Raw genomic sequence first — 68,823 nt, 5'->3', positions numbered from 1 at the left:
TAAGACAAAATGCTTTGAATTTTTGTTTGGAAATAAAAGGCTGTTTTTAGGATCACTTAAGCCATGATATATAGCTGAACCATGATTATATATGGTATCTCCTCTCTTTTCTTATAAAGAACTGTTCCTTCTGTGGTTCCTTGTGTTCATCTTACTGGTTCCTTACCCATCGACCAACTCCCACGATAATCATAGCATATTTGAGAGACCTTTCATCTGAAGAACTTTTGTTTTTAAGATCACTTAACCCAAGATCTATAGCTGAAACATGCTTATATATTGCATCTGAATGGTATCTCCTCTCTTTTCTTCTAAAGAGCTGTTTCTTCTGTTGTTCCCTCCACAAATTCCGTTCATCCTTCGCCATCGCCCACCTCCCACAAACATCCTGACATATCTGAGAGCTCCTTCCTGTGCTCTGGCTACCCACAAAACTATTTACGGCTGCATGTGGGATATTTATGAACTGTTAATTTGCTGTGCGAACACATACAGCGGCCACTGTAAATGGCCAGCACAAAACTTAATTAATTGCAGCTAATGCGAGAGAGCACTGAGCGGAGAAGCCGCACAAGTAAGCTCTCAGGGCTCCCACATCCAGCAGCCAGCAGAGATAAGGGCAGAGAGGAGCCGAGAAGAGAGAGAGAGATACAAATTTAATAAATTATTAAAACTGCAACATGAACAACAAGCGCCGAGGGAGCCCAGAGCCAAGAAGAGTGTGGCTTAAAAACGAGAATTTAATAAAAATATGTTTAATGTAATTTTTGAAGCAGAGAGCAGAGGAAGCAGAGGAGCAGAAAGAGCTTTGAAGCCTGTGGGGCTTTGCTGGCTAATTGGGTCAGCTTAGAGGGCGTACAAGTGGTCCGTGTTGGCCAAGTTAGTAGCGGTACAAGTACTCGTACTAGCCCTGGTTGGGTGTATGTGCTTAAAAGTCAGTTTATTAGTTGTGCTTATCAAATTACCAAGAAACCAGATAAAAACACTGCCTAAGGCCATCGTCAGGGACTGTTGAAAGGTGGGCTATGAAATGGGTACTAACTAAACCAATTACGATTGCCAGGATAAACCTAAATCCTTGATCAACAATTAACGCTAGCAGACTCTTCTCTAGCCACAACCCACTCTTGGCACCCCGAATCCCAATCGTAACTCACTCAAAACTCACTTGTTTCGCGGCAAGCCATCAATGAGAGCTTGAGCTGAGGACTTGACTTGAGCTGCCAGCTGCCATAATCATTAGTGGAGAAGAATGCCACAGCCAGAGCTGGCGCTGGAGTCGGGCTTGAAGCCCAATCCCACCCACGCGCACGAAATGCTCCAAGGAGGAGCAGTGCACTCCGCACGCTCTCTCTGTGGGGGCAGGTTAGAGGGAATAAAACATTTCCATGAGCTGACGATTTGACAGGCTTGCCTGGAGCAGGAGGAGGAGGTGGCACCGTGGGTACTGTAAATTATGCGTAGTCGATGCCTGGTTGTGGGTTTTAAATTTCAAATGGTTTTTCGTTGGGGGATTGCCTTTCATTTTTACGTGCCCGAAACCCACTCAGCAAGAAAACCCTCCTTCCAAATATATATATATGTATGTACTACTCTAAAAAGCCACGCAACAACGGATTGCATTCATTATGTTTCACTCACTCAAGGGGCTCTATCGTAGTCGTACAAGTGGAACTTATTTGCATTATTCGTGAGCCAAAAAAGAAATACTTGACTAATGTTTTTTGGCTGTGGCAGTGGCTGTGGCTTTGTTGGTCTTTGGCTTCGACTGCACACGAGATTTAATAGGATTTTAGTGCATTGAAGTGATTCCTTAACACCGCCATTTGATGATGATGTCAGAAAGTAGCTGGTGGGGGGATAATCCTTCTTGATGCGTTAATGAATGTTGAGTGGGGAAGGGCCTTTTGATTTGAATAATTTGAAAGTGGGAACCAGACCGAAAGAGCTAAGGGAAATGGTCAGATAAAGGTCGGGAATGGGTCATAGTATACAAAGAAGGGATCGATTCTTACCTCTAAATATAATAAACATATGCCTAAAAGTTTTGCAAGTTCTGTCTCAAATTCAGCTTTCTCTAGGGAATCCCTCTCGCCAAAAATTTGATTAAAAGTATGCAAAGAAGGGATCGATTCTTACCTCTAAATATAAGAAACATATGCCTAAAACTTGTGCTGGTTCTGTCTCAAATTCAGCTTTCTCTAGGGTTTCTCTCTTGCCAAAAATTTGATTAAAAGATTCAATTAAACGGAGTGGCGTGTGCAGAGAAGTCCTAGTCCTAGAAGGCCTGCTAGTTTTTCAGCTTCATGTTGGCTCGTGTGCTGGGCTCGTAGTTTCATTTCAATCAAAAACATACTCAGGAAATTCGGGCACTTCTTCTTCGAGTTGGAGTCTCTGACAGTTTAAGGAAGTTGGAGTTTAACAGCATTTCCACGTGCCACAAGGCACAGAACGAAGTCCGGGACCAAAACCAAAAGCCAACAAAGAGCCAAGTGGTGAGTGGAAAGTGCGCCAGAGAGGGCTGTGGGCGGTGGGAAGTTCCTCTTTGGTTTTGGTCTCTGGACTGTTTGTAAATTTATGACTTGCCTTTGGCTTCTAATGAGTTTGTCGGCATCACTCACACAGCAGCAGCAGCAGAAGGAGAGGTAGGAATGGATGTGGATGGGATGCTCTATGGCGCCCCAAAAAGCGGCTTAGAGTCGAGGGAAGGCCCCCAACATCGCATAATGGGTTAAAAATGCGTAAACGATTTTTGGGGCGTTGTAAGCTCCTTAGACTTTTGCATGAGATTTCCCATAAATTGAGTGGCCCTCCGCCGTGTGTCCGTACGGGGAGCTCTCTATCGACCTGGCTCGGCGGAAGCATTTTGATTGATTTACACACACATCTGCGTGAGGAATAGTAGTAGAATAGTAGTATAGTAGGAGCTGCTTCTGCTGCCGCCTGAGGGATCTTTGCCTTTTGGGTCATGTGATGAAATTTGCCATGAAGCCACAACACAAAATACGGCCGTATTTCTTCAACTTCCGGCATTAAGTGCACACTGACGGGCAGTCAAGGCAGGCAAATTAATTAAGTGACGTTCTGCCAGGGCCTGGGCCATGGGAATGGACTGGAATGTAGTCCGGACTCTGAATCGGTGGGTGGGGTGAGGTGGGGTGGGGTGTGGGTTTGGGTTTGTCTGCTTGTCAAATTAATTAAACGCACACCAAAGACATCCAGGGCTCCCGTTGTGGAGCTCTGGCACTGCTTATGGGAGAGAGGAAGAGAGCTTTGCTGTGGCTTTTGTTAAGCTTCGGCAATTTACACCTGTCAGTGTTGATCCGGCTTGAAGACCGGACCAGTAAATGTCTCCCGTCCCTGGCCAAGACTCTTCCGCAATGTCGGTGGCATTCAAATTTGTGTATCTGTATGGCAGAATCGTTTTCAATTCTGTTTCGCCATTGAATCGCTTGCATTTCATTGAATCGTAGCCTGTTTTTGGGCGCCCAGGCAATAACCTTTATTCAATTTCCTAATTGGCCTTGATATGACCCCACTTTCGCTAGAGTCAACAATTTTTAAACCGATTTTCACGGCAAAACGAGTATGGAAAGTCAACACAAACAAAATTGGTTGAAAAAACGCAATGTAACGGACAGTTGGAAATATGGAAATACCCCTTAAATGATTTGGGATTGTACGTATGAGGGTTCTATTAACTTAAACCTCTTTTATGAACAAAAAACCCCAGGATATATATTTATTTCAAGGCCATAGGATCCACAGAAATCACAGTACCAACTCCCGCAACATTCTACCATTTCCATGCCATTCTTTGGCCCCAAATCATCATAGCCTTTGGAGTTTACCAGGGGCGTCATCATGCCAAAAACACACAAAAATCCCTTTGCTGACATAGTTTTCCCATTGATCTGATGGCTTAGTCGGGATGGCTGGCAGCGGAAATTAGGCAAACTCTGAATAGAAAAGGATGGCTACAGAGCTCTCTCTCTCTCTCTCTCCCTCTAGCTGTGGCACTACTCTGTGGCATTAAAAAGCAATTTTGCGGCTCAGTTTCATTGAAAGGTTTACCAGTTTGCCTGACATTTTGGGTATGTTTCCGCTATCGTCTCGTTTAGCTTTAGTTTTTAGTTTTTATTTTGTTAGTGTCAGGGATTTGGCAACAGCGACACTCGTAGGTGTTACAGTGCCACTCCCTCCGGTACTCCAGCACTCCAGCACTCCAGGGCTTTAATGGGTTAATGTTTACTTGTGTGATAACATCGATAGATGGTTTTTAATTGGACTTTTGGTTTAAGCTACTCAAAGCCTTAAATGGGGGCAATTTTAGTTGATATTCGAAGGTAGATTTGGTGGGAATCCTAGCTAGAGTCCTGGATAGCAGCAAATTCTATCTCCCTACTGTACCTAAGACAGCTGTGATTCGTCGTTCCATATTTTACTCATATTAGCGCAAGCGAGTGAGCCGGGGGTTGACGCACAAAGGGTGCTTGCTCCCTAATAATAACCTTACCATCTTCTGCGCTTTGTTCTAGTACCAATCTACCTGTTGGATACCCTCTTTATGGCATGACGTTCATCAGGTAGCCAAATGGCATCCATCCCCCGCTCTGGCAAAGTGTTTGAATCGCTTCTGACTAATGCATTGGCACGAGAGCATGAGGATAAAGTGTCCTGTCCTGGCTCTTGCCTCCTGCCGCTACTGCTGCCTGCTCCAGCTGGTTAACATTGTCTGAAAGCATTTCCAAGTGACATGCAACCAAATTGCAACTTAAACGGGCAAAGACAGCCAAAGGAGAAGCCATCCCGGCTGAGGCGTGTCCATGCTCCTCTCCGCCCCCCCCCCCCCCCCCCGTGTCCTTGTTGTCTGTCCTATTTTGTATAATTTAGCGAAAGCGCCAGACAACGCCGGAGGATGTGGATGGGGATGGGAAGGCGAGTGCGAACTTCTTTTTTAATGCAATTAGTGAATGCTGGAAAACATTTAACACACACACACACACACGGGCACACAGAAGCCAGTCTTACACACACACATGGCCTCCCTCTTCCTTGTCGTCGCTTCCCTCTAATTGAAGCTGAAAGGCGCTGCAAATGAAGTCAACGCCAAAATGTTGTACGAAAATTTTGCGACGTCTAAAATGCAATTACGTAATCAGCATTCACAGGCAGAAGGGAGCAGCCCTGCACCCCCAAAAGGAACACCCCAAAGAGACACATGTATTACATAAAGAAAACCAAAAAAAAGTCATAAAAAAAATGAAGTGAAATGCAACATAAACTCGATTTATCTGAAGTCGAAAGCCAAGGATTTTTGATTGGAGGATATTTGCAAGAAAATCCAGAACCCAGTACTCGGGAGCTCAAGGAAAACCCTTTACAACAATTTTGTTTGCTTGCTTGTTTGTCTATTGCCCTTTCCCCCACTCGGTCTAGTGTTTGTACTAATTGAAAATTTGCATAAAATCAATTTTAATTGAAAATCTTGTCTTGGCCAGGGCAAAAAGTTAAGTGAACAACTCACTCGCCCACTCAGACATTCGTTCATACATTCATTCAATCATTTGGCCAACTTGAGGCCAGACAAATATTGGCATTTGCCTTCTCTTCTCTGCTCTTCTGCCCAAGATGTTCGATAACACACACACAGGCAGAGATATGGCCATGTCTTGTTCGGTTTCTGGCTTTATTTATTTATGGCTGGCCAAAAACTTAAGCATTAAAAATTAAATTAAATCCTCAAGTTTTGGCCCAAAGATGCTTTCTGACTTTTGCGTCTGTCTGCCGCTTGTCGTGTTGCCATTTTCAGTTTTGCAATTAGCAAAATTTCATTATTTCATAAAGCAAATTGTTGTACTTCTGGCAAAAGTGTATGTGGCAGAGCTCAGAGCTCAATTAGTTATTTAGTAGCTGGCAATTGGCAAAACTGTTGAAATTATTGTCACTGTCCCTCGAGGCAGGACATCCATTGTCCATTAAGTGTAGAGCTAAGTGAATTTTTAGTATCCTAATGAGTGAAGGCAGAGGATCATCGGGAAAGGTGGATCCAAACTGAAGGTACACCTTTGAAGCCTTCTTTCTATTCATGGCTGGGATATCCTACGACTGTTGGCCCCCCATTTCCATACCAATTATTCACTTGACTTCAAAAGGCCAACTATGCTTCGTTCCGACCCAGCTACAGCCATCCATCCGTTCACACACAAACATCATCTTTCTCGAAATGCTGATGACTTTCATGAAGCTCTCTCTCTGAAAAGTTCCTTCGGCCTGTCACACCATCAAAGTTTGTCCCCAAAGGGGGACCCACAACACCTCCTCCTGGTGCTCTCGGGTGCTCCGTTGGACATGTTGTCCATTGTTCTCTCTCGGCTGTTAGTTTAGTGCTCATGGGGCATGCCAAAAATGTGAATAATAATTTTATTTGCCTTTCAATTTGCATATGCCTCCTCGTACTCTCGACTCGTGTGTCCCCGTCAGGGACAGAGACGGCTTTTTTCACTCTGTGGCTTGGGGCTGCCCCACCCGATCTGTTCTGTTTGCTTACAATGTAAGCTTTTGGGCAGTTTGACTTTTCGTCCATCAAGTTGTTAACATGTGTTGGCCGTACGGGCGGGAGCCGAGGGGGTGCCGCAGGCTAGTGCCCAAGGATGTTTTATAGGATGTGGAGAGACCCCGTCAAGTGTCTTTGGGTTTATTTATTCATGCACTTAGTGAGGCATTCAACGCTTGAGCTTCAGCTTCAGCTTCATTTCAGACGGACCTTCGGATGGATTTCTCTCTGCTAATTGCCGGTCTATCTCCCCAGCGGACGGCGACTGCGACTGCCTCCTGGCTTCCCTCCTTCCACCTGCCAATCAAAGCGCTCAAGTGTTGTCAGCTGTCCTAGCCGAAAGTCTGTCTGTCCTCCTCCTCGTACTCGTCCCGGTCAAATCAGTGCGTGCCATTGTTGTTTATCTTTCAACTGTTGTCAGTCCATGTCCAGATTTCTACCTTCTGGCTCTTAGCTCCTGACATCAGACTCGTCTCGGCTCCTTCCTTCCCCTTCCTTCCCCCCCTTTGGCTAAATGAAGCGTGGTTCTTTGTGTCTGCAGCTGAACCTGAACCTGAAGTCTCCACAACTTATTGAACTGCCAACACAAATGACTGCCATGCAAATGAGCCAAGAGCCAAGGGCCGGAGCCTCGCCTTCGACATCGACTTCGATGAGTGGCTGCCGCCTGCCTGCTGCTGTCGTCATCGAGGGTCCGGCATACCGGACATTTATTGAAAATGTAAGTGCTAATATTTGGACAACAAAAACCGTAACTTAATTGCGAAAACATGTTTAGAGTTCTCTTAGGTTGGGGTTGGTGGCAGCACAGGAGCATTGTCTAATTACAATGGGTGTGGTTTTCTGTTTGTCCGGTGAATCCTAATGTGAACAGAGTCTATATTAACCAGAGACTTCTCTGGAAGGAACCTGCAAGTTGTAACCCTTTTTCGGAGCAGAAAACTCCTCTCTTAACCTTTCTCCAACCGCACCCTTGTAGAGTGTCAATCAGAGGACGGACTCCTCCCCAAAGCCTAACATCTTTCGATTGTTTCACGGCTACAGTCTGCAGTCCAGTCGAAGCCCGTTAGCTTAGCCAAATGTCCTTTCCCACAGCACAAAAACACACAGAAAAAAACAACGAAATCAACCCGAAATCAAAGGCTAGACAACAAAAGGTTTGTCTTCCAGACGGAATACCGTAACGCCCACAAATCACGCCCTCAACAGGGTAACCTCAAGCAAAAAAAAAAAAAAATCGAAAAAAAGTATGCACAAAATGAAACGAAGAGAGCAACAGTAAGGAGAAGGAGTCGAACGGGGTTTACCATTTGGTAACGAAAAAAATGACTGGAATTTTACAGTCAGTCAATTATGGAAGAGCCCGGAACAGGAGCAGCAGAGGACACCCAACAGCCAGAAGTAGAGACACCCATCGAGGAAAACCAAAAGCTGTAATCGGTACCCTTCGGTAGCAGAGGGGGTATTGGGATTTCGTGTAGAATGGAGCCCTACCGGATATGCATATAGTCTCCATCTGAATCTATAGAGGTGCTTACTACTCTCTTATAAACATCTCAGATCGGATCGTATAGCAATGCGAACTTCAATAAAATATTTAATTAATTTCTTAGGAAAATATTATATATTCCTATAAATGGTGGATATCATCCAGAGACCTATAAGGTTTTGTGCTGCTGGACAGATGTTATTTAGCTACGATATTCTTAGTGAATAAATTTCTATTCCAAAGTCTTCTTCTACTCACATCTTCATGACTTGTCCATCTTTAAGAGTACTCGAATTGGAATAGATTTGGAATCAAGGAGTACGCGATAGGCATTCGATGGCTTTTTCTTTAGAACATTCGGAACCCATAGATGAGGCGAGACATTAATGGGTATATACTGCAACACCGCCGTCTGGCGTTGGATGCCATGCCGTTCCCTGCACGAATTCCTTCGGAGAACCATGACGGCAAAATGTTCATTGGTTCAACAACATTCGCATTTCCATGGCTTTTGCTGTAGATTTTCCTTCAATTTTTGATGCGTTTATTTCTTGCACGGGCTGTTGTCAATAATATTCTGATTTTTTCGAGGAAATACTATATACATTTTTCCATCGTTGCTTGCTTAAATTACTTTACAAATATTTCCAATATTTTCTGTTTCGATATTTGATTTCTTCTCTCTGTCGGCTGGTTGGGGTTTCTAAATTTTTATTCGATAAACACTGAAACACTGCACTCCTGTTGATATCGAGGAACTCTAAGTATCTTTAGTTCATACAAATTCATACAAATCATACAAATAATGTAGTCTATGTGTTCAGGGTATAAAAAGCTTCTAGGAAGCTACATACATACATACACATATGTATATAATAATGTGTTCTACAACTCACATTAGTTTTTCATTGATATTAAACAAATTATATTCTCGCTTCTATTATTTTTCTTAAGTATTTTTCGGTATTTCTTTTCAACGTTTAGTATTTTATGTTGGAATTTTTTAAGAGTATTAGTATTTTTTTTTAGTAATTTTCGGTATTTCTTTTCAACGTTTAGTATTTTATTTTGGTATTTTTTTATTTTTTAGTATCTCTTTGAATATTTTTAATATCTATTGGTATTTTGCTTGGCAATAAATACTACCTTTAGTATTTTTTAATTTTCATTTTGTAGTATTTTTATCTATTGTATCTATTGGTATTTTCTGGGGGAATAAATACTGCATATAGTAGTATATTTCTGCTTCGAATGATGTAGAAAATACCTTTTGTAGGGTAGCAAAATCCACGATACCCCGAAGTGGCACTCTTTTCTGTTGTTCGTTTTGTTATAGTTTCTGTTACTTGTTGTAACCAAAACGCGCATTTTCCATGCGATTGGCAGAACGAAAGAGACGCACCAAAAAAAGATGTAAAAAAGAGCAAACCAAGGGGTTGGAAGGGGGTTGGACAACAAGGCGGGGCAAATCGACATATTGACAGACTAAATGGAGTTGTGGGTTTTGAGTAGTAAATCAAGTTAGCCACTCACACCGGACGCACCACCACACACTGGACTGGGCTGGGCTGGACTGTTGGTGGGGGGGTGGAGGTAGGGGAGACACCACACAGTTGCATGCATAAGCGAAAATTGCATGCCGCAGAGAATTTACCAACATAAAGCAACAAAAAGACACAAAGGAAAGACAGAACGAAATCCCTTATATAATGAAGCGTGGATACCCTAAACGGGAAGTGCACTTTTATTCTCTCCAGTGGTACCCTCTGGCTCAGCCACAAACCCTATCAAAAAGTTAAGCTACCTCTAGATCAAACCAAGAAAAAAAGAACCCCACAACAAGTTGGCAAAAGTCAAAGAAGAGTCTTGCCGCGTTAGTGGCTACCAAAATGTTTGGGGCGTTTGCGGGGTGGCCATGGAGACTGGCATCTGGGATTTGGGGAATGGGGTCTAGGGTCTGGGTTTTTTGTTGTCTGTCAAGCGGAGTGGCCAAATATGGTTGTTAGATTGGTTAGAAGACCGAAGGCGGAACACGGCAGAGAAGCAGGCAAAAACATTTGCATATTTGTTGCCACAGCCACACGAGTGAGTGGAGTGTGTGTCTTGTTTTTCTCCTCCGGGACCTGTCTTTTGGTCACTCTGGACTCTTGGTCTGTGTCTGAGTCCGGGTCCGGGTATGGCAAGTGGCGGCGAGCGAAAAGGAGTTGTGTTGCCTTTTTGGCAGCCAAAATCAAAGGCAAAGTTCGTTTATTGCCGGCGAAGTTTGCTCGTCAATGTTGTTTGGGTTTTGCGCCCCGCGAGACAGCTTAGGCACTCGTATTGTTGCAAGTATTGTCTTTTGGCTGGCACTGCGAGTATGTGTAAATGGAGTCAGAAGCCCCCCCACCCCCACCGTCGTACACTCCAGGGAAAGGCGCCTGTTCCTGTAACGATTGCTGTTTGCACGCAAATATGAAAATCACAGCCAGCCATCGACAACAACATCAATTGTTGTGGAAAATGTGTGTTTAGCCTGTGGACAAGGCTGCAAAAATCCCACACTCAACTCATCATCATCATCGTCATCGTCGTGCCCTGTTCTGGTCCCCACTTGAGGGAATATTTATGCAAAATGCTCGTTCGTTGTTCTCCCAAAACCCAGCTACCCAGCTACCCTGCTACCCTGCTACCCTGCTACCCTGCTCTCCTGCTTTGTCCATTCAAATGTGTAGTTAGATCCAGAGACAGAGCCAGTGCCAGTGACAGTGCCATTGCCAGTGCCGGGGACCACCGCATTCATGGTTCACAGTCACATTTGATCCATAAAACATGAGTCGATTTCGATTTGCGATTTAATGCAATCAGGTCCGGTACGGGGTGGGGTTAGGGGGGACAGGATGGTGGAAATTGTGGTTAGGGGAAAAGCGTTTCCCAAAATGTTTGCTGATAGATGGGTTGTCTGTCAAAATCTGTGCGGCGCCAATCGATTTGGCATTGTATCGACATTGGGATTCATTTGGGATTAGAACTGGAATGATGATCGATCACACATTAGAAGCTGCAATGAAAAAATATTTCCCTTTCTTTTAGCAACTCTTTTTTACTGCCTTTTGGCCCTGTCTAGCCGTAGCCCCCACACCGCAGTCTCCATATGTTCTGCACCCGCAACTAAAATCCTTTTTGTGTAGTTTTGACAATAACTTCGTTAGCAAGCAACCGACAGTCACTTGACTTGACTTGGCCTTGGCCCTGGCCCTTGTACTCGCCCCGTACCACCACTCTCCGACAACCATTTAGCAACTTTTAATACGAGAGTGTGTGTTCATTTGGTAGTAAAAATCAACAGCTTCCTGGAGTGGCTGGCAACCAAAAAGTGCAGCGAGCAATTAGGCAGAGGTCCAAAGAGCAGCCCTCCTGCTAAACACTCCCCCCCCCCCACAGGTTTTTTCCCTGGAATATAGTTTCAACCTCAAGACTGGCTAGCACTCAAATATTTCTCGGCATCTATTGACATTTCTGGGGGGCGTGGCTGTCTGGAAATTTACTACAAATTGGCAATCACCGAAAAGGTTGACTCTCGTAGAAGTAGTTTGAGTCCCCTGCCCCATTCATTGGGCATTGAGTGGGTGTCGCTTTTGTTCCAACAATTCTTCTTGCATCTCTCTTTTGTCGAGGGTTCAGGGTTCAAGTGGCAAGTGGGAAGTGGGAAGTGGCTTGTGCCGGCATTGTTACCCCGTACAAGTTTCAAATTTAATTAGACAAATTTTTAATTGATATCATATGGCCAACGCCCCACAATTGTGGACTCTAACGCCCACTCGGGCAGCCAGTAGCCCCCGAAAGTTGCACGTAAAACTTGTTAAGGAAATTGCAATCCACAAAAGACTGGAAGCGGCAGTGGCAGTGGCAGGAACGGGTGGGGGAAATGCAATTATTTGCGTCTGGCTGTATGGAAATTCTGTGCAGCTTTTGCCCCCGAAATGTGAACCGTCGCCTCGGGCGCACACTCAAACAATTCAAGTTTGTTGAGAATCTTTCTCTCTCTTTCCCTGTCTGTCTCTCGTGAAGTGATTCTGTGAGAAGGTGTGAGCATAATGGAATTTGGATACTGCTGCAACTTGTCTGCTTGCCAGCTTGTTAGCAAACTGTGGCATGGCTCTCAAGATACTGAAAGATCTAGAAATAAAAAAAGATTAGCATTCCATATAGCATATTTTGGTGACAAAATGTGATGCTTATTTAATGGTATTTACTGATAAGCTAGAGTAAAAATAATTGATGCTGGAACCCAAGGCGTTTTGCCCTGCAGGTCCCACAACTATTTATCCGCCGCCCACTCGGGTTTCCAGTCTATTTCCCCAGAAACCCTTTAAGCGCATTTTAGTGTTAAGTAAACAAGTGCATAATTAAGGAGATTCTAAGCCAACAAACAGCAGCATCAGCAGCAAAAACAAGGACACGACTGCCAGAGAGCTGGAGAGCCAGAGCTGGCAAGCCGGGGAATCCCTGTTCCCCAGTCGCAGCGTCTCTTCCTCTCCCCCTTCTCTGCCGTTTCTCTGGCAGAGTTTTCTCCCCTTTTCGCTCTGTTGTCAGTGACAGGCGATAGGCAAACAACACACACACACACACAGAAAATGATGGGGGAGCAAAGGATCCAGGACCCAGGAGGCAGGAGCCCAGAACCATGGGAAATCGTGGCGGACGGAGGCGGGACAGAGACCGTTTGGTAGATAATGTGCCTGCAGGTCATAATATTAATTGTTTTTACCGTTTCAGCACTTAAAAGGGGGCAAAGGGTTGTTGTCTGTCCACTTTACACGGGGCAAGGCAGGGAGATAGCGGGAGAGAGAGAGTGGGAAAATTGAGAGGGCCAGGGCATATTGAATGTCTTTGACAGCCGCTGGCACGCCCAAAAGTATGCTTTCCAATTTTGCAATTAAGCCAACGCGTGTGCCAGGACACAACACCAGGACCTGCCAGCCAGGACATTGCTTTGATTCAATTAGCCAGAAGCCAGCGCCCAGGCTCCTCCCTAAGCCACATGATCCCCGGCTCTTGTCCTTATGCCTGCCTCGAATTCCTTCGCCATTTCATTAAGTCAACGGACTTCTATTAATTGAGCATTTGTGCGGCTTCTGTTCCGGGAGGGCTCTGGGTAGGCTTAAGACGGCGCAGATGAGGGACTACCCACAGCGCCACTTGTCGCCACCAATTGCCGCCAGTTGACAGGCCAAAACTTTTGCCGTCCCCCCCCTCCCCCTCCCCTTGGAGCCGTCAAAGCCACATGTCCACCTTTGTGTCAGCTACATTTCCGGCTCTGCTACTGACTTAATTTGATTAAAAGTTTGCGGACAAACAAGGAATTTCCCCCCCACACAATCGGTAGGGAGAATTGATCGAAGTGGCCCCCATCCACTCAAAGAATTAGAGACAAAAGAATGTATTTCCCCATTGAACATTTTAATGATTTAATTGTCCAAACAATTAGGCGACAAATCGCTGATGAACAAAAGTTTGCTGCCAGCTCCACGAGTATCCACCGAATTTAAGGTAAAGACAATGTAAGCCACCAGATGAGCTGGAAAGGCTAATTAGATGCGGAAAATTCACAGGAGATGGAGAGCCAAGTGAAAGTTGAATGGTTCTATCAAAGAATGGTTGGATTTCGCAGGTACTTAAGTATTGGAAAGATCCTATGGCAACCAGAGATGTGACAGCATGAAGTGAGCAGAAGTTGGATAGTTCGGGGACTGCGATAGCTATTGAGAACCAGAGTTAGAGACGGATAGGTTTATAGTTGATTAAACATGGTTTATACCCAGAGAAAAAAGGCACTGATCCCCGAAATAACACTTGGACTTTATGACATTATATTTGCCCCGAAATTGGAAATATTAAAATGGAAATGTTTTCACTTACATTTTGGCTTCAAAATTAAAATATTTGATCTAAACATACTTCAGATATATTTATAATAAACTAGCTCAATTGATTGTTGCGTCGATGGAGAATAATATGTCGAGTTTGGAACTCTAGACATAGGTATTATTAGTAGTATTTCATGGTCCAGTTTCTCCTCATTCATTTTTTTCGAAAGACAGAGACATTTTCCAAAGTTTCTATCTAGTGTTGCAAACCGTAATCAACTCTCCAATTATGGCCATCTTTTGACAGCTTTAGGAAATAGGGAAAACCCCTCGAATCACAAATGTGCCACCTCATACCTCATATTTCAGTCTAAATAAATAAAGTTTTTATAAAATACTTTGAGACTTCTCAAAAACGAAGCCTTGAAAAATTTTCCATCAAGCAGCCGCACTTCAACATTTTAATACTGTTAATGGCTGGGATACACTCGTATTCCCAGAGAACGGCTCAGAACTGGAGATTTTCACCCATCCGCCCAGAAGCCAGGCAATCATTTGCCATTCACATGTCTCCTCGGGGTCCCTGCTCCACTCTGACTTGCATATTCAGTGCCGTTGAAGTGGACTTAACTTATAACTTTTATGCACATGTAACTGACATTTAAGCAAGCGTCAAAACAAAAACTTGAGCCAGAGGCAAACGCAAACGCAAACACAAAGGCGGTTGGAAAATGCCTGGAAAAACAGTCCGGGCCGGGACCCCGAAAGTGTTTGTATACTCAACTCTATGACACTCCTGGGACCCCAAAGACAAGAGATCCCTGAATGGCGGAGGAGGAGTTTTGTTTCGTTTCTTGTTCGTGCAGAAGCACAAGAAGCTCACTCGTATGTCATGCTCGTGCAAGGATGTAACAGACCCCCCAAAAGAGACCCCCCCCCCCCCCCTCGCAATGTCAAGAATTCAAATTATTTGCTACAGAAAAAGAGTGGGGATTTTCCGTTTTTTTTCCTTCCTTTGCCATTACTTAATTGAATTGAGTGCAAATACTTTGCTTTTGTTTTTGTCGGTCCGGGGGGGTTTTTTTCATTCATTCGATGATTACAAAGCGCAGCCAAAGGAATTTCTCATTATTGACCACAAAAGTCGTCGCTGGATCAATGCTAACAATGTCTCTGTTACAAATTGCATTCCAGTTCTCGGGAGAGAAGAGAGAGAGAGAGAGAGTAACGGAGAACCACAGAGAGAAATGAAATTAAAAATCGTTTGATGGCAACACTCGACGGTGACTCCAGATTAATGTAAAATCCAGTACAAGTCAACACAGATATCGATGGGAGATATCGCACAAAAAAAAAATTAATTAAAAGCACCAAAGCGACCAGAGGATTGACATCAAAGTGTTCCTTTGTCCCTGGCTCTGGTTCTGGCTCTGGCTCGGAAAAACTTCAATTAATGCAACCAAATGGAGCTTGAAGTGTCTGTGGCAGTGACAGTAGTCGTCTACGAAATGAAGTTTTGCTGATGGAAAAGCGCCGAGTGGAGATGGTATCGGCATAAGTGGAAAAAGTGTTTGTCTAAAACTTCCTTTAGCCGCCCCATTCCCCTTCTAGATCCATCCCCCAATTTCTGTAAAAAAGGAAAACTCATCACTTGAGCTAATTTAAGCTAAACAAAAGCACAAACATTTTCTCATTACTTGGGCGCACACAGACACAGCTCACATTTCACATTTCCCCCCCCCCCCTGTCCGGTACGGCCCCAGCCATAATTTTCCCCCATAAAACGTCAAATGTGGCACTTAAAGCGCTCCACACCCCGAAAAAACCGAAGACCAGCTCCTGTATACCGTGTCCCGGATCATGAGGCAGGGTCCCACAGGTGTTTCGGCCCTGGACGTTCTTCAAATTAAATGAAATGCGTAAAAATGGCAACAATTTGATTTTGTCAGATTTTCAGAGTGGAGGACCCGCACTCACAGACAAGGATACAGATATGCCGCTGCTAGAGATGCTAGAGAGTGGGGGCGGAATCGTTGCCGAGGCACGTAAACATTTCGGGATGGTCGAGAGCAACCCCCGAAACGCATGTTTTATGCAATGTTGCCTCCATTTCCCGCCATTCCTGGTTCTTGCGTATTGCACGCACAGAGCTCCCAAGTTGCTAATTTAAGTGTAATAATCCTCAAAGCCAAGGAAACGTGAGCCAATTTATATGCAGGCATTACGGGTGAGCATTGGTGGAGGTGGAGTTGGTCCGCAGAGGGTTCGAGTGGTTTTGGTGGGGGGTATTGGGGTGCTACGATGCTGGGTCTGGTCCATTCACCTGATGGCCAGATTTGTGTAAATTACTGGGTGGATGATAGTTCATTAGAGCAGGTAAAATGTTTCATTGGTAAAAGTAAATAAGTTCATATGCGAAATGAGTATTTTTTTCGAAGTATTTCGAGAGAAACAACCACAAATTCTCCTAAAGGAACCGTTTAGAGATGTGCAACACTGCTGGAGCTGACCAACACTGCGCCTATCAGGAGCTCCCAACGCTGGTCCAGACCGAACTAGTTCCTCCACTTGAACCAGAACTACAGCTACCACTTCTATTGTCTCTGTGTCTCCCTTGGGCTTTGGCTAATAATCATTAAGCACACACCGGGAGACACACAGACCAAAGAATTGTTTATTGAGGCCTGGTAGCCACCCGTCCGCCCCCATTTTAGGAAATTATGATACAAACAACCGCAGCAAACAAAACTCCAACCCCCAATCCCCCGCTCCTTGCTAAAATAAATTTAATATTGATTCAGCTTTTGTAATGAGAAACGCGACAGCAGCATCAAAAGTCCACTTAAAAAGCCACGGCCTAGTGGGGAAAAGCCCGCTCATTCGGCTCTATTGGTGGGGGGGGCAAACAGTGGGGGGCAGGGCTGCTAACCCCGCTGCTGTGCTGTCAAATGTTGCTGTTGTTGCACTTTAGCTGTCCCGAAATTAAAAAGCATTTAAATTATGCTGATGACCAGAGAGCGAGAGCGAGGGCCAGAGACAAAGAGTCGTCCCTTTTCCCCATTTCGCTGAGCCCGCCTGAGCCCAGATGAGGTTTTCCTAGAGAGCCAGAGATGGGGAAGTTTCATATTTGTTAGCCCTAACATGGGGGCCATTTCATTATAATGCCTGTGGGTCCATCGAGCAGACACCAAAAGCACTTTACACGTTTCGGCTCGGGCCTTTCATTAAGTTTGGCATATAACATAAATGATAAACAAGGATGCGGCGGCGGACACGAGAGCACCATAGATGTGGCATGGATATGCCAGAGTACTTTGTTAAAGTGTTGAGATATTTTTGGGTAATTTCCCTGCTTTATTACAAAGAGTTAACGAGTTCAATTCGTGATCTTTCGTTATGTGAACATTCTGGCTGTCTTTGGAATGATCTTTCGTATGGATCTTAAACGCACTTGAACATTCCTGACTGGCTGTTCTTCATCCCTTTTCGAACTACAAAGGTAAGAGGTTTTTAATATATTTTCAAAATATTCTTTGACTGTCATAACTTTGTCTTCAGTTCCTAGAGAGGGGAGAAGAGCCTCCTCCCCCATTAAAAGCAAAGTTATTTACCGAGCAGCTCATTAGGCCAGAGCTCAAACCTCCTGCGAATGTCCTTTGAGGACTTGACAAAGGTTTTGCCGGAAAAGGAGCTGTAGAGACAGCGCAGACTGTCGCATTTCATTTCATTTTTCGGTTTTATGTTAAATATTTAGACCGCCTGCTGTATCAGCCCCAAAAATGCTGGTGAAGAGGAGGGAACAACCCTTCCCGCTGCCGAGTGGGAACTATCATCCTTTTGGTCAGAACTCTGCTGAGGACCCCGCATTGAAATGGAAATCTTCCTCAAAAGTTCCAGAATGCAATTAATTTTAACGCCAAAACTCATTAATATCCCAAACGACGACGGAAAGGACACTCGAGCGGGATCCTTGCCGGCTACCCTTTTCGGTGTGTTAGCCCTTTTGCTATTTACCTTGGTTAATAATAAAGCAGCCGAAGGCGCTCTCCGTATTATTTTCGTCGTCTGCAAAGATGAAAACAAACTCAAACTTGTTGCTCGCCTTTGGGTTTTCATATCAACAAAAAAATTTCACCTCTACCTTTTTATTCTCATTTTCTTTACTTTATTTTGTATTTTTGCTTGTTTTCCTCCTTTCTTTGAGGCAGAGCAAATGATTTATGGCCGAAGGCCAGAAAGGTCCCGGCCAGGAAATGAAGTTCAAGGCATCGTAAGTAGTTTCGGAAACGTCGGTGGGAAAGTGTAAAAAAAAAAAAAAACATCCTCCCGGAACTCCTGTGGCACTCGTTCTCTCGTACCTTGCTCAAATTGAAAAGCTCTCACTCGAGGCACACTCGAAAGGATTTGCAGAAGAGTCGTCCTCGCCATCGTCCGCGTCTGCCTCTTAGGCAGTTGGGGAAAAAAAAGTTTCATTGTTGTCCCGGGATTTGGGCAAACAAAATTAAGCAGTCTGCAAGTTTTTAATTAAAAAAGGACGCCAGCGAGTGTGCATTAAGCGGCTAAGACGCGGAATGGGGGCCACCCCCAAAGGCCAGAAGGATGTGGAGGCCTCTTTAAAGATGGAATGCCATAACGTTTTTTAAGGTATTCTTCCGCTGCTGTAGACCCAAGCAATTAGTGCTGGAAAGATGGTCTTTTCTGTGGAAAACTTCATACTTATCCCATAGCAAAGATCTTTAAAAGATGTTGTTAACAATGTTGTCGTGGAAATTGCCAACAGGTTTCCATTTCATATCCACATAGAAGAATTACTTAGACGATCCACGGACTTGATGATGATCCTAAGCATATGTGAACAAATTGCGTGGCCCGTTGGCAGGAAATTTGTTCAATCTGCCAACAAATTGGCAAAGACACGCAATACCGCAGAAACCGAACGAATCGAACGAAGTGAGTGTTAAGCCAAAACTTGATGAGATGCAAATGGATTTGTGAGATAAAGAGCAGGCCCCAAAGACACACAGAGAGGGAGAGAGAAGATCGGGGACCAGTTTCCGAGTGAGGACGGATACAGGACAGACGCAGAGCCAGTCCAGACCCAGACGCAGACCCCGTCCAGAGCCAGGTCCGACGTGGGCCCCAGCCGAATGCTGGCTTATTATTAACTGTATAATTTAATGTGTAGGCAGGAAATTGATTTATTATCAACGCAAGTTAATTTTTTTCTCATTTTATAAATTAAGAAACGCTTGCAACCATTCCTTGCAAAACAACAAAAAGCCAATAAAAATAAAAGAAGCCACGACAGGGAGGTACCCTGGTATGGGCAGGCAAAGACTATAAGAATTATATAGAACTTTAAGAGAGTCCCTGTTCTCTATAAAAATACATATTTACCCTGATATATGCACCCAATATACCCCCTAGAACTCTTTGGCGTACCTTTCGAGGGTATACAAAATAAATCACAAATGAAGTTGTTGGCTCCCACAGTTAACCAGGTGGAGGGGCAGAAGGGGCAACAAAAAAAAAAACAGAAAGCAGAAAAAACGCCCGTCATCGGGAGATAAGGCCAGAGACAACCGTCTGCCGCCGCCTCGTTTGGGTGACAAAATCCACGCCACAGGAGGATGACTCCGAAAGACGAGGGACAGACGAGAGGGAGAGACAGGAGGCAGGAGGCCTTGCCGCCGTCACAGTCACTTAATAATTTATCGCGCCTACTTTTTATGTGTGCGTTTCTGTCGCCCCTTAAGGATACCCTCACAGAAGATACCCTAAGAAGCAGAAATGGGTGAGGTTAAGAACTATTGAAGATACAAATATCAAAGATTCAGCTACTAAAAATACACCATATTTCTGTGAAGGAAGGTTTTTTCAGAGCATCTGCTTTTCGGCTCTTTCTACAACTCTCTTGTTTTTTTTTTTATATTATCTTTGTATCTGAATGTTTTGCTGTTCGTCGAGTTATCTTTGAATGTATCTGCTAGGTAGGCGCTTTGCCAAGTTGTGCAAAAAAATCGAGAGATATTTGTGTGGGATAAGTAAGAGAAAATACATCAAATCAAATAAGAGCCGAAAACATTGGTGAAATATTCGAAAAGAAGGTAGTAAGCGAGAGATAAAGACTATCAAAACATGATACACCAATCCTCCACCAATCCATAATTAATCAGATTGAATGGGATATATGCTATCTCTTCCTTTGACTCTTCCTCTGCCGCCGCTTAAGCAGGAAACTCGTCTGTCAATTGCCCCGAATGAGTCGTCGATTGTGCCACCAGTTGTCGGTACTTTCGATTTCTGATCGAAATAGTTTGTCAGGGCACATGACAAGTGATTGTTACTCACTCGTATGGTCGTTGTCGTTACCATTGTTACGATGTTCGGACAGTCGACTGTTGGATTGATTGAAGCAGGAGTTTGGTTGGTCGTCAAGCCGTGACAATTGCATTTCATCAAAAAGTTTCGTCGAATTTTTTGGGTTCAGCAGTAAATTGCTATTAAATTGCCACACAATTGCAAAATGCCATAAATCGAATGGGATTGAAATGAAACGAATCGTCGAATCGAATCGAGTCGCAGCAGAGTTCCCACTTCCATGTCCGACATGGAGTTCCAATGTTCAAGTCCATGTCCATGTTGTGACCCGAAAGAGACCCACTACCACTCCCACACTCCCGCGGAGCGAGCTGGAATTTAATGGCCTGGTTTTCCGCTTGGTTAACTCAATTTGCGTGGCTTCTTTCAATTAGGTTTCCGCTCGGTTCCCTCTCGACTGTCGACTGTCTGCTGTCTGCTTTTGTGTTGAATGGAAAGCTCATTTCACTTAAATATATAGAAATTGGTTATTTGTTTATTTGTCGCAAATAAAACGACTGCGGGGGGTGGTTCCGTTTAAAGAGTTTTTATAGATTTTTTCTTTGAACTCGTAAAATAGAAATGTTAAATAGCCTGCCCGCAAATGAGTTTGACGACAGTTGCTGGCACAGAGGCCCGGTGGCAGGTGCAGTCTGCAGGCCCAAGCCCAACCCTCAACGGCTGCACCTTGGTGGGGGGTCTCTCCGGCCTGCGACTCAGTAACCCAAAACCCATACCGAAATCGTTGCTAATCAATAATGAAGCGCTGATGAATCAATTAAATGGCATTTCGGCTCCAAAGAGCAGCCATTTATCACGTGGGGCATAAAGAAGCTGCCAGCGAATCCGCCAAAAGTCATTAAAATGCGTCGTCTGGTGTCTGTCTCCTTATCCCCGGCTGCAACATGCATCAAACAACAGCAGAGGATAGTAAGACGACGAAGCGAACAGCAAGTTGGCCCCCAAAACGATAAACGCAGAAATTATTTCAAGCAAATAATGCGAATTTAATGTGACATCCGACAGGCGACAAGAGACAGAGACTCGGCAAGAGGACTGCGACTGCGACTCTGAAGCTCTGAGGCCAACAAGCCAATGAATGCCAGGACGATGGCTAAGAACGGACCTCACAAAAGGAACAACTGTGGGGGTACCTAGTACTTGAAGGCATAGAGAAGAGGGAATACTCTTTCTATCTTTTGTTTTACTTAGGTATGACACCTCTTTGATGTCTCGAAGAATTATTACTGCAGGACTTCTAATATAATTTGGAATATATAATATATATGTAATATATAACAAAAGAGCTATTTATAGTCTTAAGTTATAGAGAGAATATTCCATCACAAACAGATCTTTTATCACTGATCCATTATATATTCTCTAAGCATCTTAAACCTTCCAAAACTTACATTCAAAAACCCAACTAAGCTTCCTAATAATCTCGTCTATTAAGCCATCTTTACCCTATATTAAAACAGGAGGATACCTATTGCCTGCTGGCAGTTCGAAGTCTGCCAATGACCAGTTTTGATGTGACAGCAGTGTACCCTCTTCCTGTCAGAGCGCACTTCGCAGTCCCATCTCCCCCAGCCAAGGGGTACGCACCAAATGACGCATTATTGAACTGTCAATGGAAGTGACAAAGGGTTAACAGTGTCACCATCGAGTAGTTATCCATTTATTTCTCTGAACCCTACCAGAGAGAAAGGGGGGGTGAGTGATGGATAATGTGATCCTGGAATTGAAAGATGTACATAAAATGAACATTTGTTTGAATTTTTCGAAATGAAAGAAACTTGGCTTTTCTTCCTGCACTATCTGAATCTAAAAAGTTTTGGCCATAAAACTTTAGCTAATCTTCAAGGCCCCCAAAGGCATCGCATATTTATGGGATGAGCCAAGAGATGTGGCCAATTGAGTGAGGCGTCTGTCTCACCTTGCCCTGGCCTGGGACCTGAACCAGAACCTGGGCTTGGTCTTGGTCTTGACTGTTGGCTCTGCCATTTCAGTGGGTCAGTGTCATCATTCCGTGCTGGACTTGTGAGCATCAAATGGCCGTTGGCCAATAAAACCCAACACTTTCATATGGGTGTGTGCGGATGTGTCTGTGTGCATCATCTTTTTTGGGGTCGGGTTCGAAGTTCTGAGTGGGGATATGGAGATATGGAGATGGAGAGGCTCACGTCACTTTTCGTGTTTGATAAGGATCCGCAATCGAGAACGAAGAAACGAAGACAAGGCGAAGGCGTACGGTCAAATATATTGGAATTTTATTATGCATGACAGCTCCAAAACGAAAGAAACCAACAACAATGGACACTCCCCCGAACGAACGAACAACAAGGAGCGGTTGGACCTGAGCCCCAGACCCCAGACCCCAGACCCCAGACCCCGGATCCCGGATCCCAGACCCCCGACCCTGGACTCTGATGGCCTGCTGGCCGTCTGGCCGGCTGGCCGTCTGGCCGGCTGGCTGCTTACCTGTTTGACAGCGGGTTGCCTCCGATATACCAAAATGCCTAGCCATGTGAGAAAAGATTGCGTTATTCATATTTTAATTTTACTTGTTCAAAAAGTTCTTTCATTTCTTTTTTGATTATTACTCGTATTTTATGTGTGTTTTTGGAAAACGATTCTTGAATATCGATAAGGTGCCAGGGCGGAACGTTCTCTTTGTTGTTGTGGGCTGATTATGTAAGATTTCCGTCTGTCCAACCGTTCGTTCTCCGAAAGGAAACATCGATTTATATTTTGACAAATGATTTCCCAATGAGTTGACAGTTTTTAATCGTGCCTCTCGAGACTCGCGAGTTAATAAAAGACGAAAACAACGAGAGGAGAGAACATGTATTTAATTAATTAAGCCGCGTCAAGATACAAGATAAGAGAGGGCCAATAATGAAAAACATTCAGGCTTGTTAACGTTAAACGTTGGAGATGCATCCCCATAATGATAACTCAAAATGGAACTCCTCGCAAAAGGTAGATCATAAACTACTCTTAAATTGATAACTAATGGAATAACTTACCTCTTAAATGAATTGTACTTACAAACAAACAATAAATAATCGCATTATATCCATTGAATGGAAATTACAGGACAACAAAGCCAGCAAATGGTAAATAAATCTGTTGCATGGGGAATGGAATCAGCAAAGCGAGAAACGGCAATTCATAACAAATTTCAACAAATTATTCGTAATTTCATAAACGATTTGGGCAAATATTGTATCTGTTAACTGATTTGCAGAACAAATATAGGGCGGTCGACCGTCCAGGGAGACCATCAGTTGACCAGAGACTTTCCCTGCAGCAAGTGGCAACAGCTATAGATAAATAAATTGTACAATGTCTACAACATTTACCATAAATGGACAACCTTATACGGGTAAAGGATAGATCAAGGATATACTGGGTATCGCTCAGAACCAGCCATTGCATCTTTCCTTTCCATCTTCCACAGTAAACCTAGCTGATCTGCCACCCGACATCACCCTGAACACCTTCATACGGGAGCATGCCCAACTGACGGCCACGAAGTTCATGTGCTTGGAGGGGGGCTGTGGAGCCTGTGTGTGCGTTGTGCGCGACGCCAACGGACCCAGAGCCGTCAATTCGGTGGGACCAGAGATCAACGGAATCATTCCAATTCTAACAAATATCTCCCATCGCCTTCACAGTGCCTCAAACTACTGAATACCTGCACCCAGCTGGATATCGTTACATGCGAGGGACTGGGCAGTCAGCGCAGCGGTTACCATCCGATACAGAAGCGTCTGGCCAAGATGAATGGCACCCAGTGCGGGTACTGCTCCCCGGGATTCGTGATGAACATGTACGGGCTGCTGGAGCAGCACGACGGTAAGGTGACCATGGCGGTGGTGGAGAACGCCTTTAGTGGCAACATTTGTCGCTGCACCGGCTACCGTCCCATTCTGGATGCCATGAAGTCCTTTGCGGTGGACAGCGATATCCAGGTTCCCGCCGAATGTGCGGATATCGAGGATCTGAACCTGGAGGCCCGCAACTGTCCCAAGACGGGGCAGCCCTGTAGAGGCAGCTGTCATCGGTCCACTTTGGTCTATGAGAACGGGAGCCAGTGGCACTGGCCCAAGACCTTGAATGAGCTGTTTGAGGCCCTGGACAAGATCGGAGAGGCAGATCAATTCATGCTGGTGGCTGGCAACACGGCGCATGGTGTCTACAGACGATCGACGGACATCAAGCACTTTATCGATGTGAGTGGAGTGGAGGAGCTGCATGGGCACAGCACTGAGGGGCAGCAGCTAAAGCTGGGCGCGAACCTCAGTCTGACGCAGACCATGGACATCCTTATTACGACGGCCAAGCAGCCCGGCTTTGAGTATCTGGAGGTTCTATGGAACCATTTGGATCTCATTGCGAATGTCCCCGTGCGCAATGTGAGTTTGGAGTCAGCTCCCAGGGTCGATCATCTGAGTTGACCTCCTCTTCTTTACAGTCGGGGACTTTGGCTGGAAACATCTCTATTAAGAAACAGCATCCCGAGTTCCCATCGGATGTCTTTCTGTCCTTCGAGGCTTTGGATGCAAAGGTTCTGGCAATGAAAAGTGCCACTGAGGAGCAGGAAATTACCCTTGCCGAATACTTGGGCGCAACCGATAGAAAGCTTGTGGTGAAAGCATTCCTCCTGCCTGCCTATCCCAAGGATAAGTTTATATACGAGTCCTACAAAGTAATGTATTGATTATTTCCACAGTTCCCTTCCTATAGAAAGTCTTTCTTGTGCAATAGATCATGCCACGGGCCCAGAATGCCCATGCCTATGTCAATGCCGCTTTTCTTCTCGAGTTGGAAAACGGTTCAAAGGTGAAGAATGCCAGGATTTGCTTTGGTGGCATCCGACCCGACTTTGTCCACGCCACCGCCATTGAGCAGTTGATGGTGGGACACAGTCCCTACGAGAGTGGAATCATAGAACAGACGTTTGATTCGCTACCAAGTGTTTTCAATCCAGACGAGGTCCTGCCTGATGCCAGTCCTGCCTATCGCACGAAATTGGCTTGCGGATTACTCTACAAGTTTTTTCTGAAGCACGCCCCACCTGCAGAGGTCGCGGAGAATTTCAAGAGTGGCGGCCAACTTCTTCAGCGGCAGCTCTCATCTGGTCTTCAGCTCTTCCAGACGCAGAAGCAGAACTACCCAGTCACCCAGGCAGTGCAGAAGTTAGAGGGCATGATCCAGTGTTCCGGCGAGGCCACGTACATGAACGATGTGCCCACCACCTCCAACACCGTTCACTCCGCTTTCGTGGGCGCCACAAAAGTGGGAGCCACCATCGACGACATTGATGCCAAAGAGGCGCTGCAGCAACCTGGTGTGATTGCCTTCTACTGTGCCAAGGATGTGCCTGGGGCAAACACCTTCTCGGATCCCAGCTTTGGCTACCAGGCGGAGGAAATCTTCTGCTCGGGGCTAGTGCGTCACTCGGAACAACCGGCGGGAGTGATCGTAGCCCTCACTGCCGATCAGGCTCAGCGGGCGGCAAAGCTGGTGAAGATCAGCTACAGTCGGGCGAGCTCCGACTTCAAATTGATGCCCACTTTGAAGGAAGTTTTTTCCTCTGCCACCCCGGATCCATCACGTATAATTGCAGTGGCCAAATCGAAACTAAAGGAAGTAACATTCTCCGACAAGCCTGATATGGAAGTAAGGGGCATCTTCGACATGGGCCTGCAGTATCACTTTACGATGGAGCCACAAACGACTGTAGCCATTCCTTTCGAAGACGGCCTGAAGGTATTCTCGGCTACACAGTGGATGGACCACACGCAGTCTGTCATCGCCCGCATGCTCCAGATGAAGGCCAAAGATGTGCAATTACAGGTGTGTGATTCCTTTCAATTTCCGTGTTCTTTGATACCTAATCCTCATTCTAGGTTCGTCGATTAGGCGGTGGCTATGGCTCAAAGATCTCCCGCGGGAATCAGGTGGCCTGCGCCGCTTGTTTGGCTGCCTTCAAGCTTAATCGTCCTGTTCGCTTTGTCCAGACTCTGGAGTCCATGATGGACTGCAATGGCAAGCGCTGGGCCTGTCGGTCTGAATATGAGTGCCATGTGAAAGCCAGTGGGAAAATGGTCGGCTTGTCGAACGATTTCTACGAGGATGCAGGCTGGAATACCAACGAGAGTCCTGTGGAGGGTCACTCGACCTATACAGCTGGCAATTGCTACGAGTTCACAGACAAAAACTTCAAGCTCAGTGGCCATGAGGTGCTCACAGATGCCCCCAGCTCCACTTGGTGTCGTGCCCCGGGCTCTGTTGAGGGCCTGGCCATGATGGAGAACATTATTGAACATGTTGCCTTTGCGGTTCAGCGAGATCCTGCAGACGTGCGCCTTGCAAACATCAGCAAGAAGACCAAGATGGCCACTCTGCTGCCAGAGTTCCTCAAGTCGAGGGAGTACTATGCCAGGAAAAAGGAGATCGATACCCACAACGCCAACAATCGCTGGATGAAACGAGGTCTCGGCCTTTCCGTAATGAACTTTCCAGTCATCTATATAGGACAGTTTCCGGCCACAGTGGCCATCTACCATGTGGATGGCACTGTTGTAGTCACCCACGGAGGCATCGAAATGGGGCAAGGTGTGTTGTGGAACCCTCTCCTGAAAGTACATTGATTGATTTCTTTCCAGGTATGAACACAAAGATCGCCCAAGTGGCTGCCTATACGTTGGGAATAGATTTGAGCTACATTAAAGTGGAATCCTCTGACACCATCAATGGAGCCAACTCCATGGTGACGGGCTATGCCATTGGCAGTGAGAGTGTCTGCTATGCAGTCCGCAAGATCTGCGAGACCCTCAACGCTCGCCTGAAGCCCGTGAGGAAGAGCAAAGCCAGCTGGGTGGAGACCGTGGAAGCCGCCAATGCCGCCTTGATCAATCTGATCGCCTCCGATCACTACAAAACGGGTGATATGCAGAACTATCAGGTGCTTGGACTGGCCCTGTCCGAAATCGAGATGGATGTGCTCACTGGGAACATTGTGATCCGTCGCGTCGATATCCTCGAAGATGCTGGAGAGAGTCTCAGTCCCTATATCGATGTCGGTCAGGTCGAGGGCGCCTTTGTCATGGGTCTGGGCTACTGGCTCAGCGAACTCCTGATCTACGAGAGCGACAATGGCCGCCTGCTCACCAATCGCACCTGGAACTACCATCCACTGGGGGCCAAGGACATTCCCATCGATTTTCGCATTGAACTGGTGCACAATCCCAAGCCCAATGGGGCTGGCTTTATGCGCTCCAAGGCCACTGGAGAGCCGCCCTGCTGTCTGGCTGTGAGTGTGATATTTGCCCTACAGCAGGCAATGCAATCCGCTCGAGAGGATGCTGGCCTGCCGCGGGAGTGGCTACGATTAGGAGCTCCAACCACACCCGAGACTCTGCTCCTCAATGCGGGCCATGAAGTTACGGATTTTAAGCTCAAATAGGTATCGTATGGATTCATATATTCAGTGTATTAGCTCTTCGTTCACCAATTCCCATTAAAATTATTTTGTGACACCCAAAAGCTTAGCTCTTGAATTCAACGTTTATTTCGTGGTTTATTTAGGGATCGTAGCTCTCAAACAAAAGGCCAGCACTGCCAGATCAGTTCAAAACGAGGGGGAACGTTGTGAGTTGCTGCGGACACCGCAACTCTACAGTTATACCCGATACTTAGTCAGTATGGCTTTCCTCCGGCAGACGCCGCTAATATTAAACGACACGACAAAAAGTGCGTGCGAGAGAGACAGAAAATCAGGCTGTGCGTGACGTCGGGCGCTGCGTAGCCAATGCAAATTGATTTGTTCCTTTTGGCTATAAAAATTATCTGATCTGATCCAGACTCAGCAATCTGATAGATATGGTCATTCTCTATGATTCTGCGTTTTTAGTTTTCTCAAATCTGCAATATTGTGGATGCAACAGATTTTCGTCCTTTGTGGGGGCGGATGGGGGTGGGGCGAAATTCTGAGATATACGTTTTATAGTGACATCTTAAAGGAGTGTGTGTACCAAATTTGGTTACTCTAGCCTTAATAGTCTCTGAGATTTGTGGTTGCCTCAGATTTTCGTCCTTTGCGGGGGCGGAAGGGGGTGTGGCGAAATTTGGACATGAAACGGTCAAGGTCCGATATCACAGGAGTGTGGATACCAAATTTGGTTGCTCTGGCTTTTATAGGTTCTGAGATCCTTGAACTCATATTTTGCAATTGGCAAAACCGACCATGAAACCTGTGTGTTAGAGTGAGACAGAGCGAGAAAGAGTGAAATTGTTTTCGTGATTCTGGCTGTAATAATTATACGATCTGGTTCAGATTTTGCACTCTAGAAGATATAGTCATCTTCTACGATTCTGCGTTTTTAGTTTTCTCGTATCGTCGAAATTGTGGATGCCACAGATTTTCGCCCTTTGTGGGGGCGGAAGTGGGCGGGGCAAAGTTTTGAAATATTTTTGGAGCAGTGACATATCACAGAAGTCTGGATCCAAAACATCGTTACTCTAGCTCTTATAGTCTTTGAGCATTAGGCGCTGAAGGGGACGGACAGACGGACGGACGGACAGACGGACAGACGGACAGACAGACATGGCTCAATCGACTCGGCTATTGATGCTGATCAAGAATATATATACTTTATAGGGTCGGAAACGATTCCTTCTGGACGTTACACACATCCACTTTTACCACAAATCTAATATACCCCAATACTCATTTTGAGTATCGGGTATAAAAAAGCTTCACTATTTGTAGCTATGTATGTATGTTCTCTCTCTTTACCACAAACTTAAAAAGAGCTTCGCGTTGTCCCGTTTGTTGTGTGTTTTTTCCGCTCTCTCACGAATAACATTTATTATTCGGACAAATTTTCGATTTCTGTTTAACTTTTGACTCTGTTCGAACGCTTTGAGTGTTTTAATTAATATCACTTAAAAGCTTGTTTTTCGAGTTTTTCGAATGTTGAAGCTTTTCAAATACGTTTTATTTTTGTTGGGTCTGCTGAAGAGCTACATAAAGTGGGCGAGCATGCAAGAGGAGAGCGCAAATATTATGCCGGCCGGCAATTATGTGCTCTCTCCCTCTCTCTCTCTCTCTCTCGCTATCAAACTCTGTAGAAGCGCTCTTCTAATTTCCCTTATGCCTATTTTTAGTGTACACGTGACTCGGGGTATTGCGTTTAACACAATTCAAAGGCAGTTTATCAAGTCTGTGTGGCTTGAAAAGTCATTAAATAAACACAAAGTAAATATATACAAATGTTTAGAGGCTGTAAAGCGAGATACAACGACTATTATCCCCAGTATGCAATCAAAATACGAATGCTATACATATGTATGTAGCTCTAACAAAAGGCTCTCTCACGTAGTCATTTGTTGACGCGACGGAGCGCCAAAGTCTTTTCAGATAGGGTATGCCAGGGATACATCAAATGATGAGAAATACTAGTTACAGATTTTATATCTCTAAAACCAAGTTCTCTTGAACGAGGACCTAATGGACTGCTCTCCGTAACTGTTTTTGAAATCCATTTTCCTAAGCCAAAAACGTCACTTTTCTCCTCTCCCGAATCATTCCTGTTAAAAACACCCTGCCGAAGGGTATTCCATGCTTCGTTGCGCCAAAGTTTGACCTCTTTTATTTTTTGCTGTTCTCGCAAATATCGTGACTATACACAGCTGCCAAAAGACAACAACAGAAAACAGCTGACGAATGGCTTGGAAGCCGGCAGCAGCTGAAAACGAAACGAAACGTAACGGAGCCGTCGGAGCGATAGACTGCAATTATTTGCGATCGCGAGCGAGGCATGAAAGCTTAACAAAATTATTGTTAATTTATACAGAGTTCCCGGCAAACTGACATTTATCTACGGCTGCCACAAAAATCGCAATCAAATTCTGTGGAGCAGATCGTCAAGGGGCGATCGAATCGATCGTTCAGTTAAGCAACGGCAGTGCTTGTGGCAAGAAGCGAACCTCGCAGTGGAACACCAGAGACGGAAAACATTGGAAAATATCAAAAAAGTGGCCACCAATTGAATTATTTATAGAAAAAACTATCAGCAGCTGACATTTGAGTGAATTTGTTTGTGGTGTGAACTAGAAAAATGACTACAAAATTCACAATTAATGGACAGCCGTACACGGGTGAGTTTTAAAAGTTTTTATGTATACATAGGTGTTTGGATTCTTAGTTCCGCTAGGTAAACGAGAGAACGATGGTGCAAGCTAATTATAATATAGTGTAATAAGTAAAACCATGAATGACACCACAGTAGGGTAATTATTTAGCCAAGGTTTAATTAGTATATTTCTGTGATTAAAAGATTCTTGATAAAGTCTAATTAACAAAATGCTAATTGTCAGTGAAGAAAGTGCTAAGAATCGGTTACTCCCTTTACAGCCCTAGTCCAAAATAGTAAGATCATTTCGTTGGTTCTTGACATAAATCGTTAGATCATTTTGTTTTCTATTATTGAAACAGTCAGAGGAGAATCCTATCCCTTTTGTGATCTCATATTTATATTGGTCTTTGGTGAAGTCTCCAGAAAAGATGATCTGCGGCTCTGATGTAAACAAATTGTAGTGTTTAGTCTACCAAGTTGATCATATATCATTTAATATGATACATGTTTATTCCCTTCAGATAAGGACAGTAATCAAGTAATAGTAGAGTCTAAGTAGTACAATAGCTTTTGAAACTGCACGCAATCGTTGACTGTGTAACACATTCATTTAGCACAAAATTATATACTGTCCTCACCCCCTATTTTCCACAGTGAATCTGACAAATCTGCCCCCAGACATCACTCTCAATACCTTCATTCGGGAGCATGCCCAACTGACGGCCACGAAGTTCATGTGCCAGGAGGGAGGATGTGGGGCCTGTGTTTGCGTAGTCCGCAATGGAACCCGCAGCTGGGCCGTCAATTCGGTTTGAACAGATCCCATCCATTCATTCGCTCAACCTCTAACTAGAAATCGTTTATGTTCTCTCTTTGTAGTGCCTCACGCTTCTGAATACCTGCGCCCAGCTGGAGATCGTCACTGCCGAGGGGTTGGGCAATCAACGCACTGGCTATAACCCCATTCAGAAGCGTCTGGCCAAGATGAATGGCACCCAGTGCGGATACTGCTCCCCGGGATTCGTGATGAATATGTACGGTCTGCTGGAGCAGCATGACGGCAAGGTGAGCATGGCGGAGGTGGAGAACTCCTTCGGTGGCAACATTTGTCGCTGCACCGGCTACCGTCCCATTCTGGATGCCATGAAGTCCTTTGCGGTGGACAGCGATATCCAGGTTCCCGCCGAATGTGCGGATATCGAGGATCTGAGCCTGGAGGCCCTCAACTGTCCCAAGACGGGGCAGCCCTGTAGCGGCAGCTGTCATCGTTCCACTTTGGTCTATGAGGACGGGAGCCAGTGGCACTGGCCCAAGACCTTGAATGAGCTGTTTGAGGCCCTGGACAAGATCGGAGAGGCAGATCAATTCATGCTGGTGGCTGGCAACACGGCGCATGGTGTCTACAGACGATCGACGGATATCAAGCACTTCATCGATGTGAGTGGAGTGGAGGAGCTGCATGGGCACAGCACTGAGGGGCAGCAGCTAAAGCTGGGCGCGAACCTCAGTCTGACGCAGACCATGGACATCCTTATTACGACGGCCAAGCAGCCCGGCTTTGAGTATCTGGAGGTTCTATGGAACCATTTGGATCTCATTGCGAATGTCCCCGTGCGCAATGTGAGTTTGGAGTCAGCTCCCAGGGTCGATCATCTGAGTTGACCTCCTCTTCTTTACAGTCGGGGACTTTGGCTGGAAACATCTCTATTAAGAAACAGCATCCCGAGTTCCCATCGGATGTCTTTCTGTCCTTCGAGGCTTTGGATGCAAAGGTTCTGGCAATGAAAAGTGCCACTGAGGAGCAGGAAATTACCCTTGCCGAATACTTGGGCGCAACCGATAGAAAGCTTGTGGTGAAAGCATTCCTCCTGCCTGCCTATCCCAAGGATAAGTTTATATACGAGTCCTACAAAGTAATGTATTGATTATTTCCACAGTTCCCTTCCTATAGAAAGTCTTTCTTGTGCAATAGATCATGCCACGGGCCCAGAATGCCCATGCCTATGTCAATGCCGCTTTTCTTCTCGAGTTGGAAAACGGTTCAAAGGTGAAGAATGCCAGGATTTGCTTTGGTGGCATCCGACCCGACTTTGTCCACGCCACCGCCATTGAGCAGTTGATGGTGGGACACAGTCCCTACGAGAGTGGACTCATAGAACAGACGTTTGATTCGCTACCAAGTGTTTTCAATCCAGACGAGGTCCTGCCTGATGCCAGTCCTGCCTATCGCTCGAAATTGGCCTGCGGATTACTCTACAAGTTTTTTCTGAAGCACGCCCCACCTGCAGAGGTCGCGGAGAATTTCAAGAGTGGAGGTCAGATTCTTCAGCGCCCATTATCATCGGGTCTGCAGGTGTACCAGACCCAGAAGCAGAACTATCCCGTAACCCAGGCCGTGCAGAAGGTAGAGGGCATGATCCAGTGCTCGGGGGAAGCTACCTACATGAACGATGTGCTGACCCCGTCCAACACCGTATACTGCGCCTTCGTAGGAGCTACTAAGGTGGGAGCCACCATCGATGCAATCGATAGCAAGGAGGCCTGCAAGCAACCTGGAGTGATTGCCTTCTACAGTGCCAAAGATGTGCCTGGGACAAACACCTTCTGTGAGCCGAGCTTTGGCTACCAGGTAGAGGAGATCTTCTGCTCCGGACTGGTGCGTCACTCGGAACAACCGGCGGGAGTGATCGTAGCCCTCACTGCCGATCAAGCTCAGCGGGCGGCAAAGCTGGTGAAGATCACCTACACTCAGGCGACCTCCGACTTCAAATTGATAACCAGCATTGGGGATGTCTTTGCTTCGGAAACACCGGATCCGTCACGCATCATTGCTGTGTCCAAATCGAAGCTGAAGGAAGTGACTTTCTCCGACACTCCCGATTTGGAAGTTAGAGGCATATTGCAGATAGGCCTGCAGTATCACTTCACCATGGAGCCGCAAACGACGGTGGTCATTCCTTTTGAGGATGGCCTGAAGGTCTTCTCGGCCACCCAGTGGATGGACCACACTCAGGCTGTCATTGCAAACATGCTGCAAGTGAAGGCCAAGGATGTTCAGTTACAGGTGATTTGTTCCTTTACATTTTTGAGTTTTTTATTCACTTATCGTCATTCCAGGTTCGGCGATTGGGCGGTGGCTATGGCTCGAAGATCACCCGCGGGAATCAGGTGGCCTGCGCCGCTTCCTTGGCTGCCTATAAGCTGAATCGTCCTGTTCGCTTTGTTCAGACTCTGGAGTCCATGATGGACTGTAATGGCAAGCGCTGGGCCTGTCGCTCTGACTATCAGTGTCACGTGAAGGCCAACGGCAAGATTGTCGGCTTGTCGAATGATTTCTACGAAGATGCTGGTTGGGTAAATAACGAGAGTCCCATCGATATGCACTCAACCTTGACTGCGACCAATTGTTACGACTTTACTGGCGTCAACTTCAAGAACAATGGCAACGCGGTGATCACAGATGCTCCCAGTTCTACTTGGTGTCGGGCGCCGGGATCGGTGGAGGGCATTGCCATGATGGAGAATATTATTGAACATGTTGCTTTTGAGGTCCAGAGCGATCCGGCAGCTGTGCGACTCCTCAACATAGCCTCAACCCACAAGTTGTCTGAATTGTTGCCGCAGTTCCTCGAGTCGCGGGAATATTATGAGAGGAAGAAAGAGATCGAGGCGCACAATTCCGAGAACCGCTGGATGAAGCGCGGCCTGGGCCTAGCCGTGATGGACTATCCCATTTTCTACTTTGGTCAGTACCCCGCTACCGTGGCCATCTATCATGTGGATGGAACAGTTGTGGTTACCCACGGAGGCATCGAAATGGGGCAAGGTAAGTGGGGGCCACTGTTTAGTATCATTATTGCTTTTATTATCTATGGATATCATTCCAGGAATGAACACAAAGGTGGCTCAGGTGGCTGCCTACACCCTGGGCATCGATTTGAGCTTCATCAAGGTAGAATCTTCGGACACCATCAATGGCGCCAACTCAATGGTCACTGGCGGAGCCGTCGGCAGCGAGAGTCTCTGCTTTGCAGTTCGCAAAACCTGCGAGATCCTCAACACCAGACTGCAGCCGGTGAAGAAGAGCGGCGACAGTTGGGTTAAGACCGTGGGCGCTGCCTATGACAAATCCGTCAACCTGATTGCCTCCGATCACTACAAAGCGGGTGACATGGAGAACTACCATGTGTACGGCATGGCACTCACCGAAATCGAGTTGGATGTCCTCACCGGCAACAATCAAATCAAGCGCGTGGATATCCTCGAGGATGCTGGCGAAAGTCTCAGTCCATTTATCGACATTGGCCAGGTCGAGGGCGCCTTTGTCATGTGCCTGGGCTACTGGCTCAGCGAACAGTTGGTCTACGATCGCGAAACGGGCCGCCTGGTCACCAACCGCACGTGGAACTACAAGCCGCCCGGCGCCAAGGATATTCCCATTGATTTTCGCATCGAATTGGCCCAGAAACCCAATCCCAATGGGCCGGGCTTTATGCGTTCCAAGGCCACTGGAGAGCCGCCTTGCTGCCTGGCTGTCAGTGTGGTGTTTGCCCTCCAACAGGCCCTGCAATCGGCCCGACATGATGCAGGGCTGCCGCGCGAGTGGGTGCGTCTGGGAGCACCCACTACGCCCGAGACTTTGGTGCTGAATGCGGGTCATGAGGCGACGAGCTTTAGGCTTAAGTAGATTCTAATTTCGAATGGGTTTTGGTATTTCTTTTAAGATATAAGTTAACAAATATTATCCAAATTGGCCACTTCTGTAAGATCGCTGAGTAGGCAGATTCACTGACCGTGGGAGCGCGGCCGCCGAGACCGCCAGATGCCGGCCTGCATCGGACACCAGACCCGAAGCGCAATGTCAGCGTTTCTGCTTCACTTTCTAAACTTATTTTTACTTATATTCCAAATATACCTACTATGCGTTTATTTGTTTTTGTATCCTATAAAAAATTCTACAAAAGAAAGCAGTTCAAATGCATTTGGGGCTGCGTAATTAGCTTGAAGATTTCGCACAGTGCCCGCTTTGATGGCGCTCTTATCGGCCGCTGGAACCCGTTTAGCCTAATTAACGGGTAATCAGGTTTCAGGCAGCGCTTTGAAATAGAAGCGAATGTCCAAGACCTCGCACCATTTGGCTACCGACTCTGCAACGATGAGCATCAGATTTAGTGTGAATGGCTTCCCCTACGAGGTGCAGGCTGGGGACTACGCCCCGGACCTCACCCTGAACGCATTCCTGCGCCAGCATCTCCACCTGACGGCCACCAAGTACATGTGCCTGGAAGGCGGCTGCGGCTCCTGTGTGTGTGTCATCCGACGACGTCATCCGGCCACAGACGAGGCGCAGTCGAGAGCAGCCAACTCTGTAAGTACTGTAGACAGGGATTGGTTTTCCCTTGGCTACTAATAAAACTTTATTTCAAGTGCCTGACGCTGCTCAACACCTGCGATGATGTGGATATCATAACGGACGAGGGATTGGGCAACCAACTGAGCGGCTACCATCCCATTCAGAAGCGTCTGGCCCAGCTGAACGGCACCCAGTGCGGGTACTGCTCCCCGGGATTCGTGATGAACATGTACGGGCTGCTGGAACAGCATCGGGGGCAGGTGAGCATGGCCCAAGTGGAGGACGCTTTCGGTGGCAACATTTGCCGCTGCACCGGCTATCGCCCCATACTGGATACCATGAAATCCTTTGCGGTGGACAGCGACATTGCAGTGCCTGCGGAGTGTGTGGACATTGAGGACTCCTTCGAGCTGCTGTGCCCCCGAACGGGACAGTCCTGCCGGGACAGCTGCTCCAGACCGGCGCGCAGGCAGGACAATGGTGCCGCCCACTGGTATTGGCCCAAGACGCTGACGGAGCTCTTCTCAGCCCTCAGCCAGGTGGCGAGGGGAGAGCTCTACTTCCTGGTGGGCGGCAACACGGCTCACGGGGTCTACCGGCGGCCCAGGGGCATACGCCACTACATCGACGTTAATGCGGTGCCAGAGCTGAAGCAGCACAGCCTCGAAACGGATCATATTCTGCTCGGCGGCAATGTCACCCTTACCGATGCCATGGAATTGTTTCTCATCGCCGCCAAGCGGCCGGGATTCGAGTATTGCGCACAGTTGTGGCAGCACTTCAACCTGATTGCCAATGTCCCAGTGCGAAACGTGAGTAGATAGCGGGCCATAAATCCACAAAACTCGTTTCGTCGGTGACCAAATAAGTAGATAAATTCAACAAATTAGTGGGTGCAACTTGTGGATACTCTTACTCTTCTTCTAAGAAGAGAGTTCCCATTCCACAACTAACAAATTGCTTCTCTTTTCGCATAGACACTGCTCTGTGTTAGGGAATATCTTTAAACTCATTTAACTTTCACAAGCTTATGTCGCAGAGAGAGTAAATCAAAGCTACACTGAAGAAAAACATCTATTTATACCACATATAACGTGTTCTACAGAATGGAACATTGGCTGGAAATATCACCATCAAGAAGGAGCATCCCGAATTCCCCTCGGATGTGTTCATCACCTTTGAGGCATTGGATGTCAATGTTTTGGTCTATGATAATCCCAGTAGCCAGCGGGTTATGAGCCTCCTGACTTATCTGAGCGATGCCACACCGAAACTGGTCATCGGCGGTTTCATATTGAGGGCCTATCCCAAGGATAGATATATTTTCAACTCCTACAAGGTGAGGTTTGAAATTCCCTGAACGATCTCCTATTAATTCTGTATATTCTAACAGATCCTGCCTAGAGCGCAGAATGTTCATGCCTATGTCAATGCGGGAATCCTTATCGAATGGCAGGACCTACAGCGGCATATTGTGCGGTCGGCTCGCATTTGCTTTGGCAACATTCGACCCGACTACGTGCACGATCAGCCAATGGAGCTGCTCCTGCCAGGCAGAGATCTCTACGATCCGGCCACAGTCACTCAGATGTTTGAGCAGCTGCAAGGCAGCCTCCAGGCCGAGGAGAGGCCGCCAGAGGCATCGCCCGAGTATCGTCAGATGTTGGCCTGTGGGCTCCTCTATAAATTCCTGCTGGGCTCCGCTCCCAGGGATCTGGTAAGGGAAAATTATCGCAGCGGAGGTCTACTGCTGGAGCGTGCTCTGTCCTCGGGCAGTCAAACATTCGAGACGATCAAAAAGAACTATCCAGTCACACAGGCGGTACAGAAGCTGGAAGGTGAGTACCATCTTGAGAGGAGTGCAATCAGATGCTGAGTTTTTTTGATCTTTGCAGGTCTCATTCAGTGCTCGGGCGAGGCCACGTATATGAACGATCTCTTGACCACTTCGAATGCCGTCTATTGTGCCTTTGTCACGGCCAAGCGAGTGGGAGCCACAATCGAGCAGATTGATCCCTCGGCTGCCCTGCAGTGCCAGGGAGTTGTGGCCTTCTATGCGGCCAAGGATATACCGGGAGCGAATAACTTCGTGACGGTCACCCCGCTTACGCCTGAAGTGGATGAGATCTTTGCTGCTGGTCGGGTCAAGCACTACGACCAACCTCTGGGTGTGATTGCAGCCCTCTCGCAGGATACGGCTGTCTATGCAGCCACCCTGGTGCAGGTAACCTACGCCAACGATCAGCGGAAGATCTACACGAGCATCAACCACGTGCTGGCAGCCAAGCTGGAGAATCGCATCGTCTGTCTAAAGAAGGACAGTGAGGAAAAAGAGGTACTGAATCCATCTGCTTTGGCGCCTGGCGATGTATTGGGTCGGGGTATTCTGCAACTGGAATCGCAGTACCACTTCACAATGGAGCCGCAGACAACAATTGTGGTGCCCATTGACAATATTCTGCAGGTGTGGTGCTCCACCCAGTGGATGGATGGCACTCAGGGAAGCATTGCCCATATGCTGAAGGTGAATGTGAACACAGTGCAGCTCCAGGTGCGACGTGTGGGAGGTGCATATGGCGCAAAGGTCACGCGCTGCAATATTGTAGCCTGTGCCGCCGCCTTGGTGGCCTCTAAGCTGAACCGGCCCGCCAGATTTGTCCAGACCATCGAATCCATGATGGAGTGCAATGGCAAGCGATGGGCCTGTCGTTCGGATTACGAGTTCCGTGCACGTGCTAATGGATTGATCACCATGTTGACCAATAAATACTACGAAGATGCGGGCTGCAATCTCAACGAGAATGTGGTCGATTTTCTCACACTGCCGGCCCTCAGGAATGTCTACAACTTGACGAACTCCAACTACAAGACCTCGGGAAGTGCCATCCTAACAGATGCCCCCAGTTCCACATGGTGTCGGGCACCTGGAACAGCAGAGGGTAAGCCCTGCTTGACCTCCTTTCCGTCCTTAAAATAACTTTGGATTCCCTCTTACCTCTTCAGCAATCGCCATGACGGAAACAGCTCTAGAGCACATCGCCTTCACTTGTCAGCTGGATCCAGCCGATGTCCGTCTGGTCAATCTCCGACCTGGTAGCAAGATGGTGCAACTCCTGCCCAGATTCCTGGCCACCACAGAATACCGCAAGCGACGGGGGCAGATCAACCTATTCAACGCGCAGAATCGGTGGCGTAAACGCGGACTGGGACTGACTCTCATGGAGTTTCCGCTGAACACGACCGTTGGCTTCACGTATCCCACGACGGTGGCCATTTACCACGAGGATGGATCGGTGGTCATCACGCACGGTGGCATAGAGATTGGCCAGGGCATCAATACGAAGGCGGCCCAGGTGGCAGCCTTCGTACTAGGCGTGCCCCTGGAGCGCGTGAGCGTAGAGAGCAGCAACACGGTAAGCGGAGCCAATTCCATGATCACGGCCAACTCCATGAGCAGCGAAATGATTGGACTGGCCGTGCGCAAGGCCTGCGACACGCTGAACAAGCGTCTGGAGCCCGTGAAGAAACAGCTGGGAAAAAAAGCAACCTGGTTGCAGATCCTACAGGCTGCCTACTTGCAGTCCGTTATTCTTATAGCCAGCGACTCTTATAAACTGGGAGATATTCCCAGCTACAGCATCTTTGGACTGAGTCTCAGTGAACTGGAGCTGGACATACTCACTGGCAACCACTTGATTCGCCGCGTCGATATCCTCGAAGATGCTGGAGAGAGTCTCAGCCCCAACATCGATGTGGGCCAGGTGGAGGGCGCCTTTGTCATGGGCCTCGGCTACTATCTGACGGAGCTGCTGGTCTACGATCGCCAGACGGGCCGCATTCTCACCAATCGCACCTGGAACTACCATCCGCCTGGCGCCAAGGACATCCCCATCGATTTCCGCATAGAACTGCTCCAAAAGAACCCCAATCCGGTGGGTTTCATGCGCTCTAAGTCAACGGGTGAGCCAGCCCTCTGTCTCTCCGTGGGCGTACTCTTTGCCATGCAGCATGCCATCCAATCGGCCAGAACAGATGCGGGACTACCTCGAGAGTGGGTGCGCCTGGGGGCACCAACCACGCCAGAGACTGTAGTTCTGAATGCGGGCCACCAAGTGCAGAGCTTTGCCCTGAAGTGAGATGGGATATGGTTGGGTATACTCCCATATTAATTGCTTATTAGATTTAAGTTGTTTGGGGAATTCAGTGAAATATATATTTGCTTACACAGTTATATCTCTCAGAACTTCTTTTGATTGAATGAGTGTTACACAAACAATCCAACAACAAATACAGTCTTTGGCGAAGAACAAAAGTCGAACGAAGGATACCCGATAAGAGAATGTAAGTATCAGTGTCCGTAAGACGAACCGTCGAACGAAAATTTAAATGGAATTTCTTCTTAATGCAATATCTTGGTATTTTATAATCTTTGATTTCATTTTGTTGAATTTCAATTACGATCATATGGGTATACAAACGATCTCTTTCTACAAACAAAAACCCTTTCATAGCGATATACCTACACATATGATTCCTTGGAATGTGAGTTATTAGAAGCCGAAAGCTTTCAACTATTTCCAGTTCTTTTGAAAGAAACCAAACCCGAAATAATAACGCATTTTGTTTAGAACCTTGAGGAAAAGTAGAATGTCCATTACGATCATATGGGTATACAAACGATCTCTTTCTATAAACAAAAACCCTTTCATAGCTATATACCTACACATATGATTCCTTGGAATGTGAGTTATTGGAAGCCGAGAGCTTTCAACTCTTCCCAGTTCTTTGAAAAGAAACCAAACCCGAAACGATACCGCATTTTGTTTAGAAACCCGAGCAAAACAGAAAATTCTAAACAAACATTTGGCTGATAAAGCTTTATACTCATAGGCTTACCAGAGAGTGCGAGAGTTGTTTAGAGAGCGGGAGATAACGATTCAGTATATAATTTGTAGAAGTTCTCTCCTCTCGAATAGTAGTTAGAGCCGGAGCGCGGAAGCAGGTTGAACTTGAAAGCGTGAGCACATTTTGGGGCTCCCTCCGCGGCCACTCAATAAATACGCAATTCCACCTGCCCTAGGGTACAGTATCTCGGGGATCGGCGTCGAAAACACACGGAACTTGCCTTCCAGCAGCGCTTGCTTCATATTGTGAAATAAATAGTTTCTAGAACAGGTGGACGACAACGAGAAAGCCTGCAATTAATTTCACAATATACCAAGGCACCCCCTTTCAAGTGATTTGAGGGATTATATAAGACACAGATAATGGCTGGAAGCATTACAATCAACGGCACTAGCTATGAAGGTGAGTATGTGGGTAGTTAATTAATGTATTGAGTGCTTGATAGAAGTGTCATCAAAAAGATAAATAAGAAACGACCAGTGAGAGCACAATGTTTCAGTATTCCTACTCATGTTTTTGTTGTTTATCGTGTATTACAACCCACTCAAAATGGAATATTTTCTATGAGAACTTGTATAGAACTTTGGAGACAGTAATGGGTGGCATAACGACCATAATTTGAGCTATTTTTTTCGTTGCATTTATTATATCGTTAAGGTAGTTATTAGTAGATAATGATATGCCAAACGAGATAGACATATCTTGAAAATAATTTCATGATTTTTGTATACTCATTTGTGAGGTAAACTTTTTAGATAATTATAAAATATAGGTCCCTCAAAATGTTCAAGGTCTATGTGAGATTTGCTGTTAATTTTCATGAACTGGTTTACCGTGTCGAAAATCATTATCATCATTCTTTTCCAGAAGATGTGTCTTATTATTATAGTTGGTAGTAGTCCTATAAAATTTCACCTAATTATAGACGGTTTTGACATGTTGGAGTGGTTTAGATAGATTAGATAAATTCCGGCTAATCTAAAACAATATTTTCTCTCCCGCAGTTAATCTGGCTGCCCTGCCTGCAGACATCTCGCTCAACACCTTCATTCGAGAGAATGCCGGTCTGACGGGCACAAAGTTCATGTGCCAGGAAGGCGGATGCGGTGTCTGCGTGTGTACGCTGACCGGCATCCACCCGGAAACGGGGGAGGTGCGCACTTGGGGCGTAAACTCGTGCCTCACGATGCTGAACACCTGCCTGGGACTGGAGGTGACCACAACGGAGGGTCTGGGCAACAAGCGGGTGGGCTACCACGCCATCCAGGAGCGGCTGGCCAAGATGAACGGCACCCAGTGCGGCTACTGCTCGCCGGGCATCGTGATGAACATGTACGGGCTGCTCAAGTCGAAGGGCGGTCGCGTGACCATGGCGGAGGTGGAGAACTCCTTCGGAGGCAACATCTGTCGCTGCACTGGATACCGCCCCATCCTGGATGCCATGAAGTCCTTCGCGGTAGACAGCGACATTGCGGTGCCCGCGGAGTGTGCGGACATCGAGGATCTGGGCACAAAGCAGTGTCCCAAGACGGGCGAGCTATGCGCTGGCACCTGCAAGAAGCAGTCGCCCAAGGGCAGTCAGGTCTACCTGGACGGCAGCCGCTGGAGCTGGCCGGAGAGCCTGAGCCAGCTATTTGAGGTCCTGCAGAGCGCTGTCAAAGAGAAGCTGCCCGTCATGCTGGTGGCCGGCAACACGGCTCACGGGGTGTACAGGCGCAGTGCGGACATAAAGGCGTTCATCGATGTCGGGGCCTTGGCAGACCTCAAGGGACACAAGCTGGCTGTTGATTCCTCCTCCCTTACGCTTGGGGGAAACCTGAGCCTCACAGAAACCATGGACATTTGCCGCCAGCTGGAGAAGACCCGTGGCTTCGAGTACTTGTCGCAGGTATGGCAACATCTCGATTGGATCGCCAACGTTCCCGTGCGCAATGTAAGTCGACAATTTTCATGTTATCTGCCTGATAAGGTGTAAGCTGGTTCTCCAACTTCTCGAATTATCTTATCATGGGCATCGGCATGGGTCATCTAATTCGACTCTAATGCTGTTTTCCATCAATTTGCTTTGCATTAACCCAGGCCGGCACCTTGGCGGGCAATCTGGCTATCAAGCATGCGCACCCGGAGTTTCCCTCCGACGTGTTCATTGTCCTCGAGGCCCTGGACGCACAGGTGATTGTCCAGGAGTCGGTGGCTAAACAGGCAACTGTGAGCCTCGCCAGCTATCTGAAGACGCCGATGGAGGGCAAGATCATACGAGGATTTGTGCTGCCCGCTTATCCCAAGGATCGTTTCCTGTTTGACTCCTACAAGGTGAGATCTATCACGGATCTATCTTCAATGCTTTGAATCTCAACCTTTTTCCTACCCTTAGATCATGCCTCGTGCCCAGAATGCCCATGCCTATGTCAATGCCGCTTTTCTCCTCGAGTTGGACAACGCCTCCAAAGTGAAGACCGCTCGCATTTGCTTTGGCGGCATCAACCCGGAGTTTGTCCATGCCACTGCCATTGAGAAACTGCTTTTGGGACGCAATCCCTATGAGAATGGACTGGTGGAGAAGGCCTTTGGCCAACTATCGACTCTTCTGCAACCTGATGAGGTGCTGCCCGATGCCTCACCCGTGTACCGACGCAAGCTTGCCTGTGGCCTCTTCTATAAGTTCCTGCTGAAGACCGCCGCCCAGAGGAAACAGGGAGTTGGAAGTCGCTTCGCTGTGGGCGGATCCCTGCTGCAGCGGCCGGTATCGAGTGGAAAGCAGAACTTCGAGACCTTCCAGGAACACTATCCGGTGACCAAGGCCACGGAGAAGCACGAGGGCCTCATCCAGTGCTCCGGCGAAGCAACCTACGCCAACGATCTTCCCACTCAACACAATCAGGTGTGGGCGGCCTTTGTCACAGCAAAGAAAGTGGGTGCTAAAGTCACGAAGGTGGATCCCCAACCAGCGCTGGCTCTGCCCGGAGTGGTGGCCTATTTGGATGCCAAGGACATACCGGGACCTAACTACATTGGACCTAAGACCCGTGACCAGTTTTTCTTTGCTCAAGACGAGGAGCTTTTTGCCACAGGCGAGATCAAATTCTACAACCAGCCCGTCGGCATAATCGTTGCCAATACCAACGCCCTGGCTCATCGCGCTGCAGAATTGGTGAAGTTGAGCTACGAAGGAGGTGCCAAGGAAGTGCTACCCAGTCTGAAGCATGTGCTGGACAAGGTGGGAGCCTCATCTAACGAGCGCTTGGAGCAAAAGGTCAAGTCAACTCTGGACAACCTCGACTTGGAGGGGGAGCACTTTGATCTGAGCTCCTCCGGTCAGCTGGACATGGGTCTGCAGTACCACTACTACATGGAGCCGCAGACTACGGTAGCAGTGCCCTTCGAGGGCGGCCTGCAGGTGTATGTAGCCACCCAGTGGATGGATCTTTCGCAAGACGTCATCGCCAACATCCTTAAACTGAAAGCCAACGAGGTGCAGGTAAAGACTCGCCGTATCGGTGGCGGATACGGAGGAAAGGCCACCCGCTGCAACTTCGCCGCTGCGGCTGCTTCTGTCGCTGCGAACAAGCTCAATCGTCCCGTGCGCATGGTCCAGTCGCTCGAGTCAATCATGACTACCATAGGCAAACGGTGGGCCTTCCATTGTGACTATGACTTCTTCGTTCAGAAGTCTGGCAAGATCGTGGGTATCGTCAGTCGTTTCTTCGAGGATGCAGGCTACTTGTCGAACGAGTCCCCCATGGGGCACGTGGTAATGCTGTCCAAGAACTGCTACGAATTCAGCGATAACTTCAAGTTGGATGGTTTCCTTGTCTACACGGACGCTCCCAGCAACACTCCGTGTCGGGCTCCTGGGTCCGTGGAAGGCATTGCCATGATAGAAAATATCATCGAACACATCGCCTTCGAGACGGGGCAGGATCCCGCAGACGTGCGATATGCCAACATGCTGCCCGCCCACAAAATGGGAGAAATGATGCCTGGATTCCTAAAGAGCACCCTTTATAAGGATCGTCGTTCGGATATTTTTGCCTACAACAAAGAGAATCGGTGGCGCAAGCGCGGATTGGGTCTGTGCATTATGGAGTACCAGATCGGGTACTTCGGACAGTACCCGGCGACGGTAGCTATCTATCACAGCGATGGCACTGTGGTTGTTTCTCACGGAGGCATAGAAATGGGACAAGGTGAGTGTTGCAGATCCATCCAACTGTTCCGTTTCTTAAGACTAATGTGATCCATTCCAGGCATGAACACCAAGATATCCCAGGTGGTGGCCCATACTCTGGGCATTCCCATGCAACAGGTGCGCATTGAAGCCAGCGACACTATCAATGGAGCGAACTCAATGGTCACTGGAGGTGCCGTTGGCAGCGAGACCCTCTGCTATGCCGTGCGCAAGGCCTGCGAGACACTGAATTCTCGTCTGGAACCGGTCAAGGAGGAGCTGAAGCCCTCCGACTGGCAGCAGCTGATCAATGAAGCGTACAACCGGAAGATCAATCTCATTGCCAGCGACCAGTGCAAGCAGGGTGACATGGACCCGTACTCGGTTTGCGGGCTCTGTCTAACGGAGGTGGAGTTTGATGTGCTCACGGGCAACTATCTGGTCAACCGGGTGGATCTCCTGGAGGACACGGGCGAGAGTCTGAATCCCAATGTGGACATCGGCCAGATCGAAGGCGCCTTCATGATGGGCCTTGGCTACTGGACTAGCGAGCAGATTGTAGTGGACAATCAGACTGGCGAATGCCTCACGAACCGCACCTGGACGTACAAGCCTCCGGGCGCCAAGGACATTCCCGTGGATCTTCGCATTGAGCTGCTGCCTAAGAGCCCCAACAAAGCAGGCTTTATGAGGTCAAAAGGTGAGCTTATAAGCACATGTTCCTTTTGAAATCCCAGTAAGTAAAATTTCTCGTTTTTCAGCTACCGGTGAACCCGCCATCTGCTTGTCAATCGCGGTGGCCTTTGCCCTGCAGCAAGCCCTGCAATCGGCCCGCGATGATGCCGGCGTGCCCAAGGCATGGGTCACCCTCAATGCCCCAATGACGCCCGAGTTTCTGGTTCTCCATGCCGGCACCGAGCCCAGCCAGTTCAAGCTGAACTAAGTGGTTGAGGAAGAGAAGAAGTAGAGCCAGGAGATCTCCTCCTCGGCGGACGGAGCGTGAGACGCGGCACGTGGCCTGCGGAAGCGATGGGAATGCTTCGATAAGCATGCCACGAAAATCCCCTATACATATACCCCACTTAACTTAGAGGAGCAGACCTTGTATTGTATGCACAATAAATTAAAAACATATCCAACGCTTAATCCAAATGACATTCATTGCGAACGCCCGAAGAACGCCGCCGGCCTGGGTCGACAATGGAATGGCATGGAGTGTTTGCCAAGTGGTGACCCCACGCTCTGCAGAATTTGCATTTTCCTTGGTTCTTTTTTTAATGCTTAACACCTCAGCCATAGCTCTGGTAAGATACATTCGACGCCTCAAACTCTTCAATGCTGGACACTGCGCCAATGGACCTGATGCAAGCACGCAATCGCAGCTAGTTAGCAAAGTCTAATGTCATACGGCTATAACATGTAAACATTTGGACATTTGAAAACATAGAAAAGGAGAGAACCACCACCGCTAATTTCTTATTCTAATTTTCATTCTTACACTTAGTTTCGTTTTAGTTTTAGTTTTACACCTAAAGAATTTTAAAATAGTTTATGTTTCCATTTTTTATTTCGCTACATCTGTCTCTTACTTTTCTCACACCAACACCAGCCGTTATATCATATCTCTTGTGTGAGAGAGAGAAAGAGAGAGAATGAGTAAGCGTGTGAAAGGGTCAAAATCAAAGTCATGACACGTCATGACAAAGTCCTAAAGGAATCGATGACATCCAAAAAAGTCATCTATTCTTGCCTAAGAATTCATTCCTCTCCTGTGCGTTTGGGAGCTATCTTCCAGTTGCCTACCTTGGCTGCCTGCCAGTTCCAGGGCGTTATGGATTTCTACGCTGCCAATTAAATACCTGAATCATTGCATACATTGTAAATCTAATGCTCTCGACGCTTTCAGGTATTTTAGAAGTATTCCGCATTTTGTTTAGAATCCCGAGCAAAACAAAAACTGCTAAGCCAACAGCTGATAATGATTTATAAGTTTGCCCGAAAGAGAGAGTAAATATATACTTGGATAATGAGAGAGAGAGAGTGGATGAGAGATCGTGCGATAACGATTCATTATAAATCTAGGTACATACATAGGTATATGTATGTATGTATTGTAGAATTTAGAGAGACCCACACGAGAGCTCTCCTCTCGATCGAATAGTAGTTAGCCAGTGTCTCTGCGGGAGCAAGTTAAACTTTGGATCGCGAGAACGTTTTGGGGCTCGGCAATAAAAGCTCGATTCCAGCCACATTAACCCACAGTTGACCGGAGATTAGCGTGGACAACACACGCAACTTTCTTCGAAAACAGCGAACGGCAATTAAACTCGAGAAAGACTTCAATTTATTTCAAGACAACAATCGTGGCCCCTTTCAAGTGATTATATAAAACACAGATAATGGTGCACAGCATTACAATCAACGGCACCAGATATGAAGGTGAGTATGTGGGCAGTTAATTTATTGATTAATTGCTTACAAAATTTTAAGAGCTTTAGCAATGGGAACTCTACGCACTGACGTGTTCTTAACAAGATGAATGAAAAGTTTGATATACAATAGAGTGAACCGATTTTTATACCCGATACTCAAAATGAGTATTGGGGTATATTAGATTTGTGGTAAAAGTGGATGTGTGTAACGTCCAGAAGGAATCGTTTCCGACCCTATAAAATACATATATTCTTGATCAGTATCAATAGCCGAGTCGATTGAGTCCTGTCTGTCTGTCCGTCCGTCCGTCTGTCCGTCCCCTTCAGCTCCGAGTGCTCAAAGACTGTAAGAGCTAGAGTAACGATGTTTCGGATCCAGACTTCTGTGATATGTCACTGCTACAAAAATATTTCAAAACTTCGCCCCGCCCACTTCCGCCCCCACAAAGGACGAAAATCTGTGGCATACACATTTTTAAGGATCCGATAAAACCAAAATAACGCAAAATCGTAGACGATGACTATATCTTCTAAAGTTCAAAATCTGAACCAGATCGTATAATTATTATAGCCAGAATCAAGAAAACAATTTCATTCTTTCGCTCTCTGTCTCTCTCTAACACACAGGTTTCATGGTCGGTTTTGCCAATTGCTAAATATGAGTTCAAAGATCTTAGAACCTATAAGAGCCAGAGCAACCAAATTTGGTATCCACACTCCTGAGATATCGGACCTTGACCGTGTTGTGTCAAAATTTCGCCACACCCCCTTCCGCCCACACAAAGGACGAAAATCTGTTGCATCCACAATATTGCAGATTCGAGAAAACTAAAAACGCAGAATCATAGATAACAACCATATCTATCAGATTGCTGAATCTGGATCAGATCAGATAATTTTTATAGCCAAAAGGAAACAAATCAATTTGCAGTGGCTACGCAGCGCCCGACGTCACGCTCAGACTGATTTTTTGTATCTCTCGCACGCACTCTTTGTCGTGTCGTTCAATATTAGCGGCGTCTGCCGGAGGAGAGCCATACTAACATAGTATCGGTTATATATGTAGAGTTGCGGTGTCCGCAGCAACTCACAACGTTCCCCTTCGTTGTTTAATAATTACATGGCTTGAGCATACAGCTAGTGAGCTAAACATATTTGATACCCATGTTCCCATATCACTTCGAGATCCACTTTGAGTATATAGTTTCTCGTTTAAATGTGCACCTAATCTAAGAAATGTTTGGCATGTTGGAGCGGTTTATAACTGTAGATTAGATAAACAAAACCTGATGCAATATTTTCTCTCCTGCAGTTTATCTGGCTGCCCTGCCTGCAGACATCTCGCTGAACACCTTCATTCGAGAGAATGCCGGTCTGACGGGCACAAAGTTCATGTGCCAGGAAGGCGGATGCGGTGTCTGCGTGTGTACGCTGACCGGCATCCACCCGGAAACGGGGGAGGTGCGCACTTGGGGCGTAAACTCGTGCCTCACGATGCTGAACACCTGCCTGGGACTGGAGGTGACCACAACGGAGGGTCTGGGCAACAAGCGGGTGGGCTACCACGCCATCCAGGAGCGGCTGGCCAAGATGAACGGCACCCAGTGCGGCTACTGCTCGCCGGGCATCGTGATGAACATGTACGGGCTGCTCAAGTCGAAGGGCGGTCGCGTGACCATGGCGGAGGTGGAGAACTCCTTCGGAGGCAACATCTGTCGCTGCACTGGATACCGCCCCATCCTGGATGCCATGAAGTCCTTTGCGGTAGACAGCGACATTGCGGTGCCCGCGGAGTGTGCGGACATCGAGGATCTGGGCACAAAGCAGTGTCCCAAGACGGGCGAGCTATGCGCTGGCACCTGCAAGAAGCAGTCGCCCAAGGGCAGTCAGGTCTACCTGGACGGCAGCCGCTGGAGCTGGCCGGAGAGCCTGAGCCAGCTATTTGAGGTCCTGCAGAGCGCTGTCAAAGAGAAGCTGCCCGTCATGCTGGTGGCCGGCAACACGGCTCACGGGGTGTACAGGCGCAGTGCGGACATAAAGGCGTTCATCGATGTCGGGGCCTTGGCAGACCTCAAGGGACACAAGCTGGCTGTTGATTCCTCCTCCCTTACGCTTGGGGGAAACCTGAGCCTCACAGAAACCATGGACATTTGCCGCCAGCTGGAGAAGACCCGTGGCTTCGAGTACTTGTCGCAGGTGTGGCAACATCTCGATTGGATCGCCAACGTTCCCGTGCGCAATGTAAGTCGACAATTTTCATGTTATCTGCCTGATAAGGTGTAAGCTGGTTCTCCAACTTCTCGAATTATCTTATCATGGGCATCGGCATGGGTCATCTAATTCGACTCTAATGCTGTTTTCCATCAATTTGCTTTGCATTAACCCAGGCCGGCACCTTGGCGGGCAATCTGGCTATCAAGCATGCGCACCCGGAGTTTCCCTCCGACGTGTTCATTGTCCTCGAGGCCGTGGACGCACAGGTGATTATTCAGGAGTCGGTGGCCAAACAGGCAACTGTGAGCCTCGCCAGCTATCTGAAGACGCCGATGGAGGGCAAGATCATACGAGGATTTGTGCTGCCCGCTTATCCCAAGGATCGTTTTCTGTTTGACTCCTACAAGGTGAGATCTATCACGGATCTATCTTCAATGCTTTGAATCTCAACCTTTTTCCTACCCTTAGATCATGCCTCGTGCCCAGAATGCCCATGCCTATGTCAACGCCGCTTTTCTCCTCGAATTGGACAACGCCACCAAAGTGAAGACCGCTCGCATTTGCTTTGGCGGCATCAACCCGGAGTTTGTCCATGCCACTGCCATTGAAAAACTGCTCTTGGGACGCAATCCCTATGAAAATGGACTGGTGGAGAAGGCCTTTGGACAATTATCGACTCTTCTGCAACCCGACGCGGTGATGCCCGATGCCTCGCCCGTGTACCGACGCAAGCTTGCCTGCGGACTCTTCTACAAGTTCCTGCTGAAGACCGCCACCCAGAGGAAACAGGGAGTTGGCAGTCGCTTCGCTCTGGGCGGATCCTTGCTGCAGCGCCCGGTGTCGAGTGGAAAGCAGAACTTTGAGACCTTCCAGGAACACTATCCGGTGACCAAGGCCACGGAGAAGCACGAGGGTCTCATCCAGTGCTCCGGCGAAGCAACCTTCGCTAACGATCTTCCCACGCAGCCGAGTCAGCTATGGGCGGCTTTCGTTCACGCTAAAAAAGTGGGTGCGAAGGTCACGAAGGTGGATCCTCAGCCAGCGCTAGCTCTGCCCGGCGTGGTGGCCTATTTGGATGCCAAGAACATACCTGGACCTAACTACCTTGGTCCTAAGACACGCGAGCCTATGTTTTTTGCCCAAGACGAGGAGATATTCGCCACTGGCGAGATTAAATTCTATGACCAGCCCGTCGGCATAATCGTCGCCAATACCAACGCCCTGGCTCAGCGCGCTGCAGGATTGGTAAAGCTGAGCTACGAAGGAGGCGCCAAGGAAGTGCTTCCCACCCTGAAGGATGTGCTGAACAAGGTAGGAGCCTCATCCAGCGACCGTATCGAGCATAGGTACAGGTCAACGCTGGACACTCTCGACCTGGAGGGGGAGCACTTCGATCTGAGTTCCTCCGGTCAGCTGGACTTGGGCCTGCAGTACCACTACTTCATGGAGCCTCAAACCACGGTAGCAGTGCCCTTCGAGGGTGGCATGCAGGTGTATGTAGCCACCCAGTGGATGGATCTGTCGCAGGACATCATCGCCAATATACTCAAGCTCAAGGCTAACGAGGTGCAGGTTAAGACTCGCCGCATCGGAGGCGGATACGGAGGCAAGGCCACACGCTGCAACCTTGCCGCTGCGGCCGCTGCTGTTGCTGCCAACAAACTGAATCGTCCCGTGCGCCTGGTCCAGTCTCTGGAGTCCATTATGAGCACCCTGGGAAAGCGCTGGGCGTTCCACTGTGACTACGACTTCTTCGTTCAGAAGTCGGGCAAGATCGTGGGTATCGTCAGTCGCTTCTTCGAGGATGCCGGCTACCTATCGAACGAGTCCCATATGGGCCATGGAGTGGCGGTGTCTAAAAACTGCTACGAATTCAGCGATAACTACAAGTTGGATGGCTTCCTGGTCTACACGGACGCCCCCAGCAACACTCCGTGTCGTGCTCCTGGGTCATTGGAGGGCATTGCCATGATAGAAAATATCATCGAGCACATCGCCTTCGAGACGGGGCAGGATCCCGCGGATGTGCGATATGCCAATATTTTGCCCAACCACAAAATGGCAGAAATGATGCCTGGATTCCTAAAGAGCACCCTTTATAAGGATCGTCGCTCAGAGATTATTGCCTACAACAAAGAAAATCGGTGGCGCAAGCGAGGATTGGGTCTGGCTATAATGGAGTACCAGATGGGCTACTTCGGACAGTACCCCGCGACGGTAGCCATTTATCACAGCGATGGCACTGTGGTTGTTTCCCACGGAGGCATCGAAATGGGGCAAGGTGAGTGATTATGCGACGATCAAAATCGCACTGTTCAAATTGAAAGTCGTAGGGATTGGAACACGCATGCTCTCTGAGCACCTGCTGGCTCTCAGATCTAGTAGTCGGATGGGTCCAAACTGGACAATGGGGATACCATCTATCAGGCCGAGATTCATGTTTTTGAAGTGGGCGCTCGTGAGTACCTACCCATTTGTGTTCTCGGACAGGGATATCTTATAGCGTACTGTCACCTAAGATATCACTTCATGAAATATAAATTAGTAGATATTCTATGTATTCTTCCACGTGGTTATAGTGCCACAAGACAATAACAAAAAATCGCTCAAACGGTTCCTTAACTCAAATTTAATTTATTCTAGGCATGAATACCAAGATATCCCAAGTGGTGGCCCATTCTCTGGGCATTCCCATGCAAATGGTGCGCATTGAAGCCAGCGAAACCATCAATGGAGCCAACGCAATGGGTACCGGGGGCTCCGTGGGCAGTGAGTCCCTCTGCTATGCCGTGCGCAAGGCCTGCGCGACGTTAAATTCTCGCCTGGAGGCGGTCAAGGAGGAACTGAAGCCCTCCGACTGGCAGCAATTGATCAACGAGGCATATAACAGGAAGATCAACCTCATTGCCAACGACCATTACAAACAGGGCGACATGGAGAATTACGCGGTATGCGGCCTCTGCCTCACGGAGGTGGAGTTTGATGTGCTCACCGGCAACTATCTAGTCAGCCGCGTAGACCTCCTGGAAGATGCGGGTGAGAGTCTGAACCCCAATGTGGATATCGGGCAGATGGAAGGCGCGTTAATGATGGGCTTGGGCTACTGGACTAGCGAACAGATTGTGGTAGACAAGCAGACCGGCGAGTGCCTCACGAACCGCACCTGGACATACAAGCCTCCGGGCGCTAAGGACATTCCCGTAGATCTGCGCATCAAAATGTTGCCTAAGAGCCCAAACAAAGTTGGGTTTATGAGGTCGAAGGGTGCGTTTTTAAAATCACATCCTTACTGAAATCCAAGTAAATGAGAGTCATTCTATTGCAGCAACCGGTGAACCCGCTATCTGTGTAGCCATCGCGGTGGCTTTTGCCCTTCAGCAAGCCCTGCAATCGGCCCGCGATGATGCCGGCGTGCCCAAGGCATGGGTCACCCTCAATGCCCCAATGACGCCCGAGTTTCTGGTTCTTCATGCCGGCACCGAGCCCAGCCAGTTCAAGCTGAACTAAGTGGTTGAGGAAGAGAAGAAGTAGAGCCAGGAGATCTCCTCCTCGGCGGACGGAGCGTGAGACGCGACACGTGGCCTGCGGAAGCGATGGGAATGCTTCGATAAGCATGCCAAGAAAATCCCCCAACACATATACCCTACTTAACCTAGAGGAGCAGACCTTGTATTGTATGCACAATAAATTAAAAACATATCCAACGCTTAATCCAAATGACATTCATTGCGAAAGTCCGAACAACGCCGCCGGCCTGGGTCGACAATGGAATGGCATGGAGTGTTGGCCAAGTGGTGACCCCACCCTCTGCAGAATTTACATTTTCCTTGGGTCTTTTTTAATGCTTAGCACCTCAACACCAGCGACAGCTCGGGCAAGACACACCCCAAGCCGAGTTCTTCATTAAATTCTAACGTAAATTTTGGTATTGAAATTATATGCCACACGAACCGTTAGCGGGGGCAGGACTTTGGTTCGCCTGCGGTTGTGGCATCTGGATCGCTTTAATGGATTTTTCGAATACCACCAACTGCTGTGCCGTTAATGAGTACATCCCTAATGACATTATTCGATTGATCCTGTGGACAATAATCTAAAGTATGCCCAAACGACATTCCCTGGGGTTCAGAAATATAACAGTCAAAGCACTTAGAGAATGTGATAAAATATGGGTGAATGATCTCTTTTTGGGTAGTATAGAAAAGGGTTTGAAAGGATTGTAGTCTGCTGGAACTTAGGATTATTTGAGTTTAGTGAATTCCTTGAGCATTTGTAAAGTCAAAACATTAATTTCCTTTTTCTCGTTCCAAGGACTCTTCAGATCACGAAAAGACGGCCAGATCGGACGGATTGAAATGATTAATATTGGATATTGAATAACCAACTAATTTCTGCCAACCTGCCTGGATTACTTCTATGTAAGAATTTTCCCCCTAATGTTCTAATTGCAACCTCAACGGAAACCACAAAATGAATATGGTCCCCCAACCATTTGAACATTTGGCAGACCAGACCCTTTGGAAAACCACAACCGTCCACAGCTGCTGTCGATTGGCCCCAAGGCAAAGTCGCAGCGTGGCCGGGCTTCGCGACTGTCAAATTAAATTAATAAACACAACAATTGGCAGTGGAGGGCGAGTGGACGGCTGCGAGTCCTGGCCAAAAGCGCCAACTGGCGACTCCCACACGGACTGGGGCACGTCCCCCCAATGCCACGAGGAGGCGACGACGGCGTCGGCAATTGTAAATGAAATTTTTATCAAATTGAGTTCTCGGGCAACAGCACTGCGGCAAAGACTCAACTTTTGGCATGCCCCCGGCTGTAACGTGCAGAGGGAGCTGCTCCGCTCCCCCGATCCACACCTCCCTTTCGTCCGACTAAGGGTCCATGCCACGGCTTGGGTCTGAGTCCGGAGTCCGGGCTATGGGTCTGAGGCCACAGCATTTTGTATTAATTACAACATAGCCTTCGGTACTGGCGCTCAAAAAAGTTTCAACATAATTGATTTCATTTTTATTCCCGAATCGTCGGCAGCTTTCTTTGCCGGAGAGCTTCACGGCTCTGGGCGGGCGCACTCCCCCTCATCCCACACCCTTTCCGCTGCACTAAAGTGCAAATAAATTGATTGCATTATTGGCCGGACGAGAGAAGATGCGTCGTCGTGGCAGTGAAAGAATTTACTTTTTAATTTACTCAGAAAGCCGAATAAAAAGGAAAACAATTGAGACGACGCGACTGCTTAGTGGGCCCAGAAATTCTACGAATATTTGGATGCCCTATTTAATTATTATTTAGAAAATGCAGAAGAGAGCAATGCTTATAAACGATTATTTCCCAGCATAGGATCCAGTAAATGCTAAAAACTTCCTGTATATCCAGCCCTATATACCCTTTGGATGGCAGTACACCGAAGCAAATGTCCATGGGATTGGTTTTATTCTTTTAGTGATTTTTTCTGTTGGAGTGAGCACATTCTGCTATCATTGTTCTGCGGTAGTGCGTCTGGCTGGTTATTCCCTTTTGCATATCCACAGATTGAGTTACGCCCGTTTGTCCTTTGCAGTTGGCCATCGTTGTCGTCGCCTATCAGTGGCACTCGTCCTGACCATGGCCATGGCCGTGAACAGGACGTCCTCGCTCTTTTTCCGTCTGCTGCTGCCTCAGAGTCTGATTTTTTTCCATCATCCTGACACTTGGCCACATGGGAGTTTTCTGGGGTTATTGAAAAATCGGATATTGCGTATTTTTTAATTATGAACGAAACGACTGAATATTAAGTCCCATTTGGACTTAAATTTAATTAAACTTTCTCGTTGGATACCTTTGGAATTCCTCACTGCAAAGAATAACTGAGAAGGGATCAGATGGATTTTACGAGTATTTCCTTTGAAGAGGTTTGCCCTAGCAAACTTTAAGAATATTACAGGCTAAAAAATGTGCAAATAAGTATCTTAGACGGAATTCTCATAGCTCCCAGAGCTGGGTGCACACATGCAGAAATATTTTAAGCCATTCGGGGAGTGCAAAGTCCGTTGAGCAAATAAACTTGGAAATATCATAAATGCATAGTTTTCGTTCGCCTCTTTTTTGGGGTTGGTGAAATCCAGACTTTTCAGACCATTCATGTTTGCCCAGACTCCTCCGAAAAAGGGGGAACAGGACCAATGGCAAGGACAAGCTGCTTCTTCTGCTGCAGTGGCAAGCTGAAAATTTTAATGATATCAAATATATATATGGAGAGGCAAATATGTATATCTGGGCACAATGCAGTCGGCATTAAGTGGAAAAGGATGCGGCAAAGGATACACTCGCACATAGGGGCCATGCATGCGTAGATTTTATGTATTTGGCTCACGATTTAAGCCCTCTGTCTGTCTGTCTGACTGTCTGTGTGGTGTCTGGCAGGACGAAGGAGAAGACATTCGTTGCGGCATAAAATCCAACAATGAGGCGAGAGTCGAGAGTGTCGTCCTGGCCACAGGATATGCGCCAAAAGCATCCGACAATCAACCGAAAACTCTCCCCGAACCGAAATGATGTACTTAATTTGGCGAGTTCTCTCTTTTCACTTTTTTGTCTTCCCGCATCGTTTTTTGTGCTCGCTCCTATTTAATAAACTGCATGCAGTTTTCCGCTCTGGCAAAATGCAAATGAAACTGCAAGCCAGAAGCCGGTAGCCAGAGAAATGAAGAATGGAATCCTTGCTGGGCGCAGGAGCCCAGCTGCACCGCAGGAGTCTAGACGTTGACGTTGTCGTTGTCGGTGTCGGTGTCGCCGCCGATAAGCATACGCCTGGGCGCGGCAAATATTATAATACGTGGCCATTATCCCAGCTATGCCGGCGATAAATCACACCGGGACATCTTTGTGTGCCAACGGCAGACGCAGTCCACCCAGGACGGAGCACAGAAGAGCCCAGCGCGAACCCATTGAAATGGCTGCTGCGCTGTGAAAACTGGAGCAGTTGGAGTCAGATCCGCGTGGCTGGCTTCCCATAACAGACGTTTCTCTGGCCATATCTGAGTCGCTGCATCACGGGCACGCTCATAAAATGTTGCGCCTGCCCCCAGCCAGTACCCAGCCAGCCCTTCCGTATCCCTCATCCCCGTTAGACGACAAATTTGCTTAGAATTTGAAATGCAAGCCAGACAATGGCCGCAGACACGGAAGGACAGAGTCATGAAAGGGACTAAAAGGGAGCTCTGGGTATGAAAAAGAAATAAAAGCTATCCGTAGGAGCAGCCGTGGAGAGCTGACGGGAAGGATTGTTAGTTGGGGATCTGCATTATTATTATTATTAGAGTTGCAAGTTCAAGTTCATGGCTGGGAAACCGTGCCCTCGACTTGGAATGGAAACCTTCCCAAACTAGGAAAGAGAGAGGAAGATGAAGAAGGCAATTTACGGATAAGATACAGAAATTGTAAGATATGATAGCAGAGGACTGGAGCTTATTGTTGGTTAGATTATAGCTTGTTCAATTCTGATATTTTTTAAAGTATTAAATGGATTTGTGAATGAATGCAACTGATTTTACCTTTAAAACATTTTCATTCCCGATTTCTTTTTGTTAAGTTCTATCAAACTCTGTAGCTTTTCCATCATACGGAGTATCCATGATCAAACTTCCTTTATGTATATACAGCGTAAACACTTTATTTGCCTTGGTTCATCATTTGCCATTCGGAACCTCCAGCTCCTTCTTGTCACAATGCCAAACTCCTCGTTTCAGGGGGCCCCGGTGTCTGTTGTCCCTGCACGACGGCCATGGTGAAACTTTTGAATAATTCTGTGGACATTCAGAGCGACATTCAGCATGCTCCATTGGTGCCTGCCCCGCCTCTGTATGCACCAGAGCCAGGACTGATCCCTGTCCTCGTACTCGTACTCATCCTCATCCCTATGCATACAGCACTCTCGTAAGCTCGGACCATTTTATGGCCGTGTCCTGGCCCTGTCTGCTCTCGTGGCCTTCAGACGCTCATAAACAAGCGACACAAGTTGGACACTGCCAGAGTGGCATCAGGAGCAGCAGGAGTAGGGCGACTGGGAGTATCAGCAGCAGAAGGACCAGAAACAGGATGAGAGCACAAGAATAAACGGTAGGTTGGCGGAGGAGGGGGACGGAACCTAATGTGCTGGGCGTGGCTTTGCATTTATTCGTGTGTAAAATTTTAATTGAAATATATATTTAAGCAGGGAAACTGCGACGAATGTCACTTGTATCTGTATCTGCATCTGCATCTGTATCTGTCGCTGTCTCGCTGGCTATGTATCTGCATCTAGCAGAGGCGGATAGCGGATGGCAGCCAAGGATGAGAGTGGGGATTGGGATGCGCGTGTGTTCCGCTAATGTTTTCATTTGCATGCGAAGGACATCAGCCCGGAAGCGAGTTGATATGCAAATGCGTCCCGTGATTATCGAGACAGTCTGTCTGTCTGTTCCTACTCATGCTCCCTCTGCTGGTGCTGGTGCTGGTGCTGCTGCCACATGGCAACCCACCCATGACCATGTCTGGGTGTTAACTATTTGTTTTTGTGCGCTGATTTTATTGGGCTATGTTTCCTGCACTCTCCCGCTTGCCCCCTCTTTTTGGGGCGTGTCCTTTTGTCTAGCCAGCAGGCAGCCGGAAAAAAGCACTCCCAAACTGTAATCCAGCAAATACTCATAGATTGAATTTCAAATTTAAAGTACGGCCGTAATTGTAAAAATTGTAACTGTTAAAGGTCTCCTGGTCCGGATCCTGCATCTTGGCTTTACCATACGGCCTGAGGAGCGTTCCATTGGGTATATGCCTGTCATTGTGGTATATCTCCCCGGGAGCACAGAGCGCAGGATATGTGGAGTCCCGACGCTTGCAGGCACTGCCCGGCCTGGCTGTCAGTTTGTAGAGGCTTCGATTGATGAAGACATCCGTGCTGAAGGCGCAGACGAGCACGAAATGGTGGAAGTAGCTCAAGGTGAAGCGCATCCCCTTACAACCCACATGGGTATTCGCCTCCGAAATGAGAAGAGCGGCATTGGCGATTTTTCTAAAGAAAAAGAAATACTGAATATTGCTGAAAGGGCAACACTGCTTCTGTCCACAGAAATCTATCTGTCGATTCCTGTCATAATTTGTAAAAGCTGCTTAATTTTGTTTTACAACCATTGATGATTACGCATTAATTTTTGCGGAAAAAGCAGTTGGATAATTACTTTGGGAACTCTGCACCAACAATTCCAATGGTAAAAAGTGGTTTAGCTATGACGATGAGCGCCCAGTTCAGCTGAGCAGCCCTCGCATGTGTTACAAGATCTATCTCAAGGAATACGAATCTTTAAAGTTCATCAATCTTACATGTCTCCAAGTTTGTCCGGCATTGAGATGACCATCCCCAAAGAGATATCCGCCAGCCTGTCCATCCAACCGTTGATTAGTTTTGTTATTATTATATAATCTGGGATCTCGTCCGGGTCCATCTTCCCTGCGTATTTGAGCGCATCGAGGATGGACCCAACATAACAGAAATTCTTCGTGCTCAAGCAATAGTTCTCCATGCTGCAGGACAAGAGTGTCAACTTGGCCATGTACTCCAGTTCCATGGACCAACTCATACTGGACATGCGGGCGGCTGGTCTGAGCTTCTTCTGCCCACTGGCGACACTATTGCGGAACTTATTGAAGGCACTCAATAGGGACTTGCGGTGGATTTTCATGGGTACAATTCTGGTATCGGGCAGACATTTTGGGTTGAATTTCTGGAAAACGTTTTATAAGACCTTTTTCTTGATCATATTGCTTTTCTTACGCCGTCATTGTCGCAGCCCAGATTATTCCGCCCGCAGTCGGATAGATTGCAATAACTTCCACTACCAAGTCCGCAAAGGAAGGAAAAAACGAGTAGCAACGCTGTCAAGCATTTGATGTACATATCGCTGGATTTCTGCTCGAAAACTGACACTTGGGTCTTCGGTACACGCGTATATATACCCCGGCGCTATGGTTGTTCTGAGGAATGCCAGATTTTGCATATCCGAATATTGCTGGGTGAAGAGGACCGGCAGTCGTTCGATTGAAACCAAACTATCAATTACTTCTACATAATTTTGTATTAGCTCAGGTATATCTACATATGTCAGAGCCTGGTTAGTATTGAGCGGCACATCGTGCCCTTGAGTTTCGACAGCCATTCTGTCTATCTGGCGATGAAGCCAGAAGTGTATGGTATTATATTATATAATAATATACATATAACATCACATACGTATAAGAGTAAACTGCGCTATGATTTATTGATGATATATTCGTGATATATACAGATTATAGCGTAATACCTGTCATACTAGAAAGTTCGACTGCGACATATACGGTGTATGAACTGGTAAATCTATATACTGTATGGATAGTGGTCGAATCCAGACAGGTGGCAACTCTATCGGCGCCAAGCGGCGCATGTGGCTGGCATCCTTATCAAAAGCCGAAAGTTCGCAATATCTCGGATAATAGATCAGCGAAGATCCTATTTTCACAGGATCGTGAGGTTCCAAGACTGTCGGTCGACATCAAAATCTCTATGGCGAAAACGTGGCATATTTTTGTCAAATGTAATGATGATTTTTTGCAGAAATCTTCTGAAAGTAGATCTACTTTTGGGGTGCTATTCGATGAAGAGGACTCTCACGATATGCAAATGCGTCCCGTGATCCCGCTACAAGCCGAATAAGTCACAGGGCTTAGGTTTAAATATAAAATGGATTTCTTTAATAGCGGGTTTATTTTCAATATAATTGGGGTGTTCTTCGTTTTTCGCACTCTCCTTTCGATAGTGGGAAAACAGATAATTTTAAAGAACTCTTATAGAGAAGCTGCTGCTAAAAGTTGTTCCTGTAAAAATTGTAACTGTAAAAGGCACCCCGGTCCGGATCCCGTTGAATTTTGGCGTTGCCGTGTGGCCTGAGGAGCGTGCCATTGGGTATCTGCCTGTCATTGTGGTATATCTCCCCGGGAGCACAAAGCGCAGGATAAGTGGAGTCCCGACGCTTGCAGGCACTGCCCGGCCTGGCCGTCAATTTGTAGAGGCTTCGGTTGATGAAGACATCCGTGCTGAAGGCGCAGACGAACACGAAATGATGGAAGTGGCTGAAGACGAAGCGCATGGCCTGACAACCTACATGGGTATTCGCCTCCGAAATGAGAATAGCGGCATTGGCGATTTTTCTAAAGAAATATGGGATAAATAGATAAATAAACAAATAAAATCACATTCTTACATGTCTCCAAGATCTTTCGGCATATAGATGACCATCCCCAAAGGGATATCCACCAGCCTGTCCATCCAACCGTTGATCAGTTTTGTCATTAGTTCATAGTCTTTGAATTCGTCCAGCCTCCCTGGGTATTTGAACACATCGAAGATGGACCCAACATAGTAGAAATTCTCCGTGCTCAAGCAAAACTTCTCCATGCTGCAGGACATGGCTGCCAGTCCGGCCATGTACTCCAGCTCCTTGGACCAGCTCATGCGGGACATGCGGGCGGCTGGCCTTAGCTTCTTTTTCCCACTGGCGACACTGTTGCGGAACTCATTGAAGACGCTCAGCAGGGATATGCGGTAGATTGTCATGGGTATGAGCCTGGTATTGGGCATACATTTCAAGTTGAATTTCTGGAAAGAACCAAGCCCTTCATTAGACTCTTTCTGGATCCCACTCATGTTGGTACTCCTCTTACGCCGTCGTTGTCGCAGGCGAGATTATTCTCCCCGCAGTCGGATAGATTGCAATACTTTCCACTCCCAAGTCCGTAAGGGAGAAAAAAGACGAGTAGCAACGCTGTCAAGCATTTGATGTTCATATCGTTCTATTTCGGCTCGAAAACTGGCTTTTGGGTCTCCAATATATGCGTATATATAGCCCGGCGCTATGGTTGTTCTGGGAAATTTTCGTGGTATGCAAGATATGGCTGGAAACGGGTATACGATTATTGCTGGAGGAAGGGGAACGGCAGTTGTTCGACGGAATCCAAACTATCAATTACTTCTTCATAATTTAAAATCGGCAGATTTTCTCTTTGAAATATTGTTTTTTTTTTTTACTTTAAAGACTTAATCCGATATACCCATTCGTTCCCCCACTCCTCCCTTCCTTCTGCTTTATACTTCCTACGGAATATCCCCAACAATTTGTTGTAAATTAGCTAAGCAACGCATTCTGCATTGATTAGGCGGCAACGAGGTAGGTAGAAACCAGATAGGTGCCAGAGCCCCACCGCATTCCCCGCACCGCCGGGTCCCGACACTCTTTGCGGCAAGCGGCGCATGTGGCTGGCACATTTGTCAAACGGCAGCGGCAGTCGGCAAAACTTCAACTTCAACATCAGCGCCAACGCAAAAGTAAAACTGAGCAAAACTTCAGCTGCGTCTCCTGAGCCGAGTGTTAAATGAAAGATATAGTACGTGCCCCCCGCATAGCCTTCTCCGACCCGTCCCAAACGCTGCTCCATACAGGCGCCCACCTTGCAAAACTATAAACAATTTATGGGTTTGGGAAGTCTTTTGCACCACGGAGGCCCCTCCTCCTCGCAGGCGACATGCGGTGCATGCCAAGCGCCTTTGCATTTTCTGTCAATTGTGCTGGCAACATATTGGGGCCTGGACCTGGTCGCCAGCAACATGTTGACTACGTGGCAGAGCTTCACGTATTGCATTACAACTGGCATGGCCCCTGTCCCTTGTCCCCTGTCCCTTGTCTCATGCCACACAACATTGCGAACTAGTTTACAGTTGTTTTAGTGCCGCGGGTACACTGAGCGGAACGTGTGGAATCTATGTGGAATGAGCCTCTTCTAAGCCCGTACCTTTTTTCACAGTGCAGCCAGTTTTTGTTGTAGCTGCTTGCTGATTTGTCTATCACTCGGTTGGGCGGCAACATTGTTGTTGCTGCACAAAAACTTTGTTGCACTTGAACTTATGCCCCACGGTTATTTGGCTAATTATTCGCCTGGGCACTTGGCCACTTTGTTGCATCCACTGCACTTCCCCTTGCCCCACTGCTGGTATCATTTACACAAAAAAAATATTCTTGCAACAGCAACAGCGAAAAGAAGAAGAGCTACGATCTCGTTGAAAGTTTAACAAGTGTTAACTTTGCCATTTTCATTTTCATTTCTTTGGGTTTTATTTTGTATTCATTTTACAGATAAGCTGGGGAAAATGGGCAAAAGAAAATGGGGGAAAATCCGTGGAAGAAGCAAGGGTCGTGCCGTGGATTGTGGGGCAGCTGCTGCTGATGCTGCCTCTCCCTCGGTGCAACTACAGTGAAATAATTTTAAATGACCGCAAGTGTGTAATTAAAGTGCAGCGCATAATAAGAACAACAATTATACCAGGGAGGAGAGGGAAAACAACAATTACGAATGGAAACTGAAGCAATCAGCTTTTCTCAGCACTCTCCTTGCCGTTGGAAATCCTCAAGGAGTTGAACTTTTGGCCGGATATTCCCCAAATTGGGACTCGACTCGACCCGAAGCCGAAGCCAAAGCCAAAGCCAAGGCCCAAGCCATGGCTTGATTTCACCGCGAGAGCTAAGCTGTGCAGAATCGAAATTAAAATTAATTAAGCAAAATGCTCAAGTGCTATGGGGCTTCATTGTTTATGGATTGTAATTGAAATGTTCTTTATCAAGTGTGTGCACTTCAGGCGGAGGCAAGTGCACTGGAACGTGGGAAATGCTAAAAAATGGCATCAAATAATTGTAATTTGAAACCTTTTTAATGAAAGAATGCTGCAAATTATCATCCTTAAAGTATTTATGGTATAACCATATAGGATTATATTGATTTATGATCTATTGTTACTCTTCCTTTAAATATTAATCATCTCTCATTGTCGTTTCCCTCATTAAATAGGTAATAATTAATACTTTTCATGGTGATTTCACCATTCATTTATCGTGACACCCACCCGCATAAACCTTCGTGAATCCAAATGGCGGTGAATGGCCAAAAGTCGAAACATTTAATTATTTGCATTTATCGCTGATTTCTGATTTCGCCAGTCCACTGTCTCTCCCCCATCCGCTTAGTATCTTTTGGCTGTTGCTGGTTTAACATGCAGCTGGATGCAGTGCAACTTCCGCTCGGCTGCCTACTTCCGTTTGGCCGGGGACCCCAATTGGAACCCCATTCGACCACGGCCAGAGTCCACATTTGTGATCCATTTGGCAGCCCTCCCGACAGCAGACAGCAGCCAGCAGCCACTTTTATGTGTATTTAAAATCGTTAAAAATAATCTGCAAATTGTGAATTTTTAATGCATTTCGTGTCTGCTCTGGTCTGCTCTGCTGATGGCTTCTCTTGCCATTGCCAATGGTAGTCCAATGGGGTGTCGTGGTCCCTGGGGCAATAATGGCGTCTGGTGGGCGCGTCAGCGTCGGCGTCAGCGTCTGGTCATCGTCAACCTCAACCTCATCCTCATCATCATCATTATCATCAACAAAGGCATTGTCCCCGAATCATCATCGTAGTCATCATCATCACAGGCATCCCATCGTCATTTGCATTTATTGTTTTTGTGCCTTTGTGTGCGAAAAGTGATCAGCGATTGCCTTGGACCCAGGACACAGGACACAGGATCACACAGCCATCGTATACATACTGTCTCCCTCTCTAGGCTCTCCCTCTATATAAGGATGTGCGTATAATATATATATACATACATACACAAATATGCATATGGAAATATGTCTCATTGTCCCGGAGTCCTGCATTGATTGCACAACGGAAGTGTTGTGGCGGAATTAAAATAAATAAATGCATTCGCATTTCCCACTGGAGTCAACTCTCATCTGGGGACAGGCTTCCTCGAGTGCGGATTGCACTGAGGCTGGCTCGGGGTCCGGCTCTGGCTCTGTCTCTGTCTCTGGCTTGTTGCTTCATTTGTTGCACATTAAACAAGGCCATAAGTTACTGCTGCTGGCTCAGTAGTTGACAGCCTTTAATGGTTAAATTTGCTCTATCTGCAGCGAGTTGATTGCCAAAAGGGTTCTTATAACTGTGGAGATTATATTTATATCCGTAGAAGCAAGTTAAAGTATCTCAAAGAATGTGTATTCCATTTCAGTGACTCACTTTCAGGTCTCCTAAAAGTATGCAAACAATTCGAAATGGATTGATAAAACACCTCATTATTCCTGAAATTATATTCTGCCCATTATAATATTGTTGTCATCACTTAAATTCTCCCCAAAATTCCCAAATACACACTCTTTAAGGTGGAAACTTTATTCGTGTTATTGATTTGAGGCAAAGGTAACCGAATTTTGCGGCTCATTTAATCCACAACACGTACAGCTGTTCGAAACACGTACATATCTGGCAGATACAGATACAACCCCTCAAAAGCAGGCAGCAGGCAGCCGGCAGCCGAAGCCGAAGCCAGAAACAAATCAAATCGAAGGTTGCCGCTTACTTTGATGTCTCATTAGTCGGGCGGTTGCCAGGTGATGACGATGAAGACCACCATGAGGATGAGATGGAAACTGAGACCGAGACCGAGACCGAGCCCGAGATGGAAACCCAGATGGAATGTAGGTTGGTAGCCAGCCAGCAATTGGGGGCATAGTTACACGTATTTCGAGAGCGTGTGCCACAAGTTAACCCTGCCAGCTGCAACGACTGTGTCCGTCTCCGCATCCGTATTCGTATCTATTTCACCTGATTTTGGTTTCCTTTACAGATACTTGTTTGTCTGCCAGAGGGGAGCATACGTATAATCAGTGGGTTGGTTTGGGATTACCTATTAGGATCATTTTGGTTTGGTAATTGAATGAAGGAGGAGGCAACATCGATCTGAAGTGAACTCTTTCGCCGGCTCCTCCAAACACACTTGAAGTATGACAACACTTAATGGTAAAATTAATTAACATAAAAATTCCCATGGCCGATGGCCGTTGCCGGAAATGCCCGGCCATAACATAACCGGGCGGGGAAATGCAGATTTTTACTGGACATCGACGTCGATATCGATGGCGATGTTGGGGGAGTGGGTGGCCGGAATATCCGCATATCCGTGTGCACTCAAAGCTGAAGTGTTGCGGTGTGGCACTTGCGATAATGAAGCGCTGAAAATATTTGCATATTGCCAATTTGCATTCAAGTTGCGGCTTAAAGTTGCCTCATTAAACCTGAGGCTGGGATGCCAGAATATGCATGCAATCTGACGACAGATTCTGTTCTTAGTTTTCCTCAAGTGGTTCCCCATCCAAGGGCACTTCATCAATAACTTCCGCAAGACGCCCCTACTGCCCTTCCCCACAAAATACGAGCGTATTCCCCTAACGAATATCTTACCTCAACAACAATTACAACTTTTGCCTTGTTTTCTGAAGATTCTCCTTCTGGTTCCCGAAACTTTTCGCAGTCGGCAAACAAAGTTTTCAATGTTGCCGCATATTAAACAAAATAAGAGGAATATATTTATACCATTCCCCCCCATAAAAAAAAATAGAAATAGAAAAGTTCAGCATTTTTTGGGGATGGATCCAAAAGTTGCCTTCTTCTTTTCTCTTAGGGCATTTTTACTTTAATGCTCCGATGCTCTCCGGCGGTAGGAGAAGTTTACGAGAGCTTGGTCACCCGAAGTCCGCCATCTAATAAACCAGAGTGGAAATAGAGGCAAACATTTTTCGGGCTTTGGCTAAAAACTCAACTTTTACTAGGGCTAATAGTGGGAGCATAAACTTGGCACACAGGTTGGCTGGCAGGCGCCCGTTCCCGTCCATCCTCTGCACCGCACGGGCGCAGAAATTATGAAAGCCTCGAGCGGAGTCCGTAGTCAGTAGTCCGTGGTCCGTGGTCCGGTTCCCTCTAGGATGCGTGACTTTGCATTTAGTTTTATGCTCTGCGGCTACTCCTTGGGGCCACATTAACATGTATTTTGTGCTAAAAGTGTTATTAGATTTTAGTTTCGAGTCAAGTGTGGGCCGGAACGTGGTGTGTGGTGTGTGGTGTGTGTCGTGTTTGCCTCTCGACTGCTGCGCCCAGCATGCACTAAAGTTTTATTCGAGCGGGGCATAAACCAAAAGTGCTTTCGAGTTGAGCTACAAACATATCGCCCAGAGCTTTATGGCAGCCCAACAACTGAAGGATGGATGGGTGGGTGGGTGTACATGGACGTGGACGTGAATTCCAAGGAGCGCCTGGATGTCACTTTAAAACGTGCCAACACTTAACAGCACGATAAAGATAACAGCCATGAGCGACAAAGGCCCAGCCCAAGCAAACACAATGATTCTAGGCGAAAAAGGGCTTGGTCTTGTGCAAAAACCGAATTATCAAATGTACGAGAATATTGCCTTTGAGCACTTTTAATTGCAAAATAAACCTTAAACTTCTGTCTAGAGTCTAGACGCAAAAACACTGGCAAATGTCAATCATAAACAGATTCGGAATGCAATCATTACAGGCCCTTGGCCAAGGGCCATCCCAATACCATCCTCCTCCTGTAACCATCACACTTCTCTGACAGTTGTAAAAGTAATTTAAAGCCTCGAAACGGATGCTGGGAAAAAAGAGAAGGAGAAAAGTCTGAAATCAATACGTTGACATTCATTCCATTGGCTAGACAGCCGTTGGCCTGGCCCTGAAGTGGACCGGACTGGACCGGACAGACACAAGTTGAATCAATGCCAAAGGACAACGCTCTGAGGCTCTGTATTTTTTATTTTTGTCGCATTGACACGTCAGTGTCATTAAAAACCGAAAACAGACGACTTCAGATTAAATAAAAAAGTGATTATCTAAAGAATAAATAACGCAATGCAGACGACAGCGATCTGAATGGGTTTTCTTTTCGCTTTTTATACCCGATACTCAAAATGAGTATTGGGGTATATTAGATTTGTGGTAAAAGTGTATGTGTGTAACGTCCAGAAGGAATCGTTTCCGACCCCATAAAGTATATATATTCTTGATCAGCATCAATAGCCGAGTCGATTGAGCCATGTCTGTCTGTCCGTCTGTCCGTCCCCTTCAGCGCCTAATGCTCAAAGACTATAAGAGCTAGAGCAACGATGTTTTGGATCCAGACTTCTGTGATATGTCACTGCTACAAAAATATTTCAAAACTTTGCCCCGCCCACTTCCGCCCCCACAAAGGGCGAAAATCTGTGGCATCCACAATTTTAAAGATACGAGAAAACCAAAAACGCAGAATCGTAGAGAATGACGATATCTTTTAGACTGCGGAATCTGAATTGGATCGTATTATTATTATAGCCAGCATCAAGAAAACAATTTCATTTTTTCTCGCCCTGTCTCTCTCTAACACACACGTAGCATAGGCGGCTTTGCTTAGAGTAAAACATTAGCGCCTAGATCTCAGAGACTATAAAAGCTAGAGCAACCAAATTTGGTATCCACACTCCTAATATATCGGACCGAGACGAGTTTGTTTCAAAATTTCGCCACACCCCCTTCCGCCCCCGCAAAGGATGCAGATCTGGGGATATTCATAAATCTCAGAGACTATTAAGGCTAGAGTAACCAAATTTGGTATCCGCAGTCCTGTTAGATCTCACTATAAAACGTATATCTCAAAATTTCGCCCCACCCCCTTCCGCCCACACAAAGGACGAAAATCTGTTGCATCCACAATATTGCAAAATCGAATCAGAATCATAGACAATGACCATATCTATCCGGTTGCCGAATCTGGATCAGATCGGATCATTTTTGTAGCCAAAAGCAAGAAATCAATTTTTAGTGGCTACGCAGCGCCCGACGTCACGCTCAGACTGATTTTCTGTCTCTCTCGCACGCACTCTTTGTCGTGTCGTTTAATATTAGCGGCGTCTGCCGGAGGAGAGCCATACTGACTTAGTATCGGGTATAACTGTAGAGTTGCGGTGTCCGCAGCAACTCACAACGTTCCCCCTCGTTATTGTTGCAGACGTTTCTTGGGAATTTAGACATTAAATTTTATATTTGTGCACTTTTAATTTTCGTGAGGAATGCTTGAAGAGTTGCTTTGTATTGGATTCCTGATTATTATGGTGGATTTTTGGGTAGATTTATGTATTATCTACAACCAACAGATCCATCTCCTGATTGAGAAATCAGAATAAAGTCCCTTACTTGGACAGCTTTTCCCGTTGTTAATTCGATTATGTTCTATCAGATCAGATTTACTCCCTTTAAATCGTCGTATCTTTTCACCTCCCCAAAGATTCCAATCGGGCTTATAAAAATTCACCACTACCCAACGGAAAATGCAAATGATGTATGCCCCAACCCTTGGACACGGCGGTGGGGCCTTTCGTTTGAAGTTCTTACTTTAAAAGTTGACAAAATTTACATAGAATTCAGA

At 46.9% G+C, this 68,823-nt stretch overlaps 7 protein-coding genes across 7 annotated transcripts; 5 read left to right on the top strand and 2 right to left on the bottom strand.

Annotated features, from left to right (window-relative positions):
• The first annotated feature begins 23,602 nt into the window (after window positions 1-23,602).
• LOC6594493 (abscisic-aldehyde oxidase) lies at window positions 23,603-27,734 on the top strand. The gene is made up of 7 exons (XM_002019928.2): window positions 23,603-23,642; window positions 23,718-23,872; window positions 23,935-24,675; window positions 24,735-24,968; window positions 25,028-26,119; window positions 26,173-26,881; window positions 26,932-27,734. Exons 1-7 carry the CDS (start codon window positions 23,603-23,605, stop codon window positions 27,729-27,731), a joined length of 3,771 nt encoding a protein of 1,256 aa, XP_002019964.1. The 3' UTR covers window positions 27,732-27,734.
• Window positions 27,735-30,073: 2,339 nt separating this feature from the next.
• LOC6594492 (abscisic-aldehyde oxidase) lies at window positions 30,074-35,334 on the top strand. Its single transcript, XM_002019927.2, has 7 exons — window positions 30,074-30,427; window positions 31,060-31,214; window positions 31,285-32,025; window positions 32,085-32,318; window positions 32,378-33,469; window positions 33,523-34,231; window positions 34,293-35,334. The coding sequence occupies exons 1-7, from the start codon at window positions 30,388-30,390 to the stop codon at window positions 35,090-35,092; spliced, it is 3,771 nt and encodes a 1,256-aa protein (XP_002019963.1). The 5' UTR covers window positions 30,074-30,387; the 3' UTR covers window positions 35,093-35,334.
• A 180-nt stretch (window positions 35,335-35,514) lies between these two features.
• Window positions 35,515-39,976, top strand: LOC6594491 (xanthine dehydrogenase 1). Its single transcript, XM_026994511.1, has 6 exons — window positions 35,515-35,773; window positions 35,833-36,570; window positions 36,864-37,097; window positions 37,152-37,596; window positions 37,654-38,697; window positions 38,762-39,976. The coding sequence occupies exons 1-6, from the start codon at window positions 35,519-35,521 to the stop codon at window positions 39,892-39,894; spliced, it is 3,849 nt and encodes a 1,282-aa protein (XP_026850312.1). The 5' UTR covers window positions 35,515-35,518; the 3' UTR covers window positions 39,895-39,976.
• An 818-nt stretch (window positions 39,977-40,794) lies between these two features.
• On the top strand, window positions 40,795-45,977 carry LOC6594490 (indole-3-acetaldehyde oxidase). Its single transcript, XM_002019925.2, has 6 exons — window positions 40,795-41,065; window positions 41,668-42,596; window positions 42,743-42,976; window positions 43,038-44,850; window positions 44,911-45,531; window positions 45,593-45,977. Exons 1-6 carry the CDS (start codon window positions 41,026-41,028, stop codon window positions 45,772-45,774), a joined length of 3,819 nt encoding a protein of 1,272 aa, XP_002019961.1. The 5' UTR covers window positions 40,795-41,025; the 3' UTR covers window positions 45,775-45,977.
• A 1,119-nt stretch (window positions 45,978-47,096) lies between these two features.
• LOC6594489 (indole-3-acetaldehyde oxidase) lies at window positions 47,097-53,188 on the top strand. Its single transcript, XM_002019924.2, has 6 exons — window positions 47,097-47,270; window positions 48,576-49,504; window positions 49,651-49,884; window positions 49,946-51,758; window positions 52,121-52,741; window positions 52,803-53,188. Exons 1-6 carry the CDS (start codon window positions 47,231-47,233, stop codon window positions 52,982-52,984), a joined length of 3,819 nt encoding a protein of 1,272 aa, XP_002019960.1. The 5' UTR covers window positions 47,097-47,230; the 3' UTR covers window positions 52,985-53,188.
• Window positions 53,189-57,899: 4,711 nt separating this feature from the next.
• Window positions 57,900-59,369, bottom strand: LOC6594488. The gene is made up of 3 exons (XM_002019923.2): window positions 59,269-59,369; window positions 58,818-59,218; window positions 57,900-58,509 (listed from the first exon to the last, which is right to left on the bottom strand). Exons 2-3 carry the CDS (start codon window positions 59,174-59,176, stop codon window positions 58,143-58,145), a joined length of 726 nt encoding a protein of 241 aa, XP_002019959.2. The 5' UTR covers window positions 59,177-59,218; window positions 59,269-59,369; the 3' UTR covers window positions 57,900-58,142.
• An 824-nt stretch (window positions 59,370-60,193) lies between these two features.
• On the bottom strand, window positions 60,194-61,313 carry LOC6594487. Its single transcript, XM_002019922.2, has 3 exons — window positions 61,191-61,313; window positions 60,731-61,125; window positions 60,194-60,677 (listed from the first exon to the last, which is right to left on the bottom strand). Exons 1-3 carry the CDS (start codon window positions 61,311-61,313, stop codon window positions 60,332-60,334), a joined length of 864 nt encoding a protein of 287 aa, XP_002019958.1. The 3' UTR covers window positions 60,194-60,331.
• Between the last annotated feature and the right edge of the window lie 7,510 nt (window positions 61,314-68,823).

The sequence above is a fragment of the Drosophila persimilis genome, unplaced genomic scaffold (assembly GCF_003286085.1).
Source record: "Drosophila persimilis strain 14011-0111.01,24,50 unplaced genomic scaffold, DperRS2 tig00003933-arrow-pilon, whole genome shotgun sequence".
In the NCBI taxonomy this organism is placed as follows: Eukaryota; Metazoa; Arthropoda; class Insecta; order Diptera; family Drosophilidae; genus Drosophila; species Drosophila persimilis.
Note: the sequence above shows the minus strand (reverse complement) of the source record. Positions and strands in the feature narration are given on the sequence as shown.

What these genes read in the sequence shown, in the direction of transcription:
- LOC6594493 (XM_002019928.2), top strand. Translation starts at nt 23,603, where the DNA reads ATGTCTACAACATTTACCATAAATGGACAACCTTATACGG. An exon ending in AAATGGACAACCTTATACGG is followed by an intron (nt 23,643 to 23,717) that starts GTAAAGGATAGA and finishes CATCTTCCACAG; the next exon opens with TAAACCTAGCTGATCTGCCA. An exon ending in CGAATGTCCCCGTGCGCAAT is followed by an intron (nt 24,676 to 24,734) that starts GTGAGTTTGGAG and finishes TCTTCTTTACAG; the next exon opens with TCGGGGACTTTGGCTGGAAA.
- LOC6594492 (XM_002019927.2), top strand. Translation starts at nt 30,388, where the DNA reads ATGACTACAAAATTCACAATTAATGGACAGCCGTACACGG. An exon ending in TTATATACGAGTCCTACAAA is followed by an intron (nt 32,319 to 32,377) that starts GTAATGTATTGA and finishes CTTGTGCAATAG; the next exon opens with ATCATGCCACGGGCCCAGAA. An exon ending in CCAAGGATGTTCAGTTACAG is followed by an intron (nt 33,470 to 33,522) that starts GTGATTTGTTCC and finishes TCGTCATTCCAG; the next exon opens with GTTCGGCGATTGGGCGGTGG.
- LOC6594491 (XM_026994511.1), top strand. Translation starts at nt 35,519, where the DNA reads ATGTCCAAGACCTCGCACCATTTGGCTACCGACTCTGCAACGATGAGC. An exon ending in ATATTTTCAACTCCTACAAG is followed by an intron (nt 37,098 to 37,151) that starts GTGAGGTTTGAA and finishes ATATTCTAACAG; the next exon opens with ATCCTGCCTAGAGCGCAGAA. An exon ending in GGCGGTACAGAAGCTGGAAG is followed by an intron (nt 37,597 to 37,653) that starts GTGAGTACCATC and finishes TGATCTTTGCAG; the next exon opens with GTCTCATTCAGTGCTCGGGC.
- LOC6594490 (XM_002019925.2), top strand. Translation starts at nt 41,026, where the DNA reads ATGGCTGGAAGCATTACAATCAACGGCACTAGCTATGAAG. An exon ending in CCAACGTTCCCGTGCGCAAT is followed by an intron (nt 42,597 to 42,742) that starts GTAAGTCGACAA and finishes GCATTAACCCAG; the next exon opens with GCCGGCACCTTGGCGGGCAA. An exon ending in TCCTGTTTGACTCCTACAAG is followed by an intron (nt 42,977 to 43,037) that starts GTGAGATCTATC and finishes TCCTACCCTTAG; the next exon opens with ATCATGCCTCGTGCCCAGAA.
- LOC6594489 (XM_002019924.2), top strand. Translation starts at nt 47,231, where the DNA reads ATGGTGCACAGCATTACAATCAACGGCACCAGATATGAAG. An exon ending in AGGCATCGAAATGGGGCAAG is followed by an intron (nt 51,759 to 52,120) that starts GTGAGTGATTAT and finishes AATTTATTCTAG; the next exon opens with GCATGAATACCAAGATATCC. An exon ending in TGGGTTTATGAGGTCGAAGG is followed by an intron (nt 52,742 to 52,802) that starts GTGCGTTTTTAA and finishes ATTCTATTGCAG; the next exon opens with CAACCGGTGAACCCGCTATC.
- LOC6594488 (XM_002019923.2), bottom strand. Translation starts at nt 59,176, where the DNA reads ATGAAAATCCACCGCAAGTCCCTATTGAGTGCCTTCAATAAGTTCCGC. An exon ending in CCGGACAAACTTGGAGACAT is followed by an intron (nt 58,510 to 58,817) that starts GTAAGATTGATG and finishes CTTTTTCTTTAG; the next exon opens with AAAAATCGCCAATGCCGCTC.
- LOC6594487 (XM_002019922.2), bottom strand. Translation starts at nt 61,313, where the DNA reads ATGAACATCAAATGCTTGACAGCGTTGCTACTCGTCTTTTTTCTCCCT. An exon ending in TCGCCTGCGACAACGACGGC is followed by an intron (nt 61,126 to 61,190) that starts GTAAGAGGAGTA and finishes GGTTCTTTCCAG; the next exon opens with AAATTCAACTTGAAATGTAT. An exon ending in CCGAAAGATCTTGGAGACAT is followed by an intron (nt 60,678 to 60,730) that starts GTAAGAATGTGA and finishes ATATTTCTTTAG; the next exon opens with AAAAATCGCCAATGCCGCTA.